The following is a 72,089-nucleotide window of genomic DNA, read 5'->3' as shown; positions in this document are numbered from 1 at the left end:
TATTAATCAACCCAATTTCATGAAATTCAATCCACATGCTAACATAATATCAAGAAATACATAAAGATTCCATCATGGAAACTATACACAATTAACAATATAGATACAATTTCAATCCATAACATGAACATCATTATTTGAGTTTTAAAAATGGTTTCTTGAACTCCAAGGATAAAAGAGATCCTTGGATAAACACTTTACATACATTGGTGGATGATTTCTTGAAAATTGATGGAGGAAGGCTTGAATTCTTGGCTTGAAATTAATCACCTAGGATTTATTGTTCTTGTGAAATTGAGAAATAATGAATGTATTTAGCCAAAAGAGGGCTAAATTTCGTGTTATGAGGGCTGAAAGTTGGGGGAAAATAACCTAATTACCCTTAAGGACGCAGTTATTTAATACATAAATTAGGCACTGACACGCTGAGCGACGCGGCGCGTCGATGGCATCGGCGTGATACTCAACGCGTCGCCCCATGATCGTGCCAAGCCTCAGTACTTTTGACTGGTAATTCCTGTAACAATATTGACCAACGCAATAGGCGTCGCGGCGCACCAAGACCGCGTTGGTCCACTGTTTTGGACTTCCAAACGTGGTCTAAACGAGGTCCGAAAAATCCAAAACTTGTTCGGGAACACCCATTGACCTTCCTGATCATGAATCAACAAAAATATAGACCTTTAAGGGACATTAAGGTCGCGAAATGAGATTTCCAAATTTCAAAGGACAAAAATAAACTACGTTTGGAAACTTAGAAGAAAGAAAATAACAAAATGACCAATCAACTCTCTTTTGTTTTGTTTTTCTTTTTCTTGAAACTTTAAGAAGAAAGAAAATAACAAATTGTCAAAAGAATTGACGAAAATCTTTTTAGGATTTTTTCACCTTTAAAATCCCTATACAAGATGAAACTTGTGATTACCAAAGAAAAATATTTTTGGGTTTTTGATTTTGAATTTCATACGAAAATGAAACTTGAAACTATTAAAGAATTTTTTTTTGTAGTTTTCTTTTAAAGATGTATATAACACCTACTCTAAATGAAGAGTGAAGAAAATCTTTTTGGATTTTTGAAATAAGATCACCGAATCCTAGAAGGGTTGTCTACGTATCTCACTCTCAAGAGAGGAGAATCAGGTGTGCATAGTTTATCCAGATTAGACAATTAAAGATTAAATAACCGATTGAACCCTGACTTGAGAGACACGATCACAAACAGACAATGAAAAACATCAATAAAATCTTTTTTGAGTTTTCTATTTGACACTTCAAATAAAATGACACCAACAACTATGAAAGAAAAATCGTTTTGATGTTTTCATTATATAAAATGTACAAAACTTTCATCATTTTTTATGAATTTTCTTTTATAAAAAGCTCGTAAAAAAATCTTTTTTTTTTTAATTTTTGAATTAGGAATGCATGCTAAGGGAGCCAAAAGAAAAATCTTCTTGATGTTGTTTTTTGAGAAATGAATGCAAAAGGTAAAAAAAATCTTTTTGAATATTTGGATTGTGGAAACTAAAACCATAAAGAATTCTAGAAAACTATGAATGTCTTTTTTGACTCAATTTTCTTTTATTTTCTTTTTTTTCAAACTTTTCCTTACCTACACACTCTTCTTTAATTCTAGCACATGCTTTCCCCAAATCAGTCAGTCAAATGACTGTGTTACCCTCAAAGATATAATAGTTAGCACGTAGGAATGCTTTAAGGATGAGTCTCCTACAAAGGATCGAGTAAGTCCCGTTGGGTCTTAATATGATGCAAATAAGCATGACTTAAAAGCCGACCTACTCTGAGATCCACTAACAAAGCTATTTGGTGGTGCGTATGGTCGATAGTGGCTGCGATTGCTTTCTACCTACTCCATATCAGTCGACGGCTCTCCTCCTAAAATAAAAATGACTCAACTAAAGGTTGTGTACACAGTGTGTACTATGGGACTTGTTGCAAAAGAAATGACTTGGGTTATGCAAATAATGACATATATAAAGTGGTAACACATAAGAGAGAAACTGTAAACATGTAGCACGTAGACTTTCAACAATGATAAAGCAATAACACAAATGATAATACAAATAAGGCGTCTATACACCCATAGTGCCAAACTAAGCTGATACAACTCAATATTGAAGCTCGAATTCTAAAAAGAAATCCCCAGCAGAGTTACAGAGATGTCATACCCCTTTTTTACCAAAAAATCTGATTTTAAGTTTGAAAAGAGTTTTATTATTAAGTGACAAAAGAAAATAATTTATTTCGAAAAGGACTTTAACAATCAAAACTCAAAGTTGACACTAGGAATAAATCAAGTGTACAAAGTCACCTTTGAAAATTCTTTTTTCAAAATAATTTTTGATTCTTTCATAATCGGTCCACGAACAGAGATTTCGTTTAAGGAATTTTGTTGACCGACGGAAAGGTGTAAGCATTCCTCTATCCCGTGATTCTATCATGATTGATTCGTGGAGTATATCAGCTAGTACGACATTATAAAATGGACAAGACAAGACACACAACACACACAAAAACAATCAAACAGTCAAAACTCAAAAATAGTGTCCAGTCCAATTTATTACAAACCGAAATAAAAAAGTTGAAAATAAAACCTAAACTATTCTATACTAATCTTAAACTATGCTCTACCCAATTCCACGATCCTTGATTACGAACATCCTTTGAGTACATGATACTTCGGAGTATTTTTCGGCGAATAAGTATAATGTGACCTCGGGGCATTCCCCGACTCAAGAATACATTTTGATGAAATGCAGTAAAATTAGAGAAATCACTCAACACAAAAATTTACATATTCGATGATATAAAATCCTTCGATTTGTCTACCCCAAAATCTAAAATTTGCCCTTTGATTTCTCAACCTTAAACATGATACTATCAAGTTCAACAAAATTAATATCCATTTCAAATCCAACCACAATCAGAGATCAAAGCAAACCAATATTCACTTTATCAATTTTTGGTTCTCGTCTCAACGTATTCCCGATTGAGTTTAAATCATTCAGTTATCTAAATCAAGTGACCAATCAATCAATATCCATAATCATTCAAGATTCAAACACAATTGAATCAGACAAAGCAAGGTGCAAACATCATGAATTCACTATTTGAATAATTCAAAACTTAAAATTAATCAAGAATGAGATGAGAAATGAACCTTAATGTTACTTTCGATTAAAATTGCTCCTTCCGACTAAAATCGTAATCGGAGTCTTAAATGGAACCTTAAATGAGTCTCGCTGAATTGGAGCTAGATTTGTTGTTTCTGTTTCACCAAAGCTTCAGTGAGCTCGATCGACTATGGACGTTGTTGTCGCTGTCAGATCTGGCAACAACTCTGGCCACTGAAACAGTGAAAACAAAGGTAGTAGAAGGTATATTTGGCCGCTGGATTTTGGGATTTTCTGACAAAATTTAGAGCGGCTCGTGGACTGCTGCGACTGATTTTGATTGCTAGTTTAGGAATTTCAGGTGGGTGATGAAGCCGGTTTCAGCGTCACCCAATGGGATTACTTCATCGGTTAATTTTTTTGTCAGGGAGATGCATTTTCGGCAAAATTTAGCCAAAAAATTAGAAACCCCCACTGTGTAATATGATTTTTCCCCCTATTTCCCCTTTCTTTTCTCTCTTTTGATTTTATTCTCTCACTCCCTGCGTATGTTTTCATAATTTTTCCTCACATTTCTGCTCTACTTCGATCACTAGCTCTTTCTCAGATTCCCTTCTCCAATTTCTCGTTATTTCACTATTTTCCCCCATTTTCCTTGTTTTGCCCTCTGTTTTCAATGGTTGTTGCTTCTCTCTTTATGGTGGTATGTGTATGAGTATAAGAATCTGTATGTGTTACTATGATGTGTATGTGAATATCAATTCTCTGTGTATGTTGTGTAGAAGAGAATATCTGGTTGTGTAGAGTGTGTGTCTATCAATGAGGAATATGTGTGTAATCCCCATTAGTGAGGTGTATGTGAGTATGTATATAGATGTGCCAAAGAGAGTCTATTCTAAAAGGAAAAAATGTGATCCAGGGAAAAAAATGGGGGTACGTGGGTCTGGGATAGGGTAAGGGTTAGGGGGTGAGGTGTCCAAATTAGTTAGGGAAGTGGTTAGTTTGTTGAGATTTAGTTAGTTTTATTTTTAATGGAGAGATTATCATACGGGGTGAGGTACATGGTATAGTGAGGGTAAATGGGTAAAAGTTAATTTTTGGAGGGACAAAATTATGTGTTTACACTTCTTATTTTCGATTTCTTGCGCAAGTGATAAAAGACATCAATATGCTAAAAAATTGAAATATAAAAAAAAAGTCATTACGTTGGGATTAAACTTTGAGCATATATTCTTATATTTAAAAACTATATACATAAAAACAAGCATATGTATACATAACAGACAAGCAGATATATACATAACAGGCAGACATATACATAACTGGTAATGCGTAAACATAACTGATATTATTACATGACTTTAACAAAAGTATATACATAACAACAGGTAGACATATACATAATAATAGGTAGATATATATCACACACATACAATATATACTTGTTTATACATAATAAAAAATTAAAAAGGCATATACATAACAACAGGCAGACATATACATACCAGGCAGATTTATACATAACTATTAATGCATGTACATAACTCACATTGTTACATGACTTTGTCAAGAATTATAACTAATCTTTGTATATGTAATTAAATTGAGATCAGGTATATGTATTTACATAACAAGTAAATTACCTCGTCATTCCAGCATGCATTTGTTTGAGACATCAAGTAAATTAATTTTTTGATCGTGGATGAGCATGACGAAATCGATTTCTGGAACCCCTAAGAGCAGCTACTTTATCTCGATAGTGGTCGTTCTTTATTTTTCTACACAATTTTAAATTTTGTTGGTAAGAAAATAATCGTAATAGTATACACAAATTGACATTAAATGTTTAGTTTAATAATGATAAGAATTACTTTTTTTTGCATGTAACTTCAATAGACCTTCCTCAATTTATTGATTGTACTCCTCAATAACATCCTGAGGCATATCTCTAGATATTAAGAGACCATCAAATGCAAATTTCTGTTTCGTTTATGTGGTTTCATCCTCAATGGCTTTTGAACCAGAAGCAAACTCTGTTAGGTATGGTGACTTGAATACTTTGAATTTAGTCTTGATCCTCTTAGCAGGGGTTGTTGTAGCTTGATGTACCGCGACAACTGCATCAGAATAATTTGGAGGAAACTGACTATCAGGGATGGAATGTTGATTGACCGTTGCTTTTGTCACAATAATCACTTTGAGAGAAAGTTCATCCACAGGTGTTGTCAGACCTTTCATTATTGCTTCTATCTCGGATTGAGCAGATTCTGGAATTGTACTTGAGTAATCTTTCTAATAGTACATATTACGTTTATAGTGTTAGTTTTGATTAAACGTGTTAGTAAAATTGATAACACGTATAAAAGATTTGACATATATATTGAAAAATATTGATTTTCGGTATTTTTCGATTGATCTTTATGGATATGGCCGGTAATTGATATTTCAACATTGGCGTAATCCGGTTTATGATTCACCATAGCTTCAACAACAGCATCTAATATAGCAATTTTAATATCCACACTACACCCTTCAAACTCCTGTTACAGATAACATAAAAACATATACAAAATCAAATTCCTTCATTATTTTAATGGTCAATTTAATAAAATGAGATAAGTAACCTTGGATTGTTAATATATTGGACTACGATTTCCATCTAAACAATCATCCTTCGATATGTTATCACTAGATTCGTTGCCTATGAATTTATTAGTGTCGTCGACAACCTACACATTGGAAAGGAACATTGCATGATTTTTTATGTCATTCTCATTTTGATAACATTACTTGTGTATATTATATTCATATACATAGTATATATCACATATACATTGTAAGTAGATTAGAAGTAGTAGGCACATCAGTCAAAATTCATAAAAAAACAAGATCAAGATATATTAAAAAAAATTAAGTATAAAAATTTATGATAAACTTATATATGAAACAATCTATGTAAACCTATTATTTAGACAAAAATACTATTTTTCCTTTTTCTTTTTTATTTGTGACGATATCCATTTCTTCAACATGCTCTTGTGATAGTACATCTCCCGTTTGTGAATCTCTCACTTCATGATCTTGTTGAAATTAGTATTATAGATATGCAAGAATAATTTTGATAACATCAATTTAAATTAATAAAAAGGCATAATTAATCTTATAATGCTTCTACTTTGAACTTACATTGATTCCTTCCTTTTATGTTCAAACGTTTGCTTCTACACCACCCTATGTAAATAACAACTACATTGATTACAGAAGATCTAATGTCGTATGATTTAACGACCATCAACAAATAAATGAGATGCATATACATATAAAAAAGTGTGATGTCCAAATACATAAATCTTGTTGTTAGTTAAACTTTATGTATATGACATCTATAAGTATAAGAATGTACATACACCTACCTAAGATCCAAAGTCTTTATGACCTGTAACTATCATTGTTGTTTAGTCGTGGTCATATACATAACTTTGTGCATGTATAGTAAACTAGTACACATAGATAATGTATTTATGATTAAAATGTAAATGTATATTAAACTAGTATACATACGTGTGCCATTTTAAAGAAAAAATGGAGCGAAAAAGACATACAACAATTTGTTATGTATATGAACCTTTTACTTTTTTTTAATATTTATGAAAAAACATTCAAATGATGAAGTTACATGCATAGTCCATATACAAATACAAATCCGTTACTTATATAACATAGATTCAATATAAGTTACCTTTTCCTCAGTGTGATTGTTGTGTGTCAACATCTGCATGAGTTCAGCATGTTGTTTATCAATTTTGACATTGGAATCTTTATATTATTTAATAATTAGATCGTGAAGATCGTTGAATTTTTTGTCAACCTTCACATAAAAAGACAAAGAACATCTAAGTGTTTTCACAATTTATTTTGTAGTGTTTGACCTTATGAAAAAACTTGCATAAAACTATATAAATGACTTTATCTCGTCTCAATTGACGTTAGAAGTGGATTGATGAGCGAACTTGCTGGAAGATGAGGGACATATATTTTCTACGTCAACATGCTCTGAAACAGAAGTTGGTGTTTTATCTGTTGACATATATCATCTTGAAATAGAAGTTTTTAACGTTCTTGCATCTCGACAGTTTTAGCAGAAAATAAACTGTCTTCCTCCTCTTCGTAGGTTGTGATGCTGATGTATCAGTACTGAAACCTGTCTTTTAAAGATTTTTTTAAGGTGGTACTGTACTGAAATTCACAAAACCTTGTAGCTCGGAGTCCGAATGTGTATGTATGTCAACAGGCTGTTTACCAGTACGATCTGCCAAAGTATCATCTGCGAATGAAATTTCAGGGTCATTTAATTCAATGCCCTCAATCACTTGCAAATCAAGTCTTTCTACTTCTTTATGAGTTGAACGTAGATTATTGTACACAAACTGTTAAGCAATAAAAATTGACAACTTTACGAGTCTGTTAAACTCAATAAAATGAAATAAAAACATGAACTCGACATAATTTACTAAATATTTACCTTGCTGAACATACCATCCATGAACTTCTCGTACTTAAACTTGATCCCAACAACCTTCTAGTTAAAAATTCTTGGAATTACATTTCTCATCCGCTCAGCTATCAAACTGTCTACCTCAGAACAACATTCCTACATCCATACATTCAACACATAAGGCATTCTTTTCATCTGGTATAATTATTTTTCAACAAAGAAATCATGTCTCCACATTGCCATAAGCTTCCGAAATGAAATCTTTCCCCATGACGTACCTTTCATTCCCAACCATCACAAAGTTGGATCTGCTAATAGTTGCATCACGTATTTGTTAATATACAAAAGTATGAATGAAATAAATTCTGGGCATGTGCAAAACATCGATATTGTTGTTGAAGTTTTCCAACTTGAAATGCTGAACAAAAATCATCTTTTTGACAGAATTTTTTGCATCTGGGAAATACTTCGTCATTAATACAGACTTTGATGATTCAGTATACATGTAATTCTTGATATTGCCTGTACACTTAAGTATGGATATTATAAAAAACTCAAGAATAGAAAACTTGAGAATAGTCCCCTATACATAAACATGTACTTCATCTGAGTTATCTTGCTCTATCTCAAGCATGAGTAAGTATTTGAAAATGTGACCTTGAAAGTTACACTGAGGCATGTCTAAAAAATAACTTTTTATTATTTAACAAAAAAGATTTTGAACTTCTTCACCAAGATAGTTCTTGATATCTAATCTAAAATCGCGGTTGCACAAACTATCGAAATGCAACGAATGCCCAGGGACATGTTTTATCTTGTATTTCAGATCCTGTACAAAATGAAAAACACATAACAAACTCAGTGTATATGATCAAATTTATAACTCTTATGGAATATACACTACAGTTTTTTCTATATACATAATATTACTTATGTATATGCTAATCATATACATATTTTTGTTTTGATTTTTTATTATAAAACTATAATTTTTTAGTTAAGAAAAGCACAAGAATTAATTTTAATAAAATTTTGATTCAGCATAATTATACTTGATTTTTTAATTTAAATCCAATGATGATTTAGCAGTAATTATGATGACGAAGATAACTAAAACAACATCGATCAAAAGAAAAAAAATTAGGCTCAATCATATCACTCAATCCACTTTATCTTAGTTTTATCTCTAAAAAATTAAAATAAAAATAATTATTAATAAAAAGGTTAGAATTATTTAGAAGAGACAAAATAAAATAAGAGGGGTTAGTAAGGAGGTGGCCAAAGCTTTAACATTTATCAATGGGGAAGTGTAGAGAGTAATGGGAGTGCATGGAGGAGAGCAATAGAGGAGAGAGGAAGAAAAATAGAAATAAAATAAATAAAATAAATAAAATAAGAAAAAATAATAAAAAGTAAAATTAAATAAATTGACATGTGGCAAATAGTTATTGGTACGTGAATGCACTTCTTTTCTTGCAACTGGTATTGACTGAAAAATAAAATATTTATTTCACTTTTAAATTATTCAGTGGAATAATAAGTCGTCCGCAAAGTTTAAGTATCTTTTTGCAAAAGTCAAACAAGTTCAGGAATGACTTTATGTCTTTTCTCATATATATATATATATATATATATATATATACTAGGAGGAAGAACCCGCGCCAGTACGGGCCCAATAATTTCATTGGAAAACATACATTGATTTTATGACACACTGAGAAGTTTTCCACATGAGTTTATTAGTGTTATAGACATGCTAAATAAGCTCCGCTCATAACACGACCATGAACATCTACATTTTACTTGCACTTTCAGAAGTCAAAATGTGCAGCTTAAATAAACAAGTCAAAGTTCACGGCTACCAGAGTAAACACCACAAAAACTCATCATGTTATAGGAAGAATGAGGTTAGGTGGCAATTGAATCAGAAAAATATTTGTATGAGTAGCGCATTAAAAATTCTTTCTTCTCAGTCTTATTTTTAATATACTATGAGTGGTCCTAAGAAAGACGTACTTTACAACACTGTAATTTTTTTAATTTAAAATTAACTTTGAAATACCCAGATAGACAATAGTATGAAAATGAAGTAGAAGTGTAGAGAGAGCGACTTATGCCATAGTGACTGCCTGATGGAGAATCATTAGTCAACATTGGATTCAATGACAAACTAGTACCACCAGCGTGTCAGAATGAGCACCTGCAAATGGATTAATATTACCTAGTCAGTCTTTTATAACATCATCTCTTACACTACTAACTTCCCTAGACAGCTACATATTTTAAAGATGGCTCAACCACTTGAGAAAATTCTCTTATGCAACCTCAAGGACCAAGCCACTGCTGAAAAGGTTTGCGATATCATGACGATTGATGTTGTATCCCGATATACAACCCAATCTTCATCTTTATGCAAAGTGCTTATGTCATCAGTATAGTTGTTATTAGCAATTATGTATTATACATGAACAAGGTTCTGTAAACATCACACTTTTACGGGATGCAATCTATTTTGTAATCATTATAAAGAAAACCTGTGTTGCTGTTTCCATCAATGTTATAAATTAATCAAAAACTACTTAATAACTTAACGATTGAATCACTTTTCGCAGTGATACACCCAATGATGTTGGATGGAATAAGTACATAAAAAGTTACAATTTCAACTGTCATGGATTTAATATCATGCAGTTACTACAGAGTACCCCCGACAATTAAAAAAATAAATTTAAATGACTATTATAGAATCAAATTCCCACTTTATTCTCTTTTTATTTTGTCCAACAACTCTAAAAAATATTACTCCCTCCGTTTAAAAAAGAATGACCTACTTTGACTTGGCACAAAGTTTAAGAAAATAAAGAAAACTTTTGATCTTGTGGCCTTAAATTAAAGTTGTGTCAAATGTACCAAAATGCCCTTTAATCTTGTGGTCCTAAATATGTCATGTGAAAAGTTGAAATTAAAGTATTGCCAAAAAGGGGAAGGGGTCATTCTTTTTTAAACGGACTAAAAAGGAAAGTAGGTCATTCTTTTTTAAACGGAGGAAGTAGAAAAAGTAACTCAATTAGGAAAAATATAATCAATTAACTAGTTCTCTATTATTTCTTCTTACGACAATGATGTGGAATACAGGAGAGAGGAGATGAAACTATTGTCATATAAAGTTAATACACCAACCTGAGATACCAACACCATAATACACCAAAGCAAAGATCATAGCAGCAAAACTCAAGTAACAGACAGTAAATAAATGAAGTAGCATATTTTGACCCTCTAAAACAAGGCAAAAAATAAATCTTCTTTAAAACAACTGAAAGAACCCACAAAAACAAAAAGTCCAAAAAAACAACCTGAGATACCAGCAGTACAGTACACCAAAGCAAAGATCGTATCACCAAAAGCTGAAGCAACATCTTGAATAATTGTTATGTACAAGAACAAGAAAGTTGCCATGAAGTTTGCAATACCAGTCGTATAAAAAGACGATGATGACAACTCCCCTGGTTCAAATAATGGTGTTGGTGGTGGCTCTTTATAATCTTTGTCTGTTTGTACTGTTGTACCCGATGGTTGTGTTTTCCTGAACTTGTTGGCTCCAAGCTTAACATCTTCTTCTTTGTTTTCTTCCATAACTTAAAGCTTAATAACTTTTTTTGCTTTGTTTGAGTTAAAAGTGGACAGTTGAAGAACTGAGTTTGGTACTGAGATAAGATTGGGTTGTGGCTGTTTTATAGTGTAAAACTCATTATTAATGCGAATTAAAAGCACATAATCTTGTTATACCTTCTAGTAAGGAACGAAAAGAAAAATGAGAAACTGTCAGTAACGTTTTTTGTGTAAAAGTTTGTTCCACAATGATGAAAGAGAATAAAAGTACTGGCAAATTATATTGCTTGGACTTTCCAAAAATATCAGCGGATACGTGTCAAATTCTTCAAAAGTAGTGCATTTTTTGAGAATTCGATAGGTGTAATATCGAAAGTGAAGAGTTCACTCAACTTAGGTGGCAAATATAGTACTACATGATGACAGGAGCGGCAAACAATGGAGCACACTTATACAAAAAGAAAGGCAAACAATGGCTGTGATAATGCACTCTTTGGCAGGAGAAACCCTTTAACACTTTTAATTGAAGTTGCATCTTTGCCAGCAATATGACCAATATTGTTAGTAGGACACAACGTTGTAATAGTCAATTCCTTAGTTTGAGAGGCACCAATATAAGTAGAAACCATGGGAAGAGCAGAAGGATAAATAGGCCATGTGTTTCCTGCATCCACATAACCTAAAAGCTAGAAAATAGTGAATAAAAAAAAATACTCGACAATTTCTTTTTTCCTAAATTAATCTCACTGAATAAGTTCAAATTCAACTCAAAGGAACCACAAATAAGTAGATAAAGAGAATTTCAACTCTAAAGGAAGCAAATCTAAGAAGAGGGAAAGTCACTAAACAGATCGGTGAACAAAAGCTTCGCTCCTTTTGTACAACTGGTTCTATAAGCAATTATAGTATATCCAAGAGCAGAGACTACCGAAGAAAGAAACAACACAGGTATAACTCATGACTTCTTTCGATGAAGCCATTTCATTGAGACAGAAGATGAAGTTTCAAACTCGAAATATGAATTGACAGAGAAAACACAAGCTTTGGTATCTCGAGATTTAGCCGAGGGGTGTGAAAGCTGGTCTGGACACCGGTATTATCAAAAACAAATCCCACTGTCCATACACCCAACATATATGTTGTTTGTTCAAGAACAATATAAACACAGAGTTACCTAGGTTTCATAATGTTCTAACTACAAGTACGAAGAAACTTGTTTGAAATAAACTAAAACAAGAAACACAGTTCCCGCATTCAAGAAATTCAAAATCACGTGTCTTAAACAATGGAACACTAATGTTATCATAATGATAAACTCTAGACACCACAACACCATTTTAGTCATTATGGCGAATATAATAGATTCTCAGTAGTAGAGTGGAAGTGTTACAACTATAGGCAAGGTGATCAGTTGTTTGTATGACTCTTTATTTAGTACTATCGTGTTTTATCCATTCAATGTTTTTGTTCTTATTTATTTCTGTACTTGATATATATAATTGTGATCATTTATAATATACCACCACTCCTGCTAAATAAATGCTCCATACACCAACTGTGTATACTTTAGCTGCTTAACATATACTAATTTGAAAATCTTTGGTGTTTATTTTTACTACATAAAACTTATATTTTATGTTGATTAGTTTGCGAGATAAGTAGCTTTAAATTGACAAAAGTAGAAGCAGGGAGTAGTAAATACAAGCTGACATGGAAACTTAAAATTGAAAGTCGGTTGTTGGAGTATTATGTTGAATAAGAGTGAAGATTTAGAAGATTAATTAATTCCCTCAACAATAAAATTTCAACTGTTGGCAAGAAAAAGTGTGTGATCAGAAAGCGGAATCCAGAAAACAAAGCAAAAAGTAAAGGTTTTAAGGAATAGAAATTACCTACAGATTCATGAACAAAGATGATGCGTTTGCTCTTCTGAAATGGATACAACTTCCTCGACCTAAGTTCATTTTACATTGTAAGGAATATATATAGAAATAAGCGTCATTTACTCAAACAAAGAAAACCAAAAGTATTGTACAGTATCAAAGCAGTTCTATTATTGAGTATTGGTTTCTTTGTTATGTTACAATGGAGAAGATGTTATCCTGTTAAGATTGTGAATGTCAATGAAATGATCGTAAGGTATGACACATACCACTGCAACTATAAACAATGATCGCAAGGTATACCGCATAGCACTCCAACTATAAAACAAAATTAAACTTTTTTAAGTATCACTATCCTCAAACTTCTATTCTACTCCCTATTACAATTTGTTAGAATCACAACAACAACAACACCCACTGTAGTCCCACAAAGGATGGGGGTCTGAAAATGACAGAGTGTATGTAGATCTCAGTAACCTAACCGCTACCATAGAGGTGTATACACAGAAAGTTGATTCTATTTTTGAAAGTGTTGAAGTCGAAAAAAAAGAAGCATTTTTCCTCTTCCTCACTTTATAACTTGTCCAATTAAAAATAATATTCTTAATTATTCCAATGACCATGACAACTCTTCATCTCTCGAAAAATATTTCAAATAACCATCAATTTCTCAGGCAACTTGATTGGAGAATTTTCACAAACAGTCAAAGAGCAAAAATTGAATAAAGTAAAAGATTCGCAAAAATAGCATGCTTCTTTTTCCCCAAATTAACAAACATTCAAACAATCAATTTATAAATACAAGTAAAGAAACTCCACGATTTAAAACAGAAATATGAAAAATGTAGACTGACCCTCTCCCACTGAATAAACTGAAATTCAGCTTAAAAAAATCATAATTAACCAGATGAAGAGGTTCATATATCCAATCATTCAAATTAATTGTTCAGCAGAAACACATGAGGAGTTGAAATTTAAAACAATAGAACTCACTCTGGAAATCTTGTTGGTAATGTTGATGTTCTAATGTTGTAGCTTGATTGTGAAACTCCAAAATAGGGAAAAAAAATAGAGAAGTATATAGAAATTGGGAACCATTCCAGTAGAAAAGCCTAGAGCGGCGGTGGAAACAATGGATAAAATATTGAGCGAAAAGACTATAATATCCCTGAAGCAAGCATGTCGACGAAGATGCACTTGCTTCACCACACTTCTAAATAGTAATATATATACACACACACACTAACAACATAAAAGTGCAAATAGTTAATGTATGTATATACTTCCTGCCGTAAAAAATGACTTTACATAACAACAACATATATAAATGAGTTCAGAATGTATATCAGTATAACTGAACCAATCAATTCCTAGACAAACAACATAAAATAATCATAGATAAGAAAGTGATGTATATATGAACTATAGATATCATTATAGTTCAAAAACCAGGGCATCACATATGTATATATCTATCATATATAAGAGGGTGTTATGTATATACACTGACAACTTCTAAAGAAACATCAAACTGATGAAAAACTCGAAAACCTACAACAGAACTAACAACCATCTACGAAAAATAAAAAGTTAAAAAGCATCTTATTACTGAAAAAAAAAAACACAAATATCCCAGTACAAATTAACAATCAAATTCAAAAATAAAAATCAGAAAAATTTTTGATAGACGTGGTCGTGCAGTATCATCTTTTTTTTTTCTTTTCTTGACGATTCTTCAATTTATTTTTTCAACCTTCCAACAACAACTTTCCTGAGCTTTTTCATCTTAATGGGATCGTTACAACTTTTTGATCTGTTTTCAACAAGATTAGGATCTCGTAATCAAATTCTCCGGGAACGAACTCAATAACTGAATTTATTGGTTCATTATACTCTAACTGAGTTAATCCTAAACTAAAAGAAGGAGAATCATCCATTTACTAAGTAATAAGTAGTTAATTTAGTACATGCTAAAAGAAGAAATTTAAAATCAAAATTGAAAATAAAAAAAGGAGAAACCTAAGTTCGATTCTATATTTTGGTAAATTAGAAAATCAAAATATTACTCTAATACTATGAAAAAATCAATGAATGAACAACTTGTTCATTCGGAATCTTCAAATTTTTGTAAAGTCAGAAAAATAAAAAACTAGCCTCAGATCTTAAAATTTCAGAAAGTTAAATGGATATTTAGTTGAAATTGGATGTCAGTGAGTAGCAGTTGGATTCAAACACGTTTGAATTCAAAAATAATAATCGCTTCTTGATTATAGGCTTCTTCCAAGGAGCATAAACCGTAAGTCAATTTTGGTAAAGCTATGTATAAATTTTTTTCATATTTGGCTAAGCTCTTTTTCGGAGGAAAGATTTTGAGATTCTATAAATGGAATAAACCCTTCTCATATCAAAACAACAACAGTATCTACTATGTAGTCTTTTAAGAGTTTTATTTTAGGAGGAGATTTTTCTATCTCATTAGTTTCTATATTTTTAATATTAGGTTTTATATGTAGATCAATTAGCCAAATAATATAATAATAGATCAATTAGCCAAATAATATAATAATAGATCAATTAGCTAAATAATATAATAATATTAAGCTTTTTAGTATTGTTTTATGTGTCTTTTGAATTGTCAATGGCTCGCAATCAATAGCTTCCACATGACGCCCTCTCAATTTCGAACCCAACAACAACCATCTCAACACAATTCACGTTGATTACTTCTGTTACTTTCTCTTTTAACCATCTACTAATAATTTTGTTTAAAGATAAAAATTATTCAAAAGTATATATTTAAATAAGTAATTACTTGAACCTAAACAATCAAAGCATAAAGGACCACTTTTGTTTTTCTTATTTTACTCAGTGTTTGATACTTATATAAAAATTTAATTAATTTAAATTTGCGAATTGCAACGTTCATTTCTAAAGTCTATACTTCCATCTTAATTTTTCATTAACTCGAATTCAAACATTTGATTAAGAATAAAAGAAATGAATTATTCCATCACAACCATGTTGATTGCTTTTGTTATTTTTTCTCTTAATCATCTACTAAGGTATAAAGGTTCGAAATATACTTGAACTTTAGCAAAATTTACTGTAACATGTCTCAAATTTTCAGAGGTCCTATGACCTCCCCTCGATTATTTATTATCGTAATTCTATAGCATATATTTACAAAACTGAACCACTGCGCGAATTCAAGCACACTTGGCACGTAAAAGATCTGAAGCAGTCTAGCTGAACAAATATCTATTATAAAAATACGATAATAAATAGTCAAGAAGGTCATAGATCTCTCACAAAGTCAAGACATAATTTCATCAAAATTTAAATATATTTCTCAGTATTTTTCCATTTAATAATGTTGTTGGTTTTTTTCCACTGTTTTAACACAAGAGTGTGTGAGAGAGAAATCTTTCAGTTGGTTTAATCAAACACAAGATAAAAGGAACTCTCACTCACCCTTTTTCTTCATTATTATACTTATCTATTTCTTTAATTTTTTTTTTTAAATTTCCCTTTCCTTTTTACAAGTAAAACAAGAAAAGAAAGAAAGTGAAAAAGGAAAGAAGAACTGAAAAAAAAAAAAAAAGACACAAATCTTTACTGTGTATAGTAATATATGGTTATACAAAAGGGGCTGCTTTGATGGATCTATAGATCTAACACTTTCAGAGCCACATGGATTGTTAAGTTTTATTCTGATCTTAGTCATTATCACTGGAAGGGATTCAGTAACTGACCAGAAAAAGGAAAAAAGGATAGCATATTAAGTGCCTAATCATACCAACAAAGTTCTTGTTTCAATATTTTTTAGCAGGTATTGTTACAAGTTGTAAAGTTTTAGGTGACTTGGATGTTGGCTTAATGTTGTTTTACTCATTTTGGCATGTGGGGTTTGCTTAGTTTTGGCTGTGCACTTTATGTTATTTGTGTTCTTTCAGAATTTGGGTGTTGTTTTAATGATTTTTTTTTTTGTGATTTGGGTGTTGTTTTAATGTTGTTTTGTTCATTTTGGCATGTGGGGTTTACTTAGTTTTGGCTGTGCACTGATTATGACTAGAAAAAAGGATAGCAAATTAGGGCTTAATCACTCCATCTAAGTCTTCTTGTTTCAATATTTTTTGGCAGGTATTGTTGAAGTTGTGAACTTTATGTGATTTCGGTGTTGTTTTAATGTTGTTTTGTTCATTTTGGCATGTGAATTTTCTTAGTTTTGACATACTAAGGCCTAATTACACCATCAAAGTGTTCTTGTTTCCATATTTTCAGTAGGTATTGTTGAAGTTGTAAACTTTATGTGATTTGGGTGTTGTGTGGCATTTGGGGTTTGCTTAGTTTTGGCATATTAAGGCCTAATCACACCATCAAAGTTTTGTTGTTTCTATATTTTTTTCAGCAGGTATTCTTGAAAGTTGTGAACTCTTTGTGATTTGGGTGTTGTTTTAGTGTTGTTTTGTTCATGTTGGCATGTGGGTTTTGCTTAGTTTTGGCATATTAAGGCCTAATCACACCATCAAAGTTTTGTTGTCTCTATATTTTTTCAGTAGGTATTGTTGAAGTTGTGAACTTTATGTGATTTGGGTGTTGTTTTAATGTTGTTTTGTTCATTTTGGCATGTGGGTTTTGCTTAGTTTTGGCATATTAAGGCTTAATCACACCATCAAAGTATTCTTGTTTCTATATTTTCAGCAGTAAGCTGTGAACTTAATGGGATTTGAATGTTGTTTTAGTGTTGCTTTGTTCATTTTGTAATGTGGGTTTTGCTTAGTTTTGGCTGTTAACTTCATGTGATTTGTGTTCTTTAAGGATTTGGGTGTTGTTTTAATGATATTTAGTTCATTTTGGCATGTGTGGTTTACTTAGTTTTGTCTGTGCACTGATTCAGTAACTGACCAGAAAAAAAGATAGCATATTAGTTTATTTTGGCATGTGTGGTTTACTTAGTTAAAGCTATGATCTTTCTGCAGTTTTATGATTCGTGAAGTAGTTGTATAGCTGAATTACTTGTTATATGCTTGTTTTTTTGTTTGCAGGATAAGGAGTATTATAACATAATCAGGGTTTTAGTTAGGCCGTTATTGCATCCTTATTGTTGGGTGTTGAGCCACTGGAGGTAGGCAGAGGTGAAATGAAATGAGGGATGTTATCAAAAGTGATAAATTTCCTGAAGGCCTGTTGGCTGCCATCGTCGGATCATTCTGTACATGCTGGTTCGGATGCAGCTGGACGGCAAGATGGACTTTTTTGGTATAAGGACAGTGGTCAACACTTGATTGGTGAGTTCTCAATGGCAGTTGTACAGGCCAATAATTTGTTGGAGGATCAAAGCCAGATCGAGTCGGGTTCGTTGAGCTTGCTTGATTCGGGACCCTATGGAACGTTTGCTGGGATATATGATGGTCATGGTGGACCTGAGACATCACGGTATATCAATGATCACCTCTTTCAGCATCTCAAGAGTAAGCATACTACGCCTATTTTATTGACCAAAGTACTCATTTGCCAAGTATCAAATTGCATCAATTTGTTTGTAGTTCCAAATAGTGTTGTTAAGCTAGTTACATGTTGTTCAGTATTTTTTTAATAGGAAAAATGCAAGGGTGTATTCTTGTTGGAATTTAAAATATCTACTACCCTATATTAGATTATTTTCCATTTAAACTTGTAGTTTGAATTAATTAGTCGATAACTTTTATCCTGTAGGGTTTGCAGCCGAACAAAATTCTATGTCTGCAGATGTAATACGGAAAGCATTTCAAGCTACAGAAGACGGATTCTTTTCTGTGGTTGCAAAGCAATGGCCAATGAAACCGCAGATGGCTGCTGTGGGATCTTGCTGTCTGGTAGCAGTGATCTGCAATGGTATCCTGTATATTGCTAACCTTGGTGATTCCCGAGCTGTTTTGGGAAGGCTTGTGAGGGCTACAGGGGAGGTTCTTGCCATCCAGCTTTCAGCTGAGCATAACGCCTGTTTCGAAGCTGTCAGACAGGAGTTGCATTCAATGCATCCAGATGACCCGCAAATAGTGGTTTTGAAGCATAACGTATGGCGTGTAAAGGGTCTGATTCAGGTATATCTCGTGTTTCGTGATTTATGGATAGAGTACCTTATATCTCGTGTTAGTATCATCTTTAGTGTCTAAATATAGCCGACGGATTAGGTTGTTACTCATTGGTCGCTCTATGCAGTTGCTAGTGTGTCGTCTATCCTCTAGTCTTAGCAATGAATACAAAGACAATTATTGCACTCTTTTGTCTGCATCCTATCACATTATTTTATATATGGAAGGTATTTATGAGCCGGGTCTCCTATCCTAAGCTGGCTTTTGACTAAGATGGGCGTTTTAGATTCCTTGAACCCGAAGAAACTAAAAGCTTTCCTTCGTTCCCTTTATTTGCTGATATTTTAAACTTTTTTTTGTGGTTTGCAATGACTCAAGTTATTGGTTGATCTATTGCTCGCCACCAGTTTTTTGTCCCGTTTCTAGTAAAGTATTTGCAATTCCAGTGGAGCGAACAATCATCTTTGTTCTTTTATATTTTCATTTAATTGCAACTAGACTCTATATATTGCACATTAATTCATGATAATGGAAAATAATGCTTATTAAACCATCAAAAGGTGGAGTACCAACTTAACAATTTCTTACCTCATTTCTTATGCTGGATATGAACTCATGTTATCAATCAGTAAATCCAGAATTATGTGAATGACGAGACTGGCTTAACCTATGCTCTCTGTTGACAGTGGGAAAGGAATCTGTCTATCTGCATAGCTAGGAGAGATTTCTCCCAAACCACTCGGTTGAAATTCCACGAACCCCATGGTATATAAGTTCAAATACTGACCTTATATGTTATTGCAATATTTCAAAAAAAGGAAATTTAAGACGGACAGTCTTATCAAAAAGAAAAAGACAGAAAATACAAACCAAATATCCGTTGAAGATGCACGGGAAGACAAAAAAAGGAGTTTATTGTGAGATAAGAACAACAGGAACTTCACTAAATTTATCACCCAATTATCGGTGCATGTTTCAACTTCAAGCAGCCATGTGTCAATCGTTAAAACGAATCACTTATTACAGTAATGGTTCGAAAGACCAGAAAGGTCAAAGGGAAGGCCATCTTTGTATCTTCCGTGGGGTTTGAATTTAAATTGTAGTTGCACTATGTGCATGAAATACTTTGTTTCAATTCATTGATCGCAATATTTTGTCGTCCTCATTATTATCTGCGACAGATGTTGATGTCACCCTTGATACCTATTTGGTCATTTTTTGTCGTAGGAGTTAGATATGTAATATTCTTATTTTTGTTAAATCCTTCTTTATGTAATCACAAGGATTTGGCTCAATATTGAAATGAATTTACTTGTTTTCTGGCACCGAGCTATTTATATGAGTTTTAATCTTAAATTCATCTTGCAGATTTCAAGATCTATTGGTGATATATACCTTAAAAAGCCTGAATACAACAGGGAGCCATTGTATGCAAAGTTTCGGTTGCGTGAACCTTTTGAAAGGCCCATATTGAGCTCTGATCCATCAATTACTGTTCAAGAACTAGAACCACATGATCAATTTCTCATATTAGCTTCTGATGGTCTTTGGGAACATCTTAGCAATCAAGAAGCAATTGATATAGTACAAAATAGCCCCCGAAGCGTAAGATCTTTGACTATAGGATACCTTTTTTTCCCTTTCCATTTTATTTATATTTCTATTGCGCGTATGAAGTTTAAAACTGCAAATTAACTCTAATAGAATTGTATTGCTGGTTTTATAGCCTTTTTGGCCAAGCTTTTGGGATTTCCGAAGTGTTTATTTTTTCTAAAAAGTACTTATTGTTATAAAGGGACTTGTTTGACCAATTTTTTGGGAGAAAATAAGTGCTTTTGTGAGTAGCGGAAGTAGCTTTTCTCTAAAAGCCCATTTGAGAAAAATACACTTAGAAGCACTTTTAGAAAGCTTGGCGTTTGTCCATGAATACCAAAATTTTTTGAAGTTGGAGTTATGTTTGGCCATGGATAAATTGGAAATAGGTTGAGACTTGTTTTCACTTTTCGAAATACAGGTGGGAGTTTTTATGGCCAAGCATCATTCTTTGAATAAAGTGAAAAAAGTTTCCGGGAAAAAGTGAATATTTCTCATGGTCAAATGAGACCTAATTGTGTTGCTCAAAAGTGTTTCTTTAAATGTATTAGTCTAACACAAATTACTCCTCACCAAAAGTACCTTTTTAAAAAGCATTTTTCAAAATAAACTGATATTAGAAGCTTGGCCGAATAGGCTATTAGGTGGTGGACATTGAAAGTTTTAAATATCGTGGGTAAATGAAATGTTTGGTTAAACTTATCTTCTTTTTATCTCTTTCCAAAAGCATGTTTCATGTGTTATTCTAGCAAGTTGTGATGTTCTTCTTTTGTTTCTTGGTGATAGTAGATCAAATGCATTGAGGAATATATTTATTGTCCTCAATATCGTACCGATATCGTTGATGACTCCTGGTATTCTCACTTATTAGCAAACTCGTGTAAAGAGCTCAAGTAGTTTCAGGAATGTCCACATTTTATGAAGAACAGATTAACACTTCTAGATCCCTTATTTGTAGTTTATGAAAGGCAAAAATATATGTTGCTTGAGTACTTCAATTCTTTGTTTTTCGTTCTTTCTATTCTCCTTTGGGGTAAAAATGTAGCTTGTTACTAGTCCATTGCTATTGGATATTGTTACTAGTATAAAAATATCCAAGGGTGGGTAGCCTTCGCCTATCATATGTATCGACTTGGCTTCGTCCCGAACCAAGGAGGCATTCTGGCGGACACATGGACGTTCAACTCCCTAAAACACGTGTAATTGAGAGAGTCATCATATCAGTGCCTTTGGGAAATGCCTACTCTCCTTACATTTTATTAGGAAACATGGGAAGTGGTTGCAGGAGGAAGAAAGAGTTTTAGTAGTGCAAGTCCATAAAAGAATATACCAAATTAACTGATGAAAAAAGATTTTTTGTGTAGTAATACGAAAATAAGAATTTTGAACAAAATTGTTCCTATATTAGAATGGATGAGGGACCTTAGATAGGAGGGTGTGAGGGATACGGATTAGGATAGAAGGTTAGTAGGCAGCAGTTTGTTGTCTTCTTGTCCGTTCATATTAATAGTCATAGTATTGCTCTTGTTGTTTCTTGTCCTTCGATTTCTGTTAACTATCTGTTGTTCCTTGTACCTCGATTATCATATTGACTTGTAGTTTCTCTTGTGTTACTATCTGTTATTTCTTGTACTTCCGTTACTTCTTTTCAAGACAGCTTTGGACCTTTTTCCTTGAGCCAAGGGCCTAATGGGAACAACCTCTCTAACTTTGAGGTAAGGGTAAGGTCTTTTTACGCTCTACCCTCGCCAGACTCCACTGGGTATGTCGTTAGAATGGATGAATGACTACTTCACTTCCCTGCCAATTTCTTGTTTGGAATGTGTAATTTTAGGCTTAATTGTGTTGCTTTTCTGGCATGAAAGGTATTTGAGGCAACTCTGAATGAAAAAAAGAAAAAATTGTGATAAGGGAGACATATTAATGTGTTTAGTTCTTTTGTGCTTATTGATAGCAATGACACGTTCCTAATTTTCCAACCTTCAGGGAAGCGCTCGGAGGCTTGTAAAAACTGCATTACAAGAAGCAGCAAAGAAAAGGGAGATGAGGTATTCTGATCTGAAGAAGATTGATCGTGGTGTTAGGAGGCATTTTCACGACGATATCTCAGTCATCGTTGTGTTTCTAGATTCAAATCTTGTAAGTAGGGCAAGCTCGTTGAGAGGCCCCACTTTATCTCTGAGAGGAGGTGGTATGAACTTTGCAGCAAAAAGTTTGGCTCCCTGTGCCACTCAACTCGGTACCACTTAAAACTTTTTACTCTATTGTATACTCCGTTGTGTCCTCAAAACTCCCTCGTGAGAGATTCAAAACACGATAGAAGGTGCTGCACTAATTTATTCTTTTGATGTACAATGTTATATTTAACACGGAACAGGTGCCTTGTTTAGTTTTCGAGCAGCAAAAGAAGAACGAAAGAATTTACTGTAGAGATTCTTTCTCGAGTATGAACGTGTCTGCTTTAGTTCATATTCTTCGCGTACACACACCCTTTGATTCTTTAGTTTCATCTTGTAAATGGTGTAAAACTGAAGCCTCACGAATGAAGGATTATTCCACTGCCTTTTTTGTTTTCTTTTTCCATTTTTCCTCGTATCGTAGTATTCTCATTGTACTTGGTTGTCATCGTCGATATCTCAAAATTAGAAAGACAGTACCAATGGTGGATGTTATAGGACAGCAAACAAGTATTTTGCTTGTGTTTTGGAGATTGATTCTTGAATGTTGAACTTTTGACACTTCTTTTTCTCTGGCTTGGTGAACACTAGTATGTACCAATGTTGATTTTTCTGGTTTATATTGCTACTGGCTATGTCGCTCAGACTCTTCAAAGATGTTGTCGGTTGCATGTCTTATCCTTCAAAAACCGTTCATTTTTGGAGGATTAGACACGGGCGTGACAACCGGAGAGTTTGAGCAACATGGATTTCTAGAGTATCCATGTTGAAATCTGTAATCTACCTAGTCTACATTTTTCGCTGGCATTTTCCAGAAGTGGATCCAGGTAGGCCTCGAGGTGGGAAGTGATCTCGTTCTAAACAAAATGACTTTATCTACAGTGGCTCAAGATTGTTGAGTTCTTAGACACCTCAACTTGTCTTAGATTGTATCAGATGAATACTCCATTTTACAAAGTGATTATTTTGACAAAATTTGTGTCACATGAGACGAACAGAGACAAGTTGTTGATGATGATGATTCATATTAGACATCTACATATATACATGAAGAAGCCAAAGCCAAGGGACTCAACATATATTATATATTAGTGAAAAATAACTTTGAACTTACCGCAAGTTTTTGACGAAGAGGGTTTGAATAAAACCCTTGCGCCGATGAACCATACCGCCACAGAACTAGACTAGTCCGCTTACGCTGTGTTATGTACGGCTCAATGTTGATCCTTAAAAATTTCACGTTATGTATAATTCTATGATTTAAATAAAGGAAAAAGGACACTCTATAGCACTTTTTAAAATAAATAGTTCAAGTTTGAAAATTTTTTAAAAAGTGGCCAGTTGGATATACTATTTTCGCTTTATAGCCATTTCTTAATTTTGGTCATTTTGGCTTATGTAATTCATATACAGTTTATATATAATACTGATACAGTATTCAACTGGGGCAATTCGGCCCTTTTAAAAATATTTCAATTTTTTTTGTTATAAATTTTTTAACTAATCAAATATTCTGCTATTTTGTATTGTTTAGAAATAATAATTAAATTATATTAAAATGATATAATTGTTAAATAGAATATGTATCTATATAAGATATATGTATAGAAATTATATAGGTTTAGCAAATATGTATATGTATAAAATATATAGAAAGTATATGAAAATTATATAATTATTCTATAAAACGTGTAAAAAAAATGTATAATTATTGTATAAACTGTGTATCAAAATTATATAATTTTCGTATAAAATATTTATATGTATATGATTTGTATAGAAACTGTATAGAATGTGTGTAGAACCGGTATAGAACAAGCCAGTAAATTGAAACGGCTAGAAAGTGGAATTTAAATTTCACGGTCATTTTCATGGTAATAGTTTAATTTGAAGTGTCATTTCTGTCCTTTCCCCTTAAATAAAATCTTCATTTGTTTGTTGAAAAATTCTAAGTTAGGCATATATTACTATATTTAAATTGATAAAATTTGTATGACAATATTTTAAGTTGTTCAAACTTTTATGGCATTGATAGTCAATTATATTTTTTAAAAATTATTTAAGTTTTTAATTAGGGGAAAGGACACTCTGGCCTTTTTAAAAAATAATATCTCAATTACAGCCCAAGTTTGGCATTTGGACAAATAATGTCCAGTCGGCTAAACAAATACTCCCTCCGTTCCATTTTATGTGTCGCCATTTGACCAGGCACGAGTTTAAGAAATAAGGGAAGACTTGGTAAAGTTTACCAAATTATCCTTTATCAAAAAATGTGTCAATATCTTTTTTTTTTTAATTAAGTGGGACCAATAAGAGTAAAAGGGTAATTGTGTCTTTAAAAAGTTTCCAAATAAGGAAAGACGACACTTATTTTGGGACGGATTAAAAAGGAAATGATGACACATAATTTGGGACGGAGGGAGTACCATTTTATGGTCATTTTTTAATCTTTCCCAATTTGGGTCATTTTAATTCACGTAGTCTATATACAGTCCATATACAATACTGATACAATATATATATACAATACTGATACAATATTCAACTTGGGCAATTCGGCCCTTTTAAAAATATTTTAATTTTTTTTGCTATAAATTTTAAAATTGATCAAATATTCTGTTTTTTTTTTATTATTTAGAAACAATAATTAAATTATATAAAAACGATATAATTATTAAATAGAATATGAATTTATATAAGATATATGTATAGAAATTGTATAGTTCTGTCAAATATGTATATGTACAATATATATATATATATATATATATATATATATATATATATATATATATAAAAAGTTTAAAAAATATATTTATTTATTTAAAAATGTATAAAAAAAATGTACAGTTATTATATAAATTATGTATCAAAATTGTATAATTTTCGTATAGAATATTTATATGTATAAGATTTGTATAAAACCTGTATAGAAGGTGTGTAGAAACAGTATAGAACAAACCAATAAATTGAAATGGCTAAAAAGTGAAATTTAAATTCCATGATCATTTTCATGAAAATAGTTTAATTTGAAGTGCCGTTTTTATCCTTTTCCCTTTTAATTATTGTAATTTATACATATTTTTTCTTCTATTCTACTAATTAGAAGTGACATGGTAAAATTATTATAATAAATGCTTGTGAATTTTTTTTAAGTGCTCCCATATAAGAGACAGTTGAGCAGCTAAAGCAGACTGGATGTCGATATGTCTGCTTCAACTATAATTTTATTATATCACTCTTAATTAATTATTATAAGTCATTTATGTATTAAGAAATTAATAATATTTAATAAAAAAAATAAAACAAACATTTATCCAAAACCTAAATGATAACTCAAAGTTCAAAGGTAACCGAAATAGAATACAAAACTAAGAGGAATAACACATTTAATGCGCTATACTAGAACTTGGTTAACGATGCCCTTTAAGATAAGTAGATACATAATTTCGAGTGTGATCAAACAATCAAAAAGTAGAGGCGGAGCCAGCCTAGTAAACGGGGTTCAAATGAACTCTCTTCGACGAAAAATTATATTATTAATACATGATTAAAATAATTTTTATGTATATGTTGTAGATGTCGAATCCTCCTTTGGTGAGTTTTTTTTCAAATTTTGAACCCATCAACAGAAATCGGGGCTCCGCCTCTGAAAAGAAGAAGTCATGCAATTGACTCTCTTTATTCCTTTACTTAAAAGGAAGATCTTTGAACTAACAGCTCTACTATATTCCTTTACCATACATTTGCTCTACCAAACAAAGATCTAGTTGAAGCTTCTCAACTAAATGTTTTAAACTAGAAATGACCAACAAAGTTTAACTAGAGAGACAAACTTGCAGCCCCAAGATATCCAACTACTTTCATAGCAGAAATCAAGAGACATAGTAACCATGGCTACGTAAAATGAAACAATGACTACCACGCGCAACATCTTTCTTGCAAGCAGTACAACATCAAGAACACATGCGATGGCTTCAGGAATGATGTAGCGATTTTGTGCAGAAACTAAACATCATCAGCTTTATAGAGCATTGATAAAATTCCATGTCCAGACTGAATGGCTCGATGATTATGGTCATCCAAAACAACAGTTCAACAACAAACAAATCCATCTAAAATGAACAGTTTCACCAGAAAACTCTTTTGTTCTGTAAGTAATTAGATAGAGTAAACCGATCCTTACATGACAGTGTGCACAAAACATGAGCGCGCTGATACAAAAATACTACTTAGTGAAAGTAGTGAGCACTATAACAGCTCAAAATTCTTTCTACAAGATGGTAATCGACTACAATGACCATACTAATTACACAGGTTTCCTGGATATATTGTATGTGATGATGAACACAGAGGGAAACCATTACCTTCAAGTATGAAGAAATTATATAACCTTATAATTATATACCGAGTACAATCACTTATAGATCTCGTCTGCACAATGGACAAGAGCCATGTCTGAGTAACCATGTATCGATGCACAGAAGGTGAAACATGTGATGACATTGTGGCAAACATCTAACAGTTTCCTCCAGTTGAAAATCCTGGATAGTACATCAGTAGTAACAACACACAATCGATCAGAATCTTAAGTAATACAAACGGAAAGAGAAATAGCGAATCAATGTTGTTAAGCGTAGTTTGTCTACCTGTAAGCAGACTGAACAGGAGACTCTCTCCCCTGTATCATCCACATTGTTGTCGTTGCTGATTACAACCTTGGCAATCTTCTCCACAAAATGTCCAGGCAAACCTTTTGCCCCACCTGTATCGAAAATGTTAGGCACTTCTTCATACGCAGTTTCAACAGCTCCCATCTGATCAACAAGAAGAAAGAGTCAGCAAATGAAGGTGAGTTTTAAATCGCTGTCGGAATTCCAAATGGCTAGCACAGTTATGTTACACGATACCTGACTTTGCACAGCACTAAGCATCGCTGGACCAATCCGCTCACGAACAAGTCTACCACTTAATAGGCTGGCTATTACATCAATCTGTACAGTTCAAAAGATCCATCATTAACCATATACCTAAAGGTATATGACATGCTATGACAGGTTAAATTACGTGATGGTGTAAAGATTCTTTACGCTGTTAGTAAATTTGACTTAAAATACTTGTCGATATAATGGTATATGAATGCAGAAGTTACAAAATTACAAAGCTAAACTTCCAAAAGTATCAGTGATGAAAACATGCTATGTTGCTTACCAAGTAAAGAACACATTCAATTCTGGATTCATCGGATTGCCATAGTAACAGAGATGACTCGAAGACCTCAAGAGAGAAAACAGCACCAGAAATGGCTCCAACCGCGGCACCTCTAATAAATCCACTTTCCGTCTCTTGACCTATCAAAGCTCCTGTCAATGCTCCTAATAAGGTGCCCACTGCAAAAAAAAAAAACAATTCCATTATAGGTATTACCTTCACATTCCAACCAAAAACTAGCACATCTCAACATTATCATCTGCTGAAACACAAACAACCGCGAATCTACAAATCACCATTTCATTCCATTAATAGAAAATGAGACTCTCTACTTTTTATGCAAACTTTAAGAATCTGTTTCCTTTCAATCACATATCTGCAAGGGCAGAGCGAGCCTTCGAGATACTGGTTCGACTGTTACAACAACCAGTTGTCGGAGATGTAAGGATTACAACAACAACAACAACAAAATACCCAGTGTAATCCCACATAGTGGGGTCTGGAGAGGGTAATGCATACGCAAACCATACCACTACCTCAGGCAAAGTAGAGAGGCTATTTCTGATAGATCCCCGACTCAAAACAGATAACAAAATAAAAAACCCAAAAGCACACAACAAAAAAAAATAACACACTGCTGGCTAATACAGAAAATAAGACAACCATAAGATAATACTATAAACTATCTATTCGAAATCATAGACATCACCAAAACACCACGAACAAGAAACTCTAGACGCAGACAAAGGGAGATGTAAGGATTGATACATAAAATAATTTTTTAGTTAATTAATAATTATATAGTGGTTTTTTAACTCACATTTGGAAAAGTTCTGCTAAGTTCTTAGTAGCAATCGGTGACCCTTATAACCTATCCTCAAAACGCCAAAAATACTACTCTCTCCATTTCACTTTGTTTGGATTATTTCCTTATTAGTCCATCCAAAAAAAATAAAAAAAAATTACAACACCTTTATATATCTCGTACATGAATGTTTTTTATAGCCACACAAATAGTAAACCCCACAAGTTCTAAAAGTTTTTTCTTTCTTTCTTAAACATGTGCCAAATCAAATTACAACCTAAATTCAACAAAATAGTAGTAGATATGAACCCATAACTTTAAATATAGAACGAGTTCAATGATAAAACTGTAAAGATTAAACTCATAAAGCTAAAATCCTGAATCCGCTTCCGAATTGACTCGAACTCAATAATGTCATTACCCTAAATACAAGGTGAAGACTCTATCTTATCAAAATGCATACACAAAATTTCGCACCCATTTGACCATAGATTTTGAAGTTAAAATTTCAAAAACTCAAGTTTTTGAAATTGTGATTCTTGGAACTTGAAGTCGTATTTGGACATGTATTTTACTCAAAATAAAAAAAATTGAACTTTTTTTTGAGTAAAAATGAAATTTCTCTCAAAAACCATCTACTTGAAAATCTTTTGAAGACAAATTTTTAAAATTAAAAAAAAAAAAAAAGCACCTCCGTGTATTAAGCTCCCGCTATGCCTAAAGTCCAATGAAGGACCGAACCACAATGGTACGCTGTACACAACCTTATCCTGTCTGCATTTCTACAAGAGATTATTTCCACGACTCAAACAACTAACCTCCTGATTACATGATAACAACTTTACCAGTTACGATATATTTCTCTATGAGACTATTTCCACCACTCGAACAACTAACCTCCTGGTCACGTGACAACAACTCTACCAGTTACGCTATATTTCTGTAAGAGACTATTTCCAAGACTCGAACAACTGACCTCCTGATCACATGACAACAACTCTACCAGTTACGCTATATTTCTGGAAGAGACTATTTCCACGACTCAAACAACTAACCTTCTGATCAGATGATAACAACTTTACTAGTTACGCTAAGGCTACCTCAGAAGACAGTTCAAAATTTGATCCAAAGTCGATAGCCAAACACAAGTTTTTAACTTTGATCCAAAATCTACGACCAAGAGATAAGAATCTAATACACAATCAAAGAATATTGGAACTAAACAATGATGTAATATATATATATACACACACATATACTCACCTAATGCAAAGAAAAATGTGAAAATAGCAGAGAACACATTGCCAATAATAGAAGACACAGCAAATATGAAGAGATCTTTAGCTCTATCAATCAAATCCCTCATACAAAATGATGACACAATTGTGTAACGAGGAAAACCACCACTTAGATATGTGTAAAACTCCATAATTATTTTTTTTTTGTTTTACTTTTCCAAAGAAGATTTAGAGAACTATATAAGAAACTTTAGGTAAAAAATACAGCTAATATATTATAAATACTAACTAATAAATGACTATATATTTGTATTGTGTGTAGTTAGTTGTATTATATAAAGAGGAGAAGTTAAGAGGGTGATGTGAAGGTGAAATGATACCACAAGAAATCAACTAGCATTTATAGCTTTGTTTCTCAACTCTCTCTCTCTCTCTCATGCAAAAGGGCAATGAGAAGAAGAAAGTCTTTGATTTTGTGAAAAAAGTTGTATGGTATTTGTTGCTCGTGGAAGGTGACACATATTCCGTGAATATAGTCGAAGTATGCTAAAGTTAGTTCGGATACCACTGACAAAAAAGATGTTTTTGATTTTGTGCATAAAATTATCTAGTATTTATTACTGATGGAAGATAACACACAAGATATCTAGTATTTATTGCTGATGGAAGGTAACAAATATTTCGTGAATTTAATCGTGATATGCTAAAACTAGTCCAAACACCACTCTTATGACAAAAAGAAGTTCTTGATTTTGTGCACAAAGTTATCTGATATTTGTTATTGATGAAAAGTAACACATATTCCGTGAATTTAGTCGAGATATGCTAAAACTAGTTCAAACACCACGTTTATGATAAAAAAGAAGTCTTTAATTTTTATTATTTGTATTAGAGCTCGACTAAATTTGAACTTCTGTTCGATGATGAAGGTGGGGCATAAACCTATAATTTTATATCATAATATTTCAGTTATGTTCAAATGTGACTTTTAGTAGTCGTATGACCATGAAAATTATTTTTTTTCGGAGTTGGAGTTGAGTTGTGTTTGGTCATATCTTTTTGAAATTCTTTTTCTAAAACTTTTGAAAAATCTTTTTTAAATATAATTTTATGCCCTCAACTTTTAAAAATTATCAAAATCACCCAACTACTAATTTACCTACTAACATACAACCAAATGTTGAGAAAATAATTTATATGTTTTCAATTGATAAAATAATTAACAACGAACTAAATTATTGTGATTGTTATTCGTCTAAAATTTGAATAAAAATATCACAAGTACGAGCTAAATAAGTTTATCTAACCATAATCGATTGAATAGAGAAAAAGTATATTTTGATAAATATGATTGATAGATATAAATATATTTTATATATTCTTAAATTTATTGATGAAAATTCTCAATTATTTTCACTTGAATTAATTATTTTATTGAATTTGGTCTTTTTGAAAAAAAAATACGGAATTTAGTTAATAAGAGGGGTTTGTGTAAAAATTTAAAGATTGTGGTTATATGTAGTAATAATAATGGAAGTGGAAATTGTTTTCCCTTTTCAGAATTTAATTCCGAAATTGTTTTCCAAATTTTCATGGTCAAACACCATAATTTTCAAGTACGAAAAAATTTTCCCAAAAAAAAAAAAATCCATGACCAAGTGGCCCTTAGTTTTAAAAATACTATGTCTGATTAGACAAAATTAAACATCAACGTATTTAAAAGGAAAAGATTAAAATCAATCCGTGAAGAGCAAATCGTACAATTTTATGTAAATTTAAATTTGCCAACGTCCAAGGGGAATAAAAGCTCGATTAAATTTGAATTCATGCTAAAAAGTAGTCCCACACAAGAGAGTACAAGTTTGATTTCATTTGAATTCACAGCGGAAGCCTGATTGAAAGTGAAATTGTGTTGGAAAATCGTCTCACATTAATCATGATTCACGTCGGAGAATCTATATTGAGATACAACCATGACTAAATCTAGATTTGTGTAAGAAAAATTCATATTGGAGGGTAAAAGTTCTTAACAATCTCGACTTCATATTCAAAACTTGAATATCGGGGCGGAATCAACCTTTTTGACATGGATTTCATCGAACTGATTTTAGCGGAAAATTATACTATTTATATATCATTAAACTTATATTTTATGTATCTATAATAGATGTCAAACTGTCCTTCAATTAGTTTTCTTCAAATTTTGAACTTCTTTCGTGAAAATCCTGACTTGAGGTCTTTTGTTTAGTTAATATACTTACCACAACCCTGTTGGTTCTAGAGTTTGGTTTTAAAAAAAAAAAATTGTTGGCTGTTTGAAAAGCAATTTGATTGAATGAGAATTGGCTTGTTCTACAAAATTGTCAAAAGGGACATGAGAGATAAATTAAATCTTCTTGTTGATAAAAAAAAAAAAAGGATGAATCTTTACTTGAGGGTTTGAATGATCCACCAAATTTAGGCAGATAATCACATGCAAATAAAACCTTTCACTTTGTCTCATTAGTTTCTTTCAATCTTTTCTTTTAGTAATTAATAAATATTTTTTACACTAAGAATACAGTCGTAAAATATTTTATTTTTCTTCAAGGGCTTGGTAGTACTCCCTCCTTACCTAATACTACAATTATATCATATTTATATCTAAAAAAAATGAAAAAAAAAAAAAGTATAATACATAAACCTGTTGTTTAACTTGATCTCAAATCATTGAGCGTGCATAAATAAACACTTAAATTTGTATAAAGTTAAACAAATAGACGTTTACGTCTTATGTGACATAATATACGTAGGACTCCGTGTAGGACAAAAATTGGCTACGTAAGATGCCACATTATTTAATTTTATACAAGTTTCAATGTCTACTTCATGTGTATATTTAAAGTTGAAGGTCATAGATGTAATCTAAAATCAAGTTAAAATTAAAAGGCATAAATGTATTGTCTCGAAAGGATAATGTTGTGAACCAACTTAATTTCATAAAGGACAATGTGCTAGAATGGTAAATAAGGTTGATTCCATTGAGATTATCGAGTCAAGTAAATTATTAGAGAGTTTTATTTGGGATTTTGTTGTGAACCAAATAACACTTTGTTAAAAGGGAGTAGGAATTAGAAATAATGATTATGCTTATTGTGAAATTAAATGTCTGAATGTATTCATCCCCTTCTTTAATTCTCTTCTATTTTACTTAGGCCGGTTTGGCCATGAAAATTATTTTTTTTCGGTGTTGGAGTTAGTTGAAGATAAAATTGGAGTTGTGTTTGACTGTGAATATAAATTAAAGTTATTTTTGAAATTTTATGAGAAGAGAATGAGTGAAAAAAAGTGAAAACAAATAAAACTTGTTTTCAATTTTTCAAATAATTTTTCGGAGTTGGAGTTGAAAAATTCATGGTCAAACGAAGCATGTTTTCACTTTTTTTTCACTAAAGTGAAATAATTTTTCGAAAAAAAGGAAAAAAATTCTATGAAGGATCTTGCTGAAATTTATGAAGGGTATCTTTTTAAATTAGTAATGTCTTAATATTATTTTTAATATAATAAATCAAATAATCAATAAAAATAATATCAAAATAACTAATTTTAATGTAATTAATTTCTGCGTAACTTGTCTTCGAACCAAACGACTCATGAAAAAGAAATAATTTCTATTTTTAGGAGGATCATTTGTTTATAGGTTAAAATTATTTATTTATTTTTTTACTTATTTGTTTATTAAGAGAGGAGACTTTGTAGATTTGGTTGGGTGAGAAGTGGATAGATGATTATAAACTTTATGACATACTAGTATTAGTGGGGGAGATAATTTCTTTTTGGAAAGTGGACCCTAAGAAGGACAAGGGCTATGTACTATGAGCATTGGGATTCAAGTCCATTTATTATTCCTCAGATGATATGTCAACTTTGTCAGAATTTTTTATAAAGAATTTATGAATCCCATAATAATAGGAGTAATAATAATAATAAGGTTTGAAATATATCAAAATTTGACGAATTTATTATAACTTGTTTTAATTTTATGGGGGTTCTGTGACCTCCTTGATTATTTATTATCATGTCTTCATGACATATATTTACCTAGTTGAATCATTGTGTGAATACACGTTCACTGGTGTGTAAGGATCTGAAGTAGTTCAGTTAGATAAATATATACCACAAAAATATGATAATAAATAGTCAAGAGGGTCATAGGATTCTCACAAAATTGAGGTTTGTTACAACAAATTTTATCAAAATTTAGATATATTTGTAACTCTTTTTTCTAATAATAATAATAATAATAATAATAATAATAATAATAATAATAATAATATGATTTTGATGTTAGTGGTGAAACTCCTCCACTTTCAATTAGAAATCTTTAATTTGAGTCATGAGTATAGAGAAAATTCTGTTGGGAGCATCAATCTCAAAATAGGCCTTGTAATACACGCTCTGAATTAATCGAACTTCAATATAAATATCAAACATCGAGTGAGAAATTAAAATAATAATAATAATATATACATTTTCACTAATAAAGTGAATTTTATTTTATATACTTAAATAATAATTTTGATCATATATTTGCTGTGCAACTTTTTGACAAATAATATTTGAATAAATTATCTTTAGATATTCTAGCCTCCACTCATGCATGATATACAAGAGATCTTTCGAAGTTTATTTTTGTTAGTGCATATATTATAAGTGAACATCGGAAATCATATTAATAACTTTATTAAGTCACTTTTATTGATTTATTATAAATAAAATAATATTTGTGATGGACATAAAATCAATTTTTTTAGATTGCCCCACTTCTATGCACTTTTACTTTTTCTTCATCCAAATCCACCCCACATTTTTGGACGGTTTCATTTGTGGCCCCTAAGAAGGAAAAAAAAGCACACCTAACCTTCATTTCAATCATTATTGCCAACATAATTAATTAACAAGAAGAGAAAATACTCAAATTTGAATTTTTCCTTCTTTTTTTTTTTCTATTAAGGGTGTGTTTGGTATGAAGGAAAATGTTAAAAGTAATTTTCTCATTTATTTTTTAGTGTTTGATGAATAAGTAAAAGAATATAATCTCACGAGTACTTCATGTAAAATAACAAAGGCAAAATACATAACCAGACCTTGAACTTTTTAAATTTTTCCGTATTGACACCTCAATTAAGTCATGTATCTATTGAACCCCCAAAGTCCTTTATAAAATGTGTCAAGTAAACATAATTGTTGGCATGACATGACATGTGCAATAAACTAAATCATAATTAATCCAAAAATTTAAACAAAAAAAAACACAATCAATCAAGAAAAAATAAATAGACGGAATAAAAAAAAAAAAGAAAAAAAGATGAGCTATCATCTTCTCCATTGTATCCTTGCCATGCCTCTATCGTCTTCCTCTTCTGTAAATCCTTAAACATAACATTCTATACCTTCAGTTAGAGAATTAACGATGTTTACTGTATACAACAAAATCTAATCAATGACTTCTTTTGATTGGTTCTTCAATAACCTATTACTGATTTTTTAAAATTCAAAATTCATTATTTTTTCAACAATGACTTCTTCAATGTAAATTTAAATTCGAATTTCATAAATAACAATAAATTCCATCAGAAAAATATTCAACACCATCCGCTATAATATGAAAATCATTCACCTTTGTTGATCTAATATTAGAGTACTATTATAGTTGTAGCAATTGTAAAATACATACTCAAATTTTTCTCTAATTATTGTTGGGTATTGTTTTGACGGAGAAATTGAGGAGTGAAGGTGAGATCTTTTCTTTTTTTCTCACTAAAAGTTGTGTTTGAGAAGTGAGAGAAAAATTAAAAGAAGCAAAAAAAAAAAATGAAAGAAGTGTTTTAATGATGGAAAGAAAAGAAATAAAGTCTAGAGATAAGTGAAGAAAAAGATACATAAAATAATTTATTTTTTCTTTTTTTCCTGCTCAAACGACCGAAAAGGGGGTGTTTGGAAGGGAGGAGGGGGTAGGGATTATAGGCTGCAGTGGAAGTGGGATGTATTAATGAGGGGTTTTCTTTTTTTTTTTTTGGATTTAGATTTAATTATATTAAAAAAATTATTTTTCTGCTTATTTTAAGTTAAAATGTCACATGTCTTTATTTGATTTACCACTTTATCATATTATTTGCATGTGTATTACACGCATTTTATATTTTTTGTCACATCAGTAATTATTTTTAATTAGCACACTTTGTGAATAACTAAATGGTTCAATAGGTATATGACCGAATTGAGGTGTCAATACGAAAAAACTCAAAAAGTTCAGGGGTCTGGTTATGTATTATTCCAATAACAAAATATTATAGAGTTGGATGTAGAGAACAACAGAAGAAAAGTATAATTGAGGAGATCTTCTGCAAGCCCAAGATCCTTAACTAAAATCGAAAGATTCAACTAAAGAAAAGAAAGTCAGAAGGAAAAACTTTGTTAGAGAAGAAAACTTTTCGAGTTGCTTTGAATTGGATTGATTGGGTCCGACTGGGTTACCTGCAAATGTACAAGCTTGCTCGTATTTATACTTGTCAATAAATAATTCTAGATTTTTAAAAAAATACATCTACAAAAAAATCTTAATAATTTTATCTTCTACTTCACATATTTCTACAAGATATCACGTGATTATATTGGACTATTTTGAAAAAATCTACGATATTTCAAAAAATCAACTCTAATTTTTTTTTTTTCATAGTGGAACGTATGGAGAGTGAAGTGGCAGGAGTGGGATGGTCAAGGGTCTGGATTGGAGCATTGAATGAGTGAAGAGGAGTTAGAGAAGTTAAGGAATTTATTTTCTTTATTTTTAAGGAAATATTTTTTCAGAGAAGATATTTTTAAAAATATTTTGATCAATTAAATATAAAAAAAAAATTAAAAAATATTTTCTACCCACCAAACACACCCTAAGATACTTGATCTAGTCAACTGCAATAATGTGAAGCAAGCTTTGATGAAGATTTTGAAGCTGCACTTAGGAAATGAATTAAAATACAAGAACACTAATTAATTAACTCATTATAAACTGCTTATAACAACTTTGGTCCCTCAATTATTGTTAAATATTAGTTTTAATTCTTGTGATATCTGATTAGGTATATTTAACTTTTGGTTAGTTGGAATGTTATTTTTTTTAATCATTTTGCTTAATATTCACAAATGTATCACTATTATTAATAGCTCCATCACTTAATTACTCAATATATTATGTTGACCTTATATTACTGTTTCATACTTAGCGCAGTAATATAGTTTTAAATATAATCTAAAACATAATTCCTAGATAAAAGGGTCATAAACACACATTTTAAGTAACAGAATGGTAAATGTGTTGTCTAATATTATACAACAACATATTTAGTATATTCTTACAAAGTAGGATTTAGATTTTTGGAAGGGTAATTATACACAGTCCATACCACTACCTCAGAGGTGAGATAGAGAGGTTATTTCTGATAACCAATTCAAGATACCACTACCTCAGAGGTGAGATAGAGAGGTTATTTGGTTATGATTTTATTGAAAAAAAATCATGAAAATAATCAAATCGAACCAATAAATTTTGTATATATGTATATTATAATTATTTATATATAATTTATAAATAAAATATAAATATTTTATTAAATTTAATCTTAAACTAAATTTTAATTTATGTCAAGCCCAACCAATACTTTAGACCAATTGCCCAAAGCCCCAAACCCAAGTCCAACTCTACCTACTATTACTAATAAGTTAACTCTACGGTCCCTACCTCACTTTTTCTACTTCAACTTTCACAATACGTAGTACATCAACTGTTGTTTCTTTTGTTCTTCGTTGAAAGACAGCACCGCATTAGCTTCTGTTGTTCTTCATAAAAAGCAAACGATAAAAAAAATTCTTTTTAATTTTTCATCTCACAAGGAAAAGCAAAAATTTCTTTTAAGTTTTTTCCTCTCATTTGTTTTGCGTTGATGGTCCATGCAACTGCAAGTGTTTCACTTTCTTCCTGCTGATTATATTTGTGCCATATTTTTTAGAGTCTCGGCTAGCTCAGATATTGCAATATTTTCTTGTTTAGTTTCTTAACCCTCTATATCTCATTAGCACTCGCTTTCGTAGTGTAGTTTTCTCTTCATTTTTGTGGGATGTTTTCGGTGATTAAATCTGATTCTATTCTATAATAAATTTTAAAGTTTCATGGGATGGAACTTTAGCCAGCAATGGTGCAGCTGTGCAGAGGAATAGAATGAATGATGTATGGTTTGTGAACTTTTATGTATGGTTTGTGAATAATCCAAGAGAGATGGCGTGAATGATGACTGAAACTATAATCCATATGCTACTTCATCTTCGGTCACATAAACAAAGAATCTTTCAAACTAGTTAGTAGTTACCATGGTCCCTGGTTCAAATGGTAGTTTTATGTCTCCTTGTTTATTTATTTTCCTATATGATTAGCTCACCTAACTAGTCTATAAAGTAGACAGATAACTCAAATTCGCTCAACTTTGTCTCTTCTTGCAGTACACTGCAACAGAATACAAAGAATACAAAGCTATATTTTACAATGTACATATATGTGTTTGTATGTTGTTGGATAATCTTAGTGCCTACAATACAAAGCTGATGCTTTTCATCTCAATGTTGGTTTTGTTTAATGTGTTTGTTCTGATTTTTAAAAGTTTATAGTGTCATTTGTCCATCACTATACAAATATTTCATGAAAAATTGTTCAATGTGATACTCTTTTCTATGGGATAAAAAAAGGAGTTTATTCCAGAAATGGTTGGAGTAGGCTAGTCAATAATCGAAAAAATTTAAAAATCGAACCAAACCGAAGGTTATTTTTTTGTGTGGTCTGGTTTGGTTTTAGAAATTCAAAAATCGACTAAATTAGTTTTGGTTATGATTTTAACCGCTAACCGATCAAAACTGATCCATGAACACCCCTAATCATAAAGAGATTAGTAAGCTTTAAGGTTAGCCAAAATAGCTCGGTGGACCCTTGTACTTAGTCTGTATTGTAAAGTGGATACTTCTACGTAGACCTTTGTCATCTGAACCTCTCAACTTAATAAAAGTCAACATTTTAAACCCTTTGAACGTTGAATAGACCTATGTGGCATTAAAAGGGCTGAGTAGGATGAAACGCGTGCAGGCACGCGTCTTGGGTGCAAGTGAGAGTCATTTTTTGATCAATTTTATATTAAAATAATTTTTAAAAAAAAGTCCCCCCAACTACAATTTTAAAAATTTTAAATATTTTTAAAAATTAAAAGATAATAAATTTAAAAGAAAAATAAAAAAGGCCCCTCCCTAACCCCTTTCCCCATCCAGCACCCCCTTCACACCCCCACCCCACTTTCGTCCAGCACCTCTCAACCCACCCCCACCCCCCATCCATCGCCCCTGCCCCACCCCCTTCCTCGCGTCCAGAACCCCCCACCTCACCCTTACTTCCGTCCAACACCCTACGCCGTCCAACACCCCCACTCAGTCCCCCAGACCCGTCCCCAACACCACCTTCTTTTGTACCAGCCACCCTCACCCCCAACACACCAGCCACCCTCCACCCCCAACGCACTAGACCTCACCCCACCTATATCCCTCCCAATCATATAATACCCCGTATTCTTTCTAGTTTAATTCAGCTCAAAAGAGGCACATTAGAGACTTAGGACCTGAAATTTTAATTAAGTGTTGAAGACTTAGTCTCACTTTTGGCCTTTAAACTTTGATGACTTTATTCTCAATTTATCCGATCTTGGAATGCCAATTTCTAAGTTGTTTCATGATCAGGGTAGTTCATAGTACCTCCGAGGTGAGTTTTAAAATTTTTTAAGAAGGATTGGGGCTTGTTTGGTTGGCCAAAATAGAACCTCGATGCGATATCGCCGCACCACGTCGATGTAGACGATACGACGCATCGCTAATCACATCGATACCCAATTTTTGTGTGTTAAATGACAGGTTATGGGGGCATTTGAGTCATTTACCCTCACCCAAATTCACCCAAAACACATAATTTTAGCCCCAAATAGCGAAGATGCTTCATTATTCATCTTTTTCTTCTCCAAGAACAAAATCCTAGCTCCAAGAATCAAGAACAATCCCATAACTCTTACTCCAAGAAAGCTTATAATCCAAAGTTTCGGGTTTAATAACTTCAAGAAGAAGCTTCAAGAAGACCATTAGAGAGTCAAAGGTTCAAGCTTTTACATTCAATTCATCAAGCAAGGTATTTAGGGTTATGAACAAAGATCCTCTTTCATTCTTGTGCCCAAAAAACTAGTTTTCAAAGTTGAATTTATAAGAATTTATATGATTTACAGTTTAGGATTCATACCCAATTATCATTATTTGAAGATATTAATGTTTCGAGTGGTTAAATATTGAATTGACTCTCTACTTTTGCATGTTTATGTGTATAAGATGATTTTATATACATTGAAAATTAAATTTCACTATCTTGACTAGAATTATGCAACAATTTAAAGATTTTGATTATTTAGCATGACTTTATGATAATTTGACATGAGTTTGATCACAGGTTCTAAGCCCTAAGTATAAGTATTGATATTTCAAGAAGATGCCTTTAAGCATCCCATGATTAGTTTACATTCAGTTTTTTTAGAAAATATTTGATCTTTTGATCCTCAGTTAAGATATGGAATCCACTTTACAGTTTTGATTACAGTTATGATCACAGTTTTGATTACAGTTTTAAGTAAATAAATGCATAACTAGTTTTCATTGTAAACCCTTATGCTAGTTTTAAAGTGGATGGTTCTACAGAATGAGCATACAGAGTAAAGGGAGTAGTATTTAGTACCGAGCAGGAAGTATGGGTTTAGCGCATCCTACTTTTCCAGAACTACGAGCTAACGTAGGTACAGATTCAGATTATATTCCATTTGTATATGGATATAGATATAGATTGTGATCACTTAGATTAAGTTATACTCCTTGGTAAGAGTATGACACCTCTCCCCAACTTGAGGTTTTCCAATAAGAGAACTAGTCGTTGGACACTATGATAGCTCACATAGTGTATGCCGGTTAGAATAATCTTCCTAATAGCAAAGCTTTACAGAACAGTTTTTAAAAGAATTCTCTACATAACAGAATAATTGTAATAGAAAAGAACAACAGAAAAGCTTTTAGAAACTAAGTGTAAAGGCTCACGATCTTAATCAGATATTGTTTTGCATAAGTCATTAGCTATGAGATTTCAGTTTTTAGTTTACAGATACAAAGGTGAGCCCTTTTACACTTAGCTTAAATGGTTTGAAAACGAACTTGACTTCAGTCTTACTTATTTCACTAGCAGAAGAGTAAAAGTACAGTTTTCAAAACTATATGTTATGACTCACTAGATTAATGCAGTATGTTTTGCTAATCATGGTTATGATTTCTTTAAGTTTTTTTCAAATATTCCAGCTTATGTGAGTCATCTACATTTAGCATGTATATTTTATGAATTTTGATTACATTGAGATATTATTTCTACTTATGTATTTACCCCCACATGCTCAGTACATTCCAAAAAGTACTGATCCACATATATGTCTATGTGCTACATTGTCTCATAATGTAGGTTCACGTGCTCAGTTCCAGCAATGTGATTGACCGTGAGTATCTCTATCCACATCCCATCAGTTGGTAAGTCCTCATAGTTTGGGGACCCAATTATTCAAATTTTTAACTTTACAGATTAGCTTATTCAGTTATGTCAGGCAGTTCGAGTCAACTGGAGGTATGTCCCAGCGACTCTCTAGTAGTAGTATTAGAGGTTTGTCCGACTATTCGATACATTTCAAATTTTCAGTGTTAGTTCTTTGGATTTTCTTAGTTAAGTATTTTCAGATACTACATGCAGATAAACTCAGTTCAGTGCAGACAGTATTTCAGTATTTTCTTGTACCGCATGCTTATATTACCTTATTTGAGTGGGGCAGTTGTGTTACACACACCGTCAGAGGGGTTTAAAATGTTGAGTTTTATTGAATTGAGGGGCTCATATGACAAAGGTCAAAGTAGAAGTATCCACTTTATAAAACAAACCAAGTACAAGGGTCTACCGAGCTATTTTGCCTTAAGGTTATTAGTTTTTAACTTTGTGATGATTTGACAATTGAGTGCTATAAAAGAATTCTTATATTCACGTATCTTTCGTAAAATCTACCATTATCCTTTCTTTTTTTTTTTAGCTTTTACTCCCTCCGTCTCATTTTATCTGTCTCAAATTTTTTAATTTGGTGTCTCATCTTACTTGTCCTTTTTTACTTATCAAGATAAGACAATTTTTTTCCATTATACCCTTGGTGTAATTGCTTACTCCTTGTTATTAACATTTTTGAAAAATATTGCAAAGAGGAGTACCAGGTTATTTGAATGGTGGTTTTCTGTGGTATGATATGATTTGGATGGTGGTTTTCTGTGGTATGGTATGGTAACATTTCATGGTTTGGGAACCATGAAATAGGCCAATTTTTTGAACCACCGATTTGGTGGTTTTGCATGGTTTTCTTATTTATTTTTCTAACTATGTCCTCATATAATATTTTCTATTCCTATTTTACCCTTTACCTCATATTATTAACAACCTTAATATGTTATAATTTTTACCCACAAACCAAATCAAACAAAAAAAAATTATTATTAAATAGTAATGAACGATACAGTCTATCCAAATATAGTACTGTACCATACCATATCATACTGTACCATACATTATGAAACTATGACAAACCACCATTCAAACAGAGTGTAAGAGTACACCATTAAAAATATAAATGGCGTTTTGGTATTGGTCATCCATCAATACTGAAACTAACAACAAGGCACAATTAAGAGGGGCAAAATAGTAAAATTATATTATCGATCATTATTTTCTTAATAACTGTGTCATTTCGATTTGGGATAAATAAAATGGGACAAGAGAGTATGTAATTTTTAAATTTTAGGTAGGAAGAGTGGGAATATAATGGAAATGGTTAGCAAAACAATGCAACTTTTTCAAGAAAAGAATTCTTGTGTTTAATACATAAGGTTTTGTGGAGAATTAAGAGGTCATGATTAATATAAAATGTCATCTGTGAATTTTTTTTATTTATTTCACTAGGATTTTAAGTATTTTCCTAGAGAAAATGCAATAACAACGCATCTAATAATTTTATGGGATAAAGAGTCGACTGATTTAATGGGATATCTATCATTTCTCACCAGCAATAGGTATCAGATAATTTCGTCCATCAAAATAAGAATCAATGAAAAGAAACCACCTCTATCATTTCCCATCAACAACACTACCAGATAATTGTGTACCGTTGAAATTTTAACCTGAAACCTCTGAGTTCTCGACTCAATTCATAGCTCCCTTAATCACATTCTTGGATGCAGAAAGACTGTTTTTCTAGGAAAAATATTTTTTTTACAATTTTAACTGATCAAACATAGAAACATTAATTACAACTTCTGTGGGATAAAACCTTAATTAAAATTTGATACTTACTATCTTCATTCTATTTTTCTTGTCAAATTGTTCACATTTTTTTTTTCACCAAATAATTAAATTTTAATTAATATTGCATGTGAATCAATGATATTTGTCAACTATTATTAGAAGATAAAGTTAAAAAGAAAGAAGGGAGACGATAGTATTACGCAATTAACCCAAAAGTCTTACCTGCCAATTATATGTTTTAAGTTTTTTAATTACTCAATTTATTATAAAGTCAATGCATGAACTATAAAGAAGGGTTAGGTAAAATTAGAACAAAATTAGCTGAGGTGTGTGATTAGAAGTATTTACAGTGGGCGATTAGCAACTGGTTTTGGCTAAACTTGGGGCAGAAAAATCTTTTTTTGATTTTGGGTTTGAAATATGGAAACGTAATAATTTTATTCTTATGGTTGCGGTGGAATAAATGTGATTCATTTTTTCTTAAACAAAGGTTTATGATTGGCATAATACATAAATATGTTTTTTAACTTGGTCTCAACTTACATCTATGACGTTTAATTGTGCATAAGTAGACACTTAAATTTGTATATAATAAAATAAATAGTAAATAGACACACATGTATTATGAGACACGTCTTATGTGTCATAATGCTGTAGGACGCCATGTAGGACACAAATTGGCCTTATAGGACGATAACCCAAGCTTGAAAATAGAAAAAATTGCCACAGAACTCGAAACCCTAAGCTCCAAGTGTCAAAAATGATGAAAAATTGTGAAAAGGGGTATAAATACCACCCAGGCATTTCTTAAGCAAACACTGGGTCGCTTAAATAAACATCACTTAAGAGACCAAGTTTCTCTTTTGCGATACCTACCTGGCACGCCAGTGTTGATAAGCGACCCAGATGTCGCTTAAGCGAGTCGGTGTTCACTTAAGCGACACTTTGGCTGTCATGCCAAGCCACTTAAGCGACCAAAATGTCTCTTTAAGTGGATGCACAAGCAGAGTGGTGCATCATCTAGAGACTTGGAGAATTTCAAACCTCCGCGAGTCTCTCGAGATTCATCCGAAATCTAGAGAACGCACATAAGACACATGTGTTTACTTATTCAACTTTATACAAGTTGGAGGACATAGATGCCGGTTGAAGCTAACTTAAAGGGCACATTTATTTATTATGCCTTTAAGATTTGAAACTTGTACGCAGATTTTGCCTCCACCTCATAGAGTTAGAGAGGTTATTTTCGATAGAACTTCAACTTGAAAAAAGGAAGGATGCAATATGAGGACTTCTGAAGGAGTCGGCATCCTCATACTACTCTCGCACAAGCACTCTTAACTTCAAAGTTTTGATGAGATTCGATGTGTTAGTATTGGCATGATCACATCATTAAAAAGAAATCAGATATATCATTTTTTGTGTTCGAGTGGCCTTTCGAACAAAATAACAACAGATAACTATTATCATCATTAATTGGGTGACTGTTTAAGAACTAGTATCTATTATCATCTATTGTTTACTATACTTACACCTTGTTATCGATGTTACGATTTCGTCCTGCTTTCCTATTAGTTGTCTTGTTTTCTTCATTGCCTTTTTTTTCTTCTTTTTCATCACTACTTTGATTTATTTCACTTGAGTCGAGGATCTTTAAAAAACAGTCGATCTACCTCCAAATGGTAGAGATAAGATCTGCTACACTCTACCCTCCTCAGACTCCATTTTGGGGATCCTGACTCAGAAAGAATGCCGGCAGCATGCTTAAACATGCAAGTAGAATGGAAAATACAGGAAAAAGTGTTTTTAGTAGCGAACGGGTGAGTACCACGTAAAAACCTGCCCTTGGGAGGAGAACAACAGCTGAAAACGACTGCTAATACCCCAAAAGCTGAGGAGCAAAAGAAGGAATCAGCCAGAGGAGGGGCTCCATTTAAGAAATATATTATTTAGACCAACCCCCGAATATAAAGAACTATAATTATCATTTCTCACCAATTCAACATCATGCCATGTAAAATTTGACAGAACACTTAAAATATGAGTTTTTCTGCAAGTAGAAGCCCATCTATGGTTCCGCTGAACTTAATAACTTTTGCGCAAATAGTATACTTGTGCTGGAAATATTCATTAAATACACACACACATTAAACCTAGATTCTAGTTATTAATACTTAAAGTCGTCGTTCTAAAATCTAAAATCCAAAATTCATAAAGTGAAAATCCTAGCTCGGCTTCCGCCTCTAACATCTTGTTAACCTCGAGTACCAAGAGTACATACCAGATATTGTATAAATAGCTATAATTCTCATTTCATATAAAAGCTCTGGTGGGTGATTTAATCAACTGTATATACTACAACTCCATAAAATACAATGGAAACTAGCAAATACTAATTTTGTAAGCTCCAATGTCATGAAAATGGAGAATGGAGAACAAAAAAAAAGATGAAGAAAATAGTATCATCTGAGTATAATAGGCTTGAGGTTGAAACCTGAGCTCTCCTAAAATTATAAGATTATAACCGCTTTTGATACAAATCGTACAACAGTGAGTGCATCCAAACTCAAATGTGGACCTGCATAAACGATATCATCAAATTTAAAGAACTCGATAATCTACACGATAGATCCACTATGGATGACGAATGAATAAGTTATTGATAGACAAGTTTTGGAGTTATACAACAACAACATACCCAGTGTATTCCCACAACGTGGGGTCTGGGGAAGGTAAAGTGTACGCAATCCATACCACTACCTCAGATGAAGTAGAGAGGTTGTTTCCGATAGAACCCGGCTCAAGTTTAGGAGTTATACACATAAATGAATAGTCTATTTTCAACCTCTTACCTCAGCTAGGAGAATAACTGAAACCAAATTTAGGACGGGTGGATGAGTAATAAAGAAAATGGACCTGATCTATCAGAAAGACAGAAATAGTCTTTCTACCTCTGACTTACTGGTAAGGCTGCATAATGGACCTGATCTATCAGAAAGACAGAAATAGTCTTTCTACCTCTGACTTACTGGTAAGGCTGCATACACTCTACCCCTAAGTTGCTCGGACTCTTCAAAAATGTCTACGGGTGCGTGTCGGATCCTCCAAAAATAGTGTATTTTTGAAGGATTCGACACGGGTGCGGCAACGTTTTTGGAGAGTCCGAGCAACTTAGCTCTACCCATCCCAGATCCCACAAAGTGGGACTACACCAAGTATGGTGTTGCTGTTGGACCTGCCAAGGATCTCATGCAGTCATGCTAAAGTTGCACCGCTATTCTAGAAGGCAACTAAAGTTTGTAATGTGCAAGGAAATGTGGCTCTTAATCAACTAATAAAAAGAGCTAGAGCAAAGATAAATGAACAAATATCCAAGAAATGCCCGTGCTAGTCACACCGAAAAAAATTAAGGCTCAATGGTCCTCCTTTACCTTGGCATAGGACCATGGCGGACCTATATAGTAACTAGGGAAGCAGACTACAGACACATCGCTGCTCTACGCTCAGAGTGTATGTGTTTTAAATATTACTCCACGCCACCTCGAACAATTATTAACTCTAAAAGGGGTTTCCAGAAACTTGGGAATCACATTCCTATTGCTATTTTCACTATGTGAAGAGAATGATGAAACAGTTCTGTCACATATTAGAGGTTCAACTCCATAATTGTTATTATTGGGGTAATTCTTGCCTTGGACTTAGATGATTCTTTTCCTCATTATATATGCCAGGGTACGACCTCGTCATATATATCCTTCGTGGTAGGGAGGTCATTTCCTAGAAGTATTCATCTTCTGGCTCAAAGGGTGTATATTCTCACAAAGGAAATCTAGGTAGTCTATGCTCATGAGTTTAATGTTTCTCTGAGGAGCTAATACTACATTTTCTGAAAAATAATCATCTTCTCACTCAAAGGGTGTTGTTTATACTCATAAATAAGGTCTACATAGTATGCCGTCATAAAATGTTCGTTCTGCCGACTTCTTCCCACCCTTCCTAGCCTTGGTGGAGAGAATGACCTGGTACATGTTGATGGGAGGTGGCAGGTATCCTGTTGAATTAGTCGAGGAGCGCACAAGTTGACCCAGACACCGCGGTTATCAAATAAAAAATGAGTTTAGTGTTCGTCTGCAAGGAGCTTATCCTACATTTTGGGTCTATAGGACTAGTACTAGGAAAGATCACTCAAGGAAACATTCTGAGAGTAGAAACATCACTTTCTAATAAATTTCTGTAGCATACCTACGATAAGCATGAAGCCTCATAATTTTCAGGTTCAAGAAGAAGAAACATATTTAAGATTAGAGTGATTTTGCAAAACTTGAGCAAGATATCAGAAATGCATAAATTCGTACTTAATTACCCCTCATTAAAGGGGACATGTTTACCTTTAAATGTAGGTTAAATGTTGTATTCATGAACACGCATCCATTTCGTAGATGACCACTTGTTACCCTTAATCACGGGGCACCCACCTACAACAAGACGTAGATAATTGAACTTATTTGTCAACAAAATTTGAGTTAGTCATGAGCTCTGCAAATTGTACAGAGTTTGATACTTCAGGTGCTATAAGATGTTCAGATAACGTGATAATATGGTACAATTGAGCTTCTTCAATCAATCAGCAACCACTATTAGAACGTACTCTTAGTGGACATTACTCACCGTGCAAGCTTGAAGGATCGAGAGTAGCATCAGGCCTCATGCTCCAGAAAAGCAAAGCATCACCCATCTTCGGTTTTACAGAGAGCCCACCTTTTCCACATTCAGATAGCTCATTCCACCAAGGAACCTCACTAAAATTTCCCTTGGCAGCAGGAAATACAGTTTCTCCCCCTTCTTCAACATCTGATCTGGGGTGTGGCAAGAGAAACTAATTAACCATAGCAACTAACGAAAACACATAAGCTTAAAACCCACCGAGGAAAAGTCACTTACAAGTACATCAAAACCGTGGCAATGCGTTGACCACCATTTACAGTATTAAACTCGTCCGAAAAGTAATCATAGTGTGGCTCATACTTTTGACCCACTTCATAGTGGAGAATTTGAAGACCTTCACCATGCTCTAAAGACAGAAGCAGAAGCACCAATTACATGCAGTTCAAGACACTGATAATGGAAAACATGTCAAATAGTTGGGTAGTTAAAGAGGCAAATTTAGTAAGTTTAGCTGTGTCAAGAAAAATAAAAATGCCTGACTGGCTGAACCATGTTAGATGATAAATATCTCCTTCACGCGTCTTTTCCAAAAGAAAGTCAGCCTTTGAATAAATACTAAATTCCATGGTCTGTTTAGGGTAGGGGAGTTATACGAAGCAGTTATTAACACCCAGTTTTTGCATTGTAGGATTGATACGTACTGCTAGTTTAAGTTTGCACACGTAATTAATTTCCAATATATCCACACCCGCTCATCATGCAATCGAACTGCGTCATAGATCAGGATAAAACTTCTCCCGAGAAAATGCGTAGTACTCCACGAGTCATCAACAAAAATCATTCGCAGGCTGAAAGAAACGACCGATCTCAACAAGATTATTCCCCTGGATATACAGCTAATCCGGAAAACAGGAATTCTTAAGTAAAAGCAGATGTTATATGTAATTCATATCAAGACCAAAGTTGTATTGAAAAAAACAGTCGCAGATTTGTCCGGGTTGCTAAGTGTAGCACTGTTAAGAGTCAGATCATTTTGCAATTGAATATTGTAGAGCAGCAACATAGCAAATGGAGGAGCATACTAGAGAAACTCTTAACAATTTTTCCAGTTAGTTATTCTATAATCCTGATGTAAAATGGCTCAGACCCTTCTAGAAGGTGCTAAGTTCATTGAGTAGTCCTAGGATAGTAGTCTCTTTCGATTACAGCTTTTCTTCTTCAGTTATTTTTGGGGGAACTAACACTAGAGTCCAATATGAGTTAGCCGTGTAAATTGCTATACTAGGTTAAATAAAATTTTCATTTTAACCATATTGAGACCAAAGAACCAATTCCTTCTCCATCACAAAAAGAGACAAGTTGCATTATATTATATATTAACTTGTATGGAGTTTCTTCAAGGCCTATCCTGGATCGAGCATCAAGCAACAGTTACATACCTACTGGTTAATTCATAGAATCACATATTTCGGTATAAAATCAGCATACCTACTGGTATAAAGGTGAAATCTGCAATCCTTTTCTCTATAGTCTTGACTACTTTATCTTGTCCCCTGTCAAGAAATGTTCCTGAACTTGTTCGAACCCTGCCAGGAAGGTTTATAAGATAAAATAGTGACAATTAAAAAAGAATCGCCGGGGAGAAGAGCAAGCAAAAGGATGCTTACCTGCTGTCTGTACTTTTACCAGTAGCACTGTCAACAACAGTTGACTTCTTCATATGAGGCTTGCCGAGATTAATCAGATATTCACATTCTTCCTTTGACTGCCCAAAAAATAGGATGAAGTTTGGAATAGTGAGTTCTTCAGAAACCAGTAAATGCATTGGACAACAGATCCAGCTTAGATATGGTCTAATGAGAACACTAGTAACATCTCCTTAGATACCAGAAAATGTATCAGCCAATGATCGTGCTTTTTTTCTTAAAGGTAAGCATTATTATTATTCCTAGTCTCTGTGAACGTGCTTTGCACGTTATCTCCTATCAACCTCAATCATCACAAAAAATATTGTACAATCATTAATAACTATATGAATTTATTTTATCATGAAGTACAAAGTGTACTCCTACCCTAGACACTAGATCCCTACCTCAACTCGTATTTCGACTTCCAATCGTGACTCGACATATGACTTGAGATCTTGATTCTTGATCCGACATAGGACCCGAATATGTACCCCAACTCGTGACTCGTCTCTTGACCCAACCCCAAAATCCTAAAACCCAACTCCCAATACCAACTCGACACGTGATCTAAGATGTTGATTCTTGACCTGATATGGGACCCGATCTGCACCCCGACTCTTGACTCAACTCCAAACCCTAAGACCCGACTCCCGACCTTGGACCTGGGATCTAGCCTCGACATGAACTCGGCTCTAGAGTTGACCTCGACACCTGTTCGGAGATTCCACCCTGGAAACTGACTTTCGACCTCGACTCAGATCTAATTTCTGATTATGATCCAGTCATTTCCTTAAAATTGAACGAAATAAGTATATTTGTAAAAGAAAATCGAAAAATATTTTCCTTCTTACCAAACACAACCCTTAATGGTGAATGGAATTTGGAGTTAAGCTTTATCATATTCAAGCAACCTTCTTAAACACGTCATTATAATTTAGGATTTTAATTGTTTAATTAAAATAATTAAGTCTCCTAATCATAACCTACATAAGTTTTGGAGGAAAAAAGCGTCCCTAAACTGGTTACAGGACGTCCTAAAAACAATCTTCCTCTATTAGGATTGACTCTTCGCAATATAATATTGAAAAATGATTTTGTTAAGAATTTAGCATTAACGAAATAATGGAATCATAAGCTTATAAACCTCTTAGTGATTACTCCTTAAACTAAGTGGTTTTGGAACAACAACAACAACAACAACAAACCCAGTGTATTCCCACTTAGTGGGGTCTGGGGGGGGTAAGATGTACGCAGTCCATACCTCTACCTCTGATGAAGTAGAAAGGCTGTTTCCGAAAGACCCCCGGCTCAAGTCACGAGATATCACACAACACATAGTACAGCACAGAAGCAGATGACATAACATAGATACGGCACCCATAAGGAATATAAAACAGAGTAAAGCAGGAATGCAGGAATATACAGCAAAGGAAAGCACACATATTCGTAATAAACATGGAACACGGAACACGGAACATTGAATACGGAATCATAACAGGAATACACCCCCACCAATTTATTCCCTACACTAGCGACCCGAACTGGCCCTAATCCTCTGCCGTAATTCGCATCTTCCATACCTTCCTATCTAGGGTCATGTCCTCGGTGAGCTGTAACTGTTCCATGTCCCGCCTAATCACCTCACCCCAGTACTTCTTCGGTCTACCCCTACCCCGTCTAAAACCATCCAACGCTAGCCTCTCACACCTACGGACCGGGGCATCCGTGCCCCTCCTCTTCACGTGTCCGAACCATCTCAATCGTGCTTCCCGCATCTTACACTCCACTGAAGTCACACCAACCTTCTCCCGGATAGTCTCATTCCGAACTCTATCCCCTCGGGTCAGTCCACACATCCAGCGCAACATCCGCATTTCTGCCACCTTCATTCTTTGGATGTGGGAGTTCTTAACTGGCCAACACTCCGCTCCATACAGCAAGGCCGGACGGACTACCACCCTATAGAATTTGCCTTTAAGCTTGGGCGGCACCTTCTTATCACACAGCACCCCCGATGCGAGTTTCCACTTCATCCATCCCGCCCCAATACGGTGCGAGACATCCTCGTCAATCTCACCGTTACTCTGGATCACGGACCCGAGATACTTGAACTTATCCCTCTTCCCTACCTCCTGTGCTTCTAGCCTCACTACTACCTCATTCTCCCGCCTCACGTCATTAAACTTACATTCCACATACTCTGTCTTGGTTCTGCTCACCCTGAACCCTTTAGACTCCAGAGTTTGCCTCCACAACTCTAATTTGTCATTCACCCCCCCTCGAGTCTCATCTATCAGGACTACATCGTCTGCAAAAAGCATACACCACGGCACCTCCCCTTGGATACGCCGCGTCAACACATCCATTACTAACGCAAACAAAAAGGGACTAAGAGTAGATCCCTGGTGCAATCCTGTCAGGACAGTGAAATGCTCTGAGTCTCCTCCCGCCGTCCTCACCTGGGTTTTCGCTCCCTCATACATATCCTTAATTACTCTGATATATGCCTGCGGTACTCCACTCACCTCCAGGCATCTCCAAAGTACTTCCCTGGGGACTTTGTCGTACGCCTTTTCCAGGTCGATGAACACCATGTGCAGATCCTTCTTCCTCTCCCTATACTGCTCCACCAACCTCCGTACCAGGTGGATTGCCTCCGTCGTCGAGCGGCCGGGCATAAATCCGAACTGATTTTCCGAGATAGACACTATCCGTCTCAGCCTCACCTCGACCACTCTCTCCCAGATCTTCATAGAGTGACTCAGTAACTTAATCCCCCTATAGTTATTGCAACACTGAATGTCCCCCTTATTCTTATAGAGGGGGATCATGGTACTCCACCTCCACGCCTCGGGCATCTTTGCCGTCCTGAAAATTTCATTGAACAAAGCAGTCAACCACCTTACACCAGCCTCTCCAACGAACTTCCAAAACTCCACCGGTATCTCATCCGGCCCCGTCGCCCTACCCCTTCGCATAATTAAAAAAAGAGCAACTTAGTCCTATCCTGATACAAAAATGTTTTGTTTAGTCCAAACAAAGTACAATTATATCCGTTAGTAAGTTTTTAGATGGCAAACTGATCTTCTTGACCTTTGTACTCGTCTAAGTTTGTATTGTGAACTCTTCTACTTAACCTCTTACCAACTGAACCCTTAAACCCATTAAAACACAACATTTTAAATCCTTTTTATGACTTCTCAGTGTGCGTGCAATACAATTGCTTACACGTGGAATCCACATCATTTTTTAATGTCACGTAAGAAATTAAATGTTAAAAAAATAATATGACGTGCGACAACACTAAATTACCTACTAACCCTCCCCGATCTCCAAACCTTCCTATATAGGATCATGTCCTCAGTCCGCTGAAGTTGTACCATCTCTATTTTTTTTATTTTAGAAAAGAAAAGTGTTATTATCAAATAACAAAGAGCAAAATGGTAGCCAACGAATCATCAGAGAAACACTATGATGAGGACACTAGTATCAATACCGATAATAGCTTCCTCAATATTATTGATAATCACTAAAAAGCAAGTTTAAGCAATCTACATGCTTTACACTACGAGAAGTGCATTTGCTTTCTTGCCGTGCAAAAGCAAACTACATATCAATAGCAGGGTTACTTAAAGAAAGAAGAACAGAGTAATCAACTATTGCCATCCTTTTGAAGCTTTGAATTTTTCAATTCACTACGTCAGAAAAGTGATCTCAAAGTGGTGGTTAGACCTACCTAGTTATTCGAGGTAGAGGGTTGGCTGGTCAAGAACTCGCATTTAGAAAATGAAAGTGTCAGATGAGGATGCTACGATGGATGTGTGGGTATGCTAGGAGAGATTGGAATAAAATGAGGATATCCAAGACAGGGTGGAGTGACTTTGGTGGGACGAAGATGCACGTAGCGAGGTTGAGATGACTCGAACATGTGATGAGGAGATGCACGGATGCCCTAGTGCAACAGCGTGAGATATTAGCTATGGATGGATTCAGGAGAGGTAGAGATAAACCGAAAAAGTACTGGAGAGGTGACTAGTCAGGACATGACGCAGTTGCAGCTCACCGAAGATATGGCCTTAGATACTAGATAGAAAAGTATGGAGGACAAAGATTTGGATAGAAAGGTAGTAGGTAATATTGTGTCCATGTCAAAGGTAGGAGAGTATTGACTTGATGTCCATTCTAGTAGTCGCAGTATTACTCTTGCTTCTTATTTATCAATGTCTATTATCATCTATTATTTCGTGTAGATTGATTATAGTATTATTTTGTTGTAGGATAGTTCTGCTACTACCTGTTGTGTTGTTTTATTACTGTCTGTTTTCTTTTATTTTCGTAACTTCCTTTTCTAAACATCTTTTATGTTGAGTCAGGGGGCCTACGCGAAACAACCATTCTACATCTAAGGTAGAGGTAGAGGTAGAGGTTAGGTTTGCGTACACTCTACCCCAGACCCCACTTTGTGGAACTAAACTGGGTGTGATGTTGTTGTGGATGAATTATCTACATTGATCTGTATCTTTATCAATGAGTAATTTCAGTCGTATGAACTTAAGGGGCATTAAGTAAATAAAGACTGCAGTCTTAGTTTGGAACAACCATACGTCCATGATGAGTCACATGGGCACTTACACCAAGTAAAATAGTTGGAGATCGCGTCAAATTAACTCTAAAAGAGGATAGTATTCCTATACTGCTACTCAAGCACAATGTATTGAAATAAACAAACAAAAAAGAATCTTAGCGAAAGTACCAAGAAGTTATGGTAGACGACAGCTCTTGGCTCCCAAGAAATCACTTCAACCCACTGATCTCCTTTTCCACCACCATCTATTCTGCATCCACAAAAAAGTCCCACAAAACCTATCAAATCCCTATCCAATTCTGCAAAAAAATAACCAGCAATCCAGTGGCGGATGTAGCCTTTTGACTATGGGTCTATCTGAGCCATAATTTCTGGCATGAAGAGTGTGCGTGTATATAAGTTTATTTTCTCAAGCAATACTAAATCTGAATCCACAATTTTAACACTACAACGCAGGGGCGGAGCTAGCATACAATGAGGGGTTCATCCAAACCCCTTCGGCGGAAAATTACATTATTTATAAATGGTTAAAATTAGTTTTATGTATGTATAGTAGATGTTGAACCCCCTTCGGCTAGTTCGTGCGTGCACTTTTCAACCCGCTCAATGGAAATTCTGGCTCCGCCACTGCTACAACGAATTCAATGCTAAAAATCTTAAAAATCGAACCCATTAAATTGAAATGCTGGATCCGCCTCTACAACAATTAACCAAAAGAGACCCAATGAGAATTACCTTCCAGCTGCATTATGAGCAATTGAGCTAAGATCATGTACTTTTTGAAATCCTTTTGAAGTAAAATGAATCGAAAAAAAAAATCCAAAATCCTGAAGAATGAGCATGAGAAAACACTGCCCGGTAAGGTTTACATACACTCTACCCCCCTCAAACCCCAAAAAATATTCTTTTTGAAGCGAGGTCCTCGGTAACGCGACATAAAAACTCCTTATTCTTATTTAGACAAATTGGACACACTAAATTTAAATTTGTTATCCGTCTCTACAGCAATTAACCAAAAATAAACAATGAGGAATTACCTTCCGAATGCATTATGAGAAATTGAGCTAAGATTGTGTACTTTTCGAGATCCTTTAGAAGTAAAAGGAATCGAAAAAATTCTAAAAGCAAGAAGACTTGGTGCAATAAAAGACAACCCACAAAAGTTTGTGTACACTCTACCCTCCCCAAACCCACCTTGTGGGTTTATACTGGATAACAAGGGAGATTTTAAGTGTAATTTTTGGGGCACATGAACCATGCTCTTTCCATAAAACTGGATATTTTATGTACATATTTTCTAGAATCGATTTGAACCCAAAACTTTTAACATTACAATGAAATAATAGGAAAAATGGTTTGATATATACCCAAACTTAGATGAAATTTGTTGTAACACGCCTGAACAGTCCTATGATCCCCCTAGATATTATGACCCTCCTAGACAATTTATTCGCGCATTTTACTACATTTACTTGCATTAAACTCTTTTATTTGTTTATTAATAATTTTATCTATTCACTCGCTTATAAACATCACTAAAATACACTAATAAATAATTCTACGGTCATAAAACCCCGCAAAGTTCATATGTGTCACAATAAATTTCATCAAAATTTGGGTATATTTTGGACCTTTTCCCGAAATAATATTAAAAGTTGAACCTATTAAATTTAAATGCTGTATCTTGTCTCTGAAGCAATTAATCAAAAATGCACAAAAATGAACAATGAGGATTACCTTTCAGCTGAATTATGAGCAATTGAGCTAAGGTCATGAACTTTTCGAGATCCTTTTGAAGTAAAAGGAATTGAAAAAATTCCAAAAGCGAGAAGAATCAACACCATAAAACACAACCCAATAAAAAGGGCAAAAATCAGTGTGGAATTCGAGGATTTCCGAGATAAACCTCTTACGTGTCTCCCTTTGACTGCCATTGTTGGTGTATAGTTTAAGATTTGTAGAATTCAATTGGGAATTTAACCCTAGATTATTTTTTAAAATTTTGGGGAATTTAGGGGATTATTGTAAAGTCTTCAATGAAATAGTGTCAATTTTCTACTTGGTTAAGTGGTGTTAACCAACTCTTACGTTCATTTCAAGATTGTGAATTTAGGTAACAAAAACAAAAAAAATTAATTCTAATACAAAGATGTGAATGAATAAGAAAATAATATTCCCTCCATCTCATTTTAGTTGGCATATTTCATTTTACGTAATAATTAAAAAATTATAAAGTAAATAATAAATTTCATTATTTTATTTTTTATAAATGATATTCAGAGCCTAGAAATGGATGTTGAAATTGTTATTCTTCATATGACAGAAAATTAATTAATTCTATCTTGATTCAATGTGTGATGAATCAATGCGGAATATTTATTTTTAGTAATATCTATATAAAAGCAAAACTAAAAGCATTATAAGAAGCCAAGTGATAACACAATAGAAAGCTATGTGACAGTTTTTAGGACAAGATTATAAATGTTGTAATAAAAGTTTGAATTAAAAGAATAGATATATTTAAATATTCAAATTTAAAAATATTAGGTTTTATAATTTAAAAATTATCATTAGTTTGAAACTAGGAACCTAATATTGAAGAATTCTAAATAAACTCTAACTATTCATAGCTTATCCTTTACAATATTATAAAATATATTTTAATATTAAATAATAATAATAATCTCTATGTATAATATTTGAGTATGAAAAAAAAATTATTCTTTTAAAAGGAAAAAAATTACTTGCTTAAAAATTGAATCCCATTTGAATTTTTAACTAAAAATGCTTAACTTAATTACTTATCTATTTATTACTTAGTTAAAAATAATAATTAAAAGAATTATGTTTAACTATATTCTATTTTACATTCATTTTGGGTGAAAAGTTATTTATAGATAAACACACACATTTTTATTTTTTTTTGACACAAAAAGAGCATAAAAGAAAAGGATAAAATAAAAAAAATGGCCAAATTAGAAAAATTATTAATTAACCTAAACCAACTTAAATCCCTCACTCACATAAACTCTTCATTCCCTATTTCCCCATTTTCCTGGAGCAATTATCATGCTTTATTTTTGTAGAAGAAAAATAGCCTTTTTATATTATAAATTATAATTTAATTTTAATTTTAACGCATTTTGACAGCAACTAATTCAATAAAGATTTCAATAATTGTATTGTATTATTTTGGGCAAAGTTCATGTTCTTTATTATATGTTATATTATTTATTTAATAAAATTTAGTTTTAAAGATAATTTTTTTTTAACAAAATACTTTTAGATTAAGATAGGGTGTGTTGAAAATTAGTTAGTTGAAATTGTGATAAATTTTTGAATTTTGAATTTGAATTGGAAATAACAGATTGAATAAAAAACAAATTCTATACTAGATAAGGCATAATTTCAATTAACCTATTCTATATAGATTCATTTTTCAATCAAATTTGCTTCTTAGTTCATTCTCTACTTTTTTTTTTCTTTAAGCAAATTCTTTGGTTCTCCAATCAAATTAATTTATTGATATATAATATTCATGGCTGACATATGCTTTTATTATAATATTTGTGCCCAATTTGCTTACTATTCAAAACTTAAGTTTAGATTATTTGATTATTATGATTTGCTAACTTTTGTATTATTTGGACGTGAGGAATTGGGATCAATGATTGTAATGAAATAATTTTATATATTGGACGCTGACCTCTTTTTTTTATTGTGCTATGTTGCTTGGGTTAATAAATATTTTTTATTATTAAATAAAAAGGTTGGTTTCATATATACCTATTTTTGAAAAATCAATAAACTTTGAAAATTGCAGGTTAGAGTCAGAAATCTGAAAACGGATAACAGAAGAAGCATAAGGTAATTACTTATGGAGATTGCATGAATGCTTTGTTGTTTTTCTTTCAAAAATCAACCGTTTGAATCTATCAGTTTGTCGCGCTAATTTTTTTTCGTTTATATAGTGTATTTCTTTAAAAAAAATAAATTAACAAACATATATGTCATTAAGTTTTAAATTTAAATTAAACTTGAATTGAAACTAATGTAATATGTTTCAATTTTTTTTAAAAAAAAATAGTTCCTTTCGTTAACATAAAAAGAAAGAAAAGACAAAGTATCCTAGAATTCTATATTTTTAAATATATAAATTGTCTTTCTTTTATCAAAAATATTTTCTATAAATATGTTGTCGAATTTGAATTCAAAATTAAACTTAAATTAGGATAAATTCTTTTTTTTTTTTAAATTCACTTTGTTAATGTAAAAGAATATATATATGTGTGTGTGTGAAAGAATATTTCTAACAAATATGTTATTGAATTTGAATTTGACCTGGGGATGGAGAGGGGGGGGAGGAGGATCGCGGTTAGGGGTAGGTGGGGTAAAACAAATTCTTTTCTTTAGGGGTTTTGGGTGGGGGTGGGGGGTGAGTGGGTAAGGAAACGTTTTGACAAAATTTAAATAAGTTAAAAAATTATAAAATTTAGCTTGGGGTGGGGGGGGTAATGGTGGTAGATAAAAGGTGGGGGATGGGTGTAGGATTTGATTGGGAGATGGGGGTGGGGTGGGGGTATTAATTTAATAGATATAATAATAAATATAATTAAAATATTTAAAAATATTAATGATGAAACTAAACAATAGAACAAAGAGTAAAATTTAAAAGAAAATAATAAATATGTGCTTAGTTTTTAAATTGAGAGTTGTAAAATTTAAAATTTGGAATAAGAAATTTTGTAATTGATACAATTAAGTACTTTAAGTGTTTGAAAATAAAATTGAAAGTTAATTTTTGTAAAATAAAATGTAATTAACTGTTAAAGTTGAGCTGATAGACCTAAAAAAGCATAAATTTGAAATGAAAAATAAGAACATTATTCCAAGTCCTAATTGTTTAAGAATATAAAAGTAAAAGACCAACAAAAATAATAACAATTATTTAATATTTCATATTTTAAAAAATTTAAAAATTAGTCAATGGAATATGATTCAAAAATTTATTCATATTGTTCTTTTCATCTCAAAATATCTAAAATAATTAAAATTGTGATTAATTACATACCAGTTGTAATTTTACTATTAATAATTATTTTAATATTTCAATGATTTTTGAAATAGTTAATGTGATATAACAAAAATTGATTAATTTTATAATTTTAAAATAAACGAGCTAATATTTTCTTAATGAATATTCTTAAAAAATATTTCACGCATCGCGCGGGTACGTATACTAGTGACCAATTAAAATGCGATGGAGGAAGTATATTGTGTTTTGAAATATAAAGATCGTCCGGATGGTTGTTACATGTCATTTCCTAATATATTTTATTGTTTTGATGAATATAATATTTAAATAAATTTTTTTTTTATTTTTTATATAATGCCATAATAATTTGAAAAATAAATTTATGATATTATAGGTGATAAGCATCGAGACAAGTTATTAGGATATTTTTGTCAAGTTTACTTGATAGTCGAAAACTCTTATTAAAAATGAAAAACTATCTATAAGCTACTAATGTTGATGGTTATTTAGAGCTCATTTGAATTAGTTAGAAAGTAAATATACGATAAACATTAAGAGATCATGTGATAGTCGATCTAGAGATGAGTTATGCAACTAATTAAGATGTAAATTACTCATGTATAATTTATCACGATACTGAATTTGCATTGCATAACTAATACATATATGAATTATGAGATAATCTGTGTATTATTCTTTACATGAGATAAAATAAAATTAGTAATAGATGAATAACTAAATATTACATAATTAATCTCTTTCATAAAAATAATATATTAGTTATGTCATAACTAAAGCATATATCACTAGCTAATACATACATAATTTTGACTAGATGCCAAACAACATGTTAAGTGTTGAAGCAATGTTTGATGTTGAACCAACATGGTTGTGGTGCAGTGGATGGGGCTGTTTCACCCTTAACCAGAGGTCGAGGGTTTGACCCTGGGTATGGAGAAAACTCTGTTGGGAGCGCTGCCACTTTAATGGGCCCTGCAACGCGCGATCCGAATTAGTCGGAACTCCAATGTGGACACCGGACATCGGATGAAAAATCCAAAAAAATGTTTGATGTTGAATTTTATTCAAATGACTAGCTTGTCCTTGATAATTTTTTTAAAATAAAAAATTATATATGAGAAGAATATCAAAGATGGCAACATAGAGGAGTTAAGAGTGTTAATTTGAATATTAAAAAGTTAGTGTTAGAATAATTCATATCTGATCAAATTAAAATGTTTTATAGTTGAATAATTAATAAATTATGAATAATCAGTTTATGACTTTTAACTAATTTTAGATATAGTAAGTAGTTAAAAAGTGGAGATAAATGACAAGGTTTATAAGACGAGATTCAAAATCTCATCAACAAAGTGAAAATTCAAAAAATTAACCTACAATAAGAATATATAGTGTAATATCATAGGTGAGTATTCTTATCTTTAGAAGTAGAGAGATTATTTCTGATACACCCTCACTTCAAGAAAAACATATCAAAATAGAACGGAAAAAAAATGAAAGTGAATATAGCAACAAAAATAAAAGACAACTACTAACATAAAATTACAAGTGAGATAGCGCTCTATTACCTACTAACTTTATATCATAAGTAATGTCTTTCACCATTTTTTATCTAAGGTCATGTCATTGATAAGCTATAATTATGCTATGTATTGTTTAATCAGCTTTTTTTTTAGTACTTTTTAGCTTATCACTACCTCTTTCAAAACTATCTATAGCCAGCCTTTTATGCCTCCAAACTTGGATATTCATATATCTCTTTTGCACATGTTTAAAGCATCTTATTATCGCTTCCTGCATCTTATTTTCCACCAAGATCACTATACCTTGTTTCAGATATCTTCATTTCTTAATTTCATCTCTCTAATATTTTTACACATCTATTGCAACATCCTTATTTCCCTGACTTTCATCTCCTAAATATGAAAGCTTTTAACGGACCAACTTTCTCTCTTATATCCGTACTAGCAAATGATAAACATTAAGGGGTCGTTTGGTAGAGTGTAGAAAAATAATGCTAAATAAGATGTGTTAATAATGTTTTGTATTATTAATGCAAGTATTAGTAATACTGATATTAATTACGCACACATTATTTTTTACAAAGAGTTTGATTTGATGTATTAAAGATAATATATATTTATATAATTTTTATAAAAGAATATTTTTTTATTGAATTGCCCTTCCTTAACCCTTCCGCCTACAAGGAACTAGCAACAGTTATGAAAACTCACCTTTCATTTCTCCTCTAAATCCAAAGAGAACAAATGCAAGATTATTTCTTTTAAAATTCTATATTACTCAATCCAAAACTAGCTAGGTTGGTATAAATCTTCATTGTTAATTCCTCTATTGGTCGATCCATCCAATTCTAATATCCAACATTTCCAGCTTAAAAAAAGGCACTTCAGAGCTTCTCAACATTTTCCAATAACACACATTCACGATCCAGTACAAACAAAAATATAATACCAAATAAAATACTACTAGCTCATGCATTATATTTTTAACACACGCTACCAAACAATCCCTAATGGGCACAAAATTCAACCCATGTCACCGTCTCCCCACCTCGACCACCCAAACCAGTGCTGGACAAAGCCTGTGCCCACTACAACTCATTTTTCTACACTTTAGTCCCCATTCCAATCTTTATTTGTTTTGTTCCACACGTTCCATGCCACTGCCCAATTTGTCCTAGACACTTCGTGGTGACGTGAAGTTATAAAGACATTTATATTTCTTTTTATTTTACATTATTTCTAAATATAGATGCTTACCTTTAATAATGTTGAAGAATCAACTTAAAAGATGCGCATAAAATAAAATCATTAGATTTTTATACTTTGTAAACGTTGTTATTCCTCTCAATACAAGAAAAGATACTTTCGTAGCCTTTTTATTTATATATATATATGATGTTATTGATTGGACGTAGGATTTTAAAATATATGTTTTATATTAGTAATTAGTTGGCTATGCCGTGTTATGTATGAACTCAGTATTGATGCTTAAAATTGAACGGTATGTAATTTTATCATTTAATTAAGATTTTCATTTGTTTAACTGATAAATTTCTAGTTAAAAATATATTATTATATTTAGATTGATGAAATTTATATAAAAATATTTTATGTTATTAATATGACACCCATAAAGTTATGAAAGACAGTCAACTATTTTAATTTTTTTTAAATTTAAATTATTAATTATTGTATTAATATATTTTTTAAGTATTTTTTAAAATAAGTAACAAATTAATTTATTTTTTAAAAATATTTTAAGTTGTTAAGTATTGTAATTTATAATACTTTTTTGACATTGTAATTTGTTATTTTAAGTTGTTAGCTAATTTATAATACTCTCCTTCTTCAAACTTTTGTAGTATTGATAGTCAATTATATATTTAAAATAATTTAAATTTTTAATTATTGTAGTTTATAATCATTTTTCTTCTATTCCAATTAGGTATGATATGGAACAGTTAAAGCTTACGGAGGACATAACCCTTAGTAGAAAAATGTGGAGGACACAGATTAAGGTAGAGGTTAGGAGGTGGGAGTGCGTCGATAACAGTAAAAGAGCGTTCTTTTGTATCAGTAGTTTTTTGTTTGTGGTGTTGTGTGATGTCTATGATTTCTGTAAGATAGTTCTTAGCATTATGTTGTGGTTGTAGTATTATCTTGTGGGTAGCTGTGTTAGTTTATTTTGCATACGGTACTACTTTATATGCACTTATTTTTTGTGTTTATTATACTGTTATCGATTCTAAGTCGAGGTATATCAGAAACATCCTCTCTACTTTACATGCTGCGTATACTTTACCCTCTCCAAACCCGACTATGTGGGAATACATTGGGTATGTTATTGTTGTTGTAATTTTTAATATGTGTATGTCATAAAATGATATAGTAAAATCACAAACCAAATAGATGACAAACAGGATATCGACAGAGTGGAGTCCTCTTCAATTACATAGGAGAACTATAATTTGAACGGTCTAACGAATTTGACATTTAAAAGTTATGAATACATTTTTCATCTTTTGCTTATAATTACTTATTTGACCTCAAGAAATCAATGTTATTGTAGACCTATTTATATATAAGAGGTTTTATATTGAGGTGTTGTTGATATCAAAAATAAATTATTACTTATTCTTAAATAATTACTCACTGATTATTCATTTCATTTCATTTTTAAAAAATAAATACCATCACGGAGTTGCAAATATAACATGTAATATCTTAATTTTTCACACGTAAAAATTAAAACTCTATTACACTGATTATTTATTAATTACAAGGATGAATGATACTTCTTTCATTCTAATTTATATAACAATTTTTGTTTCACAAGAGTTAATTTGAATAATGACTAAAAGTTAGATTTTTAAATACTATAAGAAAAGTAGCAATTTTTGTTTTATATCAACACGATGAAAATACATTTTAAATTATTAATGAAAGTCTATATAATAATCATCTCAAAAAATAAAATGTCACATAAATTGAAGCTCAAAATAGAGTGGACAATCAAAATAAGTCATCTATTCATTAAAAATATCAAAGTATGTCATGTATTTAAAATGACACCAAAAAAGACTTTACTCACTTTTTTTTTTTTTTAAATTTTAGCTTTTTTGTTAATGAAAAATTGGATAACAAAGTTAACTTTTATAAAAAAGGTAATACTCAAAAAAAGCAAATTATCGTTCTTATTTCTATAAAACTCATATCTTATGTAAATTATATATATATTTTTTATAAAAAAAAGTAAGTTGTACTTCTTATTTCTATAAAATTCATGTAATATGTGAGTTATATATTTATATAAAAATATTTTATAAAAAAGAGTATGCTTTTTATTTCTATAAAAGTTACACACACTGATCATCAAAAATTTATTTTAATGTCATTTTAAATATATAATATATAATATATTTTGATATTTTTAATAAATCGATGGCCATATTGGTCCCCACCTGTAAAAATCGCTATGTAATTTTGTCAATGTGGACCCAATTACTCCCATATCAAGGCGGCCAAAAGGCAGAAATGAAAGTTCAAAGAAACAAATCGACTGGTTGCTGTTTTTCCTAAACGTCATTTAGAAAGCAGTCATATTACGTGCTATAAATACTCAACTCCAGAATCATCGTTTGCTCACATTTCTACCCAACTATTCCATTACACCTATAAAGTTTCTTCTAGAGTGTGCAACATTATTCCTTTCAACGTTGCCTGAAAATGGGATCACGATACGAAGTTGAAGTAAAAATAACATCAGCCAAGGATTTGAAGAACGTCAACTGGCGTTACGGTCCCCTGAAGCCCTACGCAGTTGTCTGGGTTGATCCCAATGCTAAAGGGTCCACTAAGGTCGACGAAGAAGGCGATACTTCGCCTTATTGGAACGAAAAACTCGTCATCCCTTTGAATTCTCAGATTGAAGATTCCACCTTGTACATCGACATCGTTCATGCTAATTCAGAAGAGGACACCAAGCCTCTCATCGGATCCGCTAAGATTCCTCTTAGAGAAGTCGTCGATGATGTTGGTATAGGCTGTGAGCTGGAGCGTACCCTCCAGCTCAAACGCCCTTCTGGCCGTCCTCAAGGAAAGGTAGAAGTACGGGTTACTGTACGTGAGCCACAGTACTACCGTGCTCGAGATGCCTATTACTCACCTCCGTACGGTGTGCCCCCTCCTTCCCAACCTTATAATTACGGCGGAGGTTATGGTGCTCCTTACAGCGCCCCACCTCCACCACCTCCGCCTTATGGTCAGGCAAGCTATGGGCAGCCAGCATACGATGTGGGAGGATACGGGCAGCCGGCATACGGGGACGGAAGCTACGGGCAGCCAGGTGTAGGGTCTGGTTACGAAGAGGAGAAGAAGAAGAGCAAGTTTGGAATGGGGACAGGATTGGCTGTGGGTGCAGTAGCAGGGGCGTTAGGTGGACTGGCTATAGCAGAGGGTATTGATCATTTGGAGGACAAAATCGCCGATGACGCAGCGGAGAAAGTGGAGGAAGATCTCGCCGACGACGACGGTGATTATGGCGGAGACGACTTTTAAGCAACAGTCTTTATTTTCTTTTTAAGTTTCTATTAGTAATAAGTTGTTTTAGTGGCGCTCTATAAAATTTGTTTTTAGATTTTGATGACACCTTCTTATTACATCATAGATTGAATTCAAACTTCTATTTATCCGTCATACACCAAAATAACGTGTGACATAATTACCAATCTTCCTATTTTCACGATAATAGATTCGAGAAACTTGAAATTAAGCTATTAAATTTATAAACATTTTAGGTATTTTCTAAATGGGTAAATACATTTCAAATCACTCAACATAAGAAAAATTAGTACCATCACAGCGTTAGTGTAAATGTGACACTTTAATTTGACTACAACCAGAGGCATATAGAACCTGTTTGATCATAATTTTTTTTTTACTTTATTTAATATTTTTTTAAGTTTAAAATAGAGTTGAAGTTGTGTTTAGTAGTATTTTAAAAATGAAGGATTTTTGAAGTTAAAAATAAAAAATAAGTGAAAATAAATTTAACCTTTTTTAGAGTTTTATGAAAATTAATTTATTTTATGAAAATAAAAAAATTAGAATTATTTTTAAAAAGTGAATAAAAAAAATGTAAGGATCCGTTTGATCATAAATTTCTCAAAGAGATTTTTTAGAAAAAAATATGAAAATAGTGTTCGATTATATAATTTGTCATTGTTTGATAAATAATTCAAAATTTTAAATACTAGAAAATATTAGTATTTGGGTCAAATTTTAATTTTTGTAAATTTTTAAAGGAAAAATATGTTTCCCAAATAATATGTCCAAACATACGAAAGTGACTGGCAAAAAATATTTGAAAATTTATCATCAAAAGTTAATTAAATATTGGGTAAATATATTTTAAAATATTTATGACCAAATAAATATTTTAAAATATTCATGACCAAATGCGTACATTTTCTGCTTTAAAAATACTAAGTAAAAAAAAAAAATCTACATAAATTAGTAGGGATTTTAAATTAAAACAAACAAGTTTTTCAATTACGCAAGGGTATTTAAGTTTTTAAAATTAAGTAGAAAGAATTAAAAAAAATTTTGAATTTTTTTTAAAAGTTTTTTCGTTCCAACAACTTCTTCAGATTTACGAAATTGTTCAACAACTATCAAAGTTATTCGATACTTGTATAAAGTTATTGGAATAACTAATTCAATTATCGAACAATTATTTGAGTTGTTCAAAAAATTTTATTTCTTCAACTTAATAAAATTGTGAGGCCCACTTAACCTTTTATTTAATTAAAGACTTGGAGGGCTATGTACTATTTTTCTAATCAAAAAGTGCATTCATTGCCTTGTTTAGAAAAACCTTTCTCCCCCTTTTGAAACGAGACTACATCTAAAACATCTCTCCATTTCGGTGATTTAGGGTTTGCTCTTTCTGCAGAAAATGGCAAGTCTCTCTCTCTCTAGTTGTGTGTGTGTGTGTGTTTTACATTGTTAATTAAGTCTAAATTTTGCTATTTTTGTGATTGTTTGCAGGCTGATGATTCTCCTCCTGTAAAAAGGTGCGCATCCTTTTTTTATTACATATATATATGTGTGTGTGTGTGTTTGCGTCTGTGTGAAGGTGTGTGGGTGGGTGAGAGAGAGAAGAGGGGTGTGTGTATGTGGCGCGGGGGGAGGGGGGTTTGAGAGAGAGAGAAGAGGTGTGTGTGTGGGTGGTGGTGGTGGTGAGAGAGAGAGAACGCACGTGTGTGTGTGTGTGGGGGGGTGAGAGATAGAGAACCCGAGTGTGTGTGTGAGAGAGAAGGTGTGTTTGTGGGTGTGTGTGTGAGAGAGAGAAAGCGTGTGTGTGTGTTTGTGTATATGTGAGTGTGTGTGAGAGAGAGAGAAAAGAGGGTTTGGAGTAGTTGGTAAAGTTGCTGCCATGTGATCAAGAGGTCACTGGTTCAAGTCTTGAAAACAGCTTCTTGCAGAAATGCATGGTAAGGCTACGTATAATACACCCTTGTGGTGTGGCCCTTCCCTGGACCCTGCGCATAGCGTGAGCTTTAGTCCCACTATGCGTAAGGTCCGGGGAAGGGTCCCACCACAACGGTGTATTGTATACAGCCTTACCTTGCATTTCTGCCCGAGGCTGTTTCCAAGGCTAGAACCCGTGACCTCTTGGCATGACAACAACTTTACTAGCTACTTCAAGGCTTACCTTCCCACTTTTTATTTTAAAAATGTGAAAATGGCTCTGTTAATTGTTTTCTCGTAGCTTGATTTGGGGTTATTGTTTAAAAAATGCTTCTTCTCTTTATTGAAGTTATTTTTCAACCTTTACAAAAGAACTAGGCAAAAGTTACTTTAAATTTAGATGGTCAAAGTTGGAGGACTTGGTTAATAGAGAATTTGCTATGGTTTTCTTTCTTTGAAAAGGAAAAGACTGTTGTGACAAGAAAAAGGATGCTGAGGCATTGGTTAATTCTTAATGAAGTATCTTATTACTCCCGAGTGAGGTTGATGTAGATATGCTTGGTTATCCAATATAGCGGAGACAAATATGGGGTTGAAACTGTTTGAATGAGTTTCTGGGAAATAATTCTCTTTCTTGGCAAATAAATGGTTATCCATTAAGATACGTTGCTTTCATGACATAGAGAAAGCAACTGTGTGACTTGGTTTTAGCTTATCTAGACATGCTCCCAGCAGTTTTAAACCATTCTACATTTGCTCTTTCTGTTATAGTTAACCAACCTTTCTTTTTCCACGCTGCTTACCCTCTAGCTCATACTAGAGGTATTATGAAGATGTTATTGACGTTCTTTTTGTGACCCATCCTTTCCTAATTGGTGCCATAGTACTAGAGGGTACACCAGCTCAATGGATTCCACTTATGATGTTTGATCCTTCAATTATTCGACTAACAAACCTTAGTTTTGGTCAATTTGGAATTTGATTCTTGAATTTATCTGTCAAAAAGAAAGGTCATGGATGATGAACCACGATCGATTGTGAATGAGATTTTCATTATATAGATGATTAAAATATAGGGTTATATTTCCTATTGGATTGGAAATCAGTTACTGTTATCAGAGGCAAAAAGGTGTGTTGGGCCTTATAGCGCGATCTGCAATTGAAATGCGGGTTGTAATGAATATAAACCCAGACATGAATTTGTTGGTCAGCTATATGAATCCTCTGCATCCATTTTGCTTCATCAAAGTCCTTCAGTATTTATTGGAGTCATAATAGTTAAGACTATTTCTCAACTGCCTCTCAGCCTACTGCAGTCCTCCTCCTTTATACAGGCTTTACAACCACTGTGATAATTTGGAGGAATGTGTTAAGACAGATTAATTGAAGAGGTAAATGTAGAACATCCGGAATACTGAAGGCAAAAGTACGAATTAGTGGATTTTTTATTGGCTGGTGCCCAGTTTTGGAGCAATGTTACATGTCCATATTTTTGGGTTGGATGCATATCCCGTTTAGTTAGTGGTGCTGGAAGAAAAAAACCTACTTTGGTTTTGCCTCCTGAAGTTAAATAAGAACATGTGGTTTAGTTAATGGTGCTGGAAGAAATTTGGTTTTGCCTCCTGTAGTGAAACAAGGGTATGTGGTTTAGTTAATGGTGCTGGAAGAAAAAATGTACTTTGGTTTTGCCCCCTGAAGTGAAATAAGAGTATGCGGTTTAGTTAATGGAGCTGGAAGAAAAAATCTTCTTTGGTTTTGCCTCCTGAGGTGACATTAGAGTGCAGTTAGATCTCAAGGATCTAATTACGATTTTACTGAAAATATCTGGTTTCATTGATTGTTTATGAAAGTGAACTAGTATCATTGATTGGTGGAGGGTGTTCACTATGATACAATTCAAGCTCTAGCTTTTCAGTTTTTGGCCAGTCCTTCTAACTTAATTGTATAGCGCACTCTAACTTGTTCGAGATGAGGTATAGTTGTTTTTTTTAAACTTATTTGTGGTAGCATGGCATTTTTGAGAAAGCATTTACTCCATCACACCATTGCATTGTATTTTCTCTTATTAAGTGAATTTCTAATTTTAAACTAGTACTGAGAACTGTTGTCGCATCAATTTCTAAAATTAAATTCTTCTGGTTTGCATTTGTATGTAAGATGTGGTTTGTTTATGTTATTGTTTTTCAACTGGTTTAGCGTTGTACTTCCTGCAATTTCCAGGTATTCACGTTCTTCTTCTCCTTGGGAAGAAAAGGCAAGATCAAGGTCAAGGTCTAGATCCCGGTCTAGGTCATGGTCGAGGCCAAGAGGAAGATCCAGGTCCAGATCAAGGTCGAGAAGTCACGGGAGGTTTGTTGGAACTTAAATTTTTCTTTGTCCGTGTCTTTCTTCTTGTAGTGTTGTTTAGTATCCTACGCATTTTGCTTTTGTACTGTTAAGAGTTTGCTTTAAGTTGCTAAAATTTATTCCTCCATGGTTTATTCAGGGCTGAGCCTACTAATCCTGGCACCACACTTTACGTGACTGGTTTATCCACAAGGGTGACACAAAGGGATCTTGAGGAGCATTTCTCAAAGGAGGGAAAGGTTGGTATTCTGCTTTGTTTTATATGCAAGTTAGTTTCTCATTCCTCCGCCGTGTTCTATTTCGTGTCTCCTCTTTGCTCACAAGCAAGGTTTATTTTTCAAAATCATGTGTAACCTTATACTCTCTTGGCAAAAATGCTCTTTACTTTTGGAATAACTGTTTTCCTTTTTTCTTTTCATTTTTTCCCCTAAATTGATGATACGAGTAGTATCTTCTTGACCTGTACACCGATGACTTGTGGTGTGGTGGCGTTTTTGGCTGGATTTGCTTTCCGTCGCTCATCTCAAATTTTTGGACTTGCTCTGAGTTTTTTCTTTTACTTTCTGTCGACCAGGTAAAATCAGCTTTCTTGGTTGTGGAGCCACGTTCTCGTATCTCTCGTGGTTTTGCTTTTATAACAATGGATAGTCTTGAGGATGCCGATCGCTGCATTAAGCACCTAAATCAGTCTGTCCTTGAAGGCCGCTACATAACAGTAGAGAAGGTGAGCTGCTTTGTGTTAAGTTAGTGAACCATGTCCGTTTTGATTGCGTTTCTACCTTCTCGTGACTTGGAGATTTTGTGGTTATTCAGAAGACATTGCATCAGCTTTGTCTGCAGCGACAAAAGCCCTGCAACATTATAATCATTCAGCTTGACAAATGGCTCGCTAAAACAGCTTTTCACATGCATCTGATCAACTAGACATAGCAACTATATTGTACAACATCTATACAACCTCAGCAAATACTCTCAACTAATCTACGGGTCATTATCAACAATCTTCTAATCCGGCGTTGGTCTCCATCTCCCACAACTTTTTGCTTGGATGGAACATGCCAAATATCTAAGTTGCTTTACTGTACGACTAGCATGATCTTAATACATATTTATAAAGAATGTAGTTATCTGCTTTGCCAACTTCCTACCCAAACATGTAAGGGGAAGGTAAGTAACTCTTTTTTCTTTGCTAGATTTGAAAAGTGTTGTGTCCATGCTTACTTCAAGAAAGGAGTATATTGTCTAGTCTAGATATTCCATCTTCTTTGATGTAAATGTGCACCTGTTCATACTTCACATTAAGGAAACCATATGTCTACTTTTCAGTCACGGAGAAAACGTGCGAGGACTCCTACGCCAGGTCACTATCTTGGGCTTAAGAACGCAAGGGGTGACGGTGAGTCTTTCTTTCTATTAGTTTTTTGTAATTTTGGGCAAAAGATCTTGGAATTCTTGAATGATTGTTTTTCTTTGTTCAAAGGTTTCCGTGGCGACCGCGGTGGTGACCGTGGTAGGTATCGTGGCCGTGATGATTATGGGCGCCGTGATGACTTTGGGCATGGGTACCGAAGATCCCCAAGGCACTCACCACCTTATCGTGGTGGTCGAGATTATTCTCCTAAGCTGCCTTATGGGGGAAGGTCAAGAAGGGAAAGATCGTATTCTCCTTATGAAAGGAACTATGTTCGTGGTGGCAGATAGGAGGGCATCTGGTGACCCTACTGACAAGGGAAAACTACTTGTAAGGATCGTTTTAAGTTTGGTTCGACTAGATTTAGTATAACGGTACCAATTAATGAATGTATGTGTGCTCGTGCTTAGCTGACTTTTGAAACTGTACTGCTTATGTCAAGTACTCTCTGTGTTTTGCAATGCCATATTCTAGGTTGTGTGCCAGATCCCAACACTTATCTCTCTTACACATGATATCGTGATTTACTTTCGCGCTGGATGAACGGCGTAGGTCTAAGGTTGGTTTATGAAGTTAATATGCCTTACTTGCATTTCTGTTGTGTTGAGTCGTTAACCGGGAAGAAACGCTCTTTCTTGTGCCTTCAGGTAG

The 72,089-nt window shown here is 33.0% G+C and overlaps 4 protein-coding genes and 1 pseudogene across 7 annotated transcripts; 3 read left to right on the top strand and 2 right to left on the bottom strand.

Moving 5' to 3' along the window:
• Positions 1-16,492: 16,492 nt before the first annotated feature.
• On the top strand, positions 16,493-23,351 carry LOC107868212 (probable protein phosphatase 2C 60). 2 transcript variants are annotated; one of them, XM_016714835.2, is made up of 5 exons: positions 16,493-16,950; positions 18,167-18,592; positions 18,837-19,204; positions 20,564-20,800; positions 22,775-23,351. In XM_016714835.2, the coding sequence occupies exons 2-5, from the start codon at positions 18,274-18,276 to the stop codon at positions 23,036-23,038; spliced, it is 1,188 nt and encodes a 395-aa protein (XP_016570321.1). In that variant the 5' UTR covers positions 16,493-16,950; positions 18,167-18,273; the 3' UTR covers positions 23,039-23,351. The 2 variants fall into 2 exon arrangements, with proteins under 2 accessions (XP_016570321.1, XP_047266722.1); XM_047410766.1 differs by lacking the exon at positions 16,493-16,950 and adding an exon at positions 17,199-17,261.
• A 3,742-nt stretch (positions 23,352-27,093) lies between these two features.
• On the bottom strand, positions 27,094-30,584 carry LOC107868213 (NEP1-interacting protein-like 1). Its single transcript, XM_016714836.2, has 5 exons — positions 30,245-30,584; positions 28,177-28,355; positions 27,876-27,959; positions 27,615-27,782; positions 27,094-27,509 (listed from the first exon to the last, which is right to left on the bottom strand). Exons 1-5 carry the CDS (start codon positions 30,408-30,410, stop codon positions 27,387-27,389), a joined length of 720 nt encoding a protein of 239 aa, XP_016570322.1. The 5' UTR covers positions 30,411-30,584; the 3' UTR covers positions 27,094-27,386.
• Positions 30,585-45,980: 15,396 nt separating this feature from the next.
• On the bottom strand, positions 45,981-56,765 carry LOC107868214 (probable prolyl 4-hydroxylase 10). Of its 3 annotated transcripts, XR_007054429.1 has the most exons (9): positions 56,369-56,760; positions 54,800-54,881; positions 50,026-50,123; positions 49,847-49,944; positions 48,635-48,764; positions 48,362-48,549; positions 48,082-48,168; positions 46,677-47,784; positions 46,292-46,609 (listed from the first exon to the last, which is right to left on the bottom strand). XR_007054429.1 is itself a non-coding variant. In XM_016714837.2 (8 exons), exons 1-7 carry the CDS (start codon positions 56,563-56,565, stop codon positions 48,095-48,097), a joined length of 867 nt encoding a protein of 288 aa, XP_016570323.1. In that variant the 5' UTR covers positions 56,566-56,765; the 3' UTR covers positions 45,981-46,271; positions 48,082-48,094. The 3 variants fall into 3 exon arrangements, 2 of the variants coding, with proteins under 2 accessions (XP_016570323.1, XP_016570324.1); XM_016714837.2 differs by lacking the exons at positions 46,292-46,609; positions 46,677-47,784 and adding an exon at positions 45,981-46,271 and having other exon boundaries at positions 56,369-56,765; XM_016714838.2 differs by having other exon boundaries at positions 46,292-47,784.
• Positions 56,766-64,731: 7,966 nt separating this feature from the next.
• LOC107868215 (protein SRC2) lies at positions 64,732-65,852 on the top strand. Its single transcript, XM_016714839.2, has one exon. The coding sequence runs from the start codon at positions 64,937-64,939 to the stop codon at positions 65,765-65,767; it is 831 nt and encodes a 276-aa protein (XP_016570325.1). The 5' UTR covers positions 64,732-64,936; the 3' UTR covers positions 65,768-65,852.
• A 1,180-nt stretch (positions 65,853-67,032) lies between these two features.
• LOC107868217 overlaps positions 67,033-72,089 on the top strand; it is a 5,332-nt pseudogene continuing 275 nt past the window's right edge.

Source organism: Capsicum annuum, chromosome 4, assembly GCF_002878395.1.
Source record: "Capsicum annuum cultivar UCD-10X-F1 chromosome 4, UCD10Xv1.1, whole genome shotgun sequence".
NCBI classification, from domain to species: domain Eukaryota; kingdom Viridiplantae; phylum Streptophyta; class Magnoliopsida; order Solanales; family Solanaceae; genus Capsicum; species Capsicum annuum.
Note: the sequence above shows the minus strand (reverse complement) of the source record. Positions and strands in the feature narration are given on the sequence as shown.

Coding starts and splice junctions, on each gene's coding strand:
- LOC107868212 (XM_016714835.2), top strand. CDS start 18,274: ATGTTATCAAAAGTGATAAATTTCCTGAAGGCCTGTTGGCTGCCATCG. Junction 18,593..18,836: donor CCTCTTTCAGCATCTCAAGA/GTAAGCATACTA, acceptor TTTATCCTGTAG/GGTTTGCAGCCGAACAAAAT. Junction 20,801..22,774: donor TACAAAATAGCCCCCGAAGC/GTAAGATCTTTG, acceptor TCCAACCTTCAG/GGAAGCGCTCGGAGGCTTGT.
- LOC107868213 (XM_016714836.2), bottom strand. CDS start 30,410: ATGGAGTTTTACACATATCTAAGTGGTGGTTTTCCTCGTTACACAATT. Junction 28,356..30,244: donor CACATTTTTCTTTGCATTAG/GTGAGTATATGT, acceptor TTTTTTTTGCAG/TGGGCACCTTATTAGGAGCA. Junction 27,783..27,875: donor TTAGTGCTGTGCAAAGTCAG/GTATCGTGTAAC, acceptor CTTGTTGATCAG/ATGGGAGCTGTTGAAACTGC.
- LOC107868214 (XM_016714837.2), bottom strand. CDS start 56,565: ATGGCAGTCAAAGGGAGACACGTAAGAGGTTTATCTCGGAAATCCTCG. Junction 48,550..48,634: donor GCCACGGTTTTGATGTACTT/GTAAGTGACTTT, acceptor GCCACACCCCAG/ATCAGATGTTGAAGAAGGGG. Junction 48,169..48,361: donor CGATCCTTCAAGCTTGCACG/GTGAGTAATGTC, acceptor GTCTTGTTGTAG/GTGGGTGCCCCGTGATTAAG.
- LOC107868215 (XM_016714839.2), top strand. CDS start 64,937: ATGGGATCACGATACGAAGTTGAAGTAAAAATAACATCAGCCAAGGAT.